This window comes from Sorex fumeus, unplaced genomic scaffold (assembly GCF_029834395.1).
Source record: "Sorex fumeus unplaced genomic scaffold, SorFum_2.1 ptg000156l, whole genome shotgun sequence".
NCBI classification, from domain to species: domain Eukaryota; kingdom Metazoa; phylum Chordata; class Mammalia; order Eulipotyphla; family Soricidae; genus Sorex; species Sorex fumeus.
Window position 1 is genome coordinate 1 of NW_026606213.1, and position 55,024 is coordinate 55,024.

The 55,024-nt window shown below is 59.7% G+C and overlaps 2 protein-coding genes across 2 annotated transcripts; both read left to right on the plus strand.

The window, feature by feature from the left end:
- Nucleotides 1–5,052: 5,052 nt before the first annotated feature.
- ACER1 (alkaline ceramidase 1) lies at nucleotides 5,053–9,172 on the plus strand (the record flags this gene model as incomplete). Its single annotated transcript, XM_056107250.1, has 5 exons — nucleotides 5,053–5,167; nucleotides 5,909–6,050; nucleotides 7,124–7,261; nucleotides 8,694–8,831; nucleotides 9,004–9,172. Coding segments are annotated over 5 exons (702 nt in total), but the record flags the coding sequence as incomplete, so codon positions are not given.
- A 9,042-nt stretch (nucleotides 9,173–18,214) lies between these two features.
- On the plus strand, nucleotides 18,215–45,865 carry MLLT1 (MLLT1 super elongation complex subunit). Its single transcript, XM_056107251.1, is given in 13 exon segments — nucleotides 18,215–18,345; nucleotides 24,533–24,713; nucleotides 28,462–28,544; nucleotides 37,736–37,879; nucleotides 40,206–40,331; nucleotides 42,146–42,733; nucleotides 43,513–43,600; nucleotides 44,285–44,390; nucleotides 45,147–45,225; nucleotides 45,227–45,247; nucleotides 45,334–45,405; nucleotides 45,503–45,574; nucleotides 45,681–45,865. Coding segments are annotated over 13 exon segments (1,701 nt in total). The 5' UTR covers nucleotides 18,215–18,333; the 3' UTR covers nucleotides 45,810–45,865.
- Nucleotides 45,866–55,024: the final 9,159 nt, after the last annotated feature.

Consider the following 55,024-nt stretch of genomic DNA (forward strand, 5'->3'; position numbering starts at 1 on the left):
CCTCCCTCCCTCCCTCCTCCTCCCTCCTTCCTTCCTTCCTTCCTTCCCTTCCATCCTTCCTCCTTCCTTCCTTCCTTCCTTCCTTCCTTCCTTTTCTTTCTTTCCTTCTTTTCTTTTCTTTCTTCCTTCCTTCCTTCCTTCCTTCTTTCTCTCACTTTCCTTTTCTCTTTCCCTTTTCTCCCTCTCTCTGTTCCTTCCTTCCTTTTTTTCGAGGGGCCGGAGCGATAGTACAGTGAGTCCAGAGGGTGGGGCATTTGCCTTGCACAAGGCCAACCCAGGTTCAATCCCCAGCATTCCACGTGGTCCCCCAAGCACCTCCAGGAATAATTCCTGAGTGCAGAGCCAGGAGTAACCCCTGAGCATCACTGGGTATGACTCCCCCCCCCCAAATTTTTTTGAGCAATACCTGCGTTGCTCAGGGCTGACTCCTGGCTCTGCACTCAGAGATCACTCTTGGTGGTGCTCAGGGGATCCTATGGGATGCTGGAGATCGAACCCAGGTTGGCCATGTGCAAAGCAAGTGCTCTGCCTCTGTGCTATCACTCCAGCCCTGTCCTCGATACTGATTTTCTTGGTTTTCAGCAATTCGGTGAAGGAGCTCTTCTAAGGCATGCAAGCATATGTGCATGAATAAATATGTGTACAGACATACAAATTTGTATCTATTTATTTGTGGGCTTTAGGCCAGATCCAGCAGTGCTCAGGGCTTAGTCTGGCTCTGCACTTGGGGATCACTTCTGATGGGGCTTGGGGGAGCCCTATATGGTGCTTGGGATCGAACCCAGATAGGGGATATAGCTCAACGGTTGGGTCCTTACCTTGCACATGTGAAGTCCCTAGCTCAATTTCTGGCACCAGAAAAAACTGTCTTCTAAAAGCTGGTTGGGATCCTCAGGGATGGTTAAGAATACAAGAGAAGCAGGATAGAGCCACAAGACTGTGTGTGGGGAGGACACTTGCCTTGCACACGGCTGATCTGGGTTCGATCCCATCATCCCATAGGGTCCTCTGGTTCCCCCAGAAGTGACCCCTATGCACAGAGCTAGGAGTAAACCCTGAGCACTGCCGAATGTGGCCCCAAAACAAAAAAAAATTTTTTTTGCTTAAAAACAATAAAAGAGGGGCTGGAGCGATAGCACAGCGGGGGAGGGCATTTGCCTTGCACGTGGGAGACCCAGGTTCAATTCCCCAGCATCCCATATGGTCCCCCGAGCACCCGCCAGGAGTAATTCCTGAGTGCATGAACCAGGAATAACCCCTGTGCATCACCGGGTGTGACCCAAATTGTAGAGAGAGAGAGAGTTTTGAATTTTTCATTTTTTATAATTTTATTTATTGAATCACCGTGAGAGCAGTTACAAAGCTTTTGGGTCTAAGTCTCGGTCATACAATGAAACACCCATCCCTTCACCAGTGCCCATTCTCCATCCAAAACCCCCCAGTATACCCCCATCCCACACCCTCCCCCTACCTGTGGGCAGATGATTTCCACATTTACTCTCTCTCTACTTTGATCACATTCAATATTTTTACACCAGATCCACCATTATTATTTGAGATTTTTACCCCAACACTCAGATCTGCTGAAAAGGCAACAGTAGACAATTTGTTTTCTATTGCTGGTTATGAATAATATATGATGTCACGTTGGCTGCAGTAGTGGCATGAGATTTTGAAATTCCAAAATTTTAACTTTTCTATTGCTGGTTATGAATAATATATGATGTCACGTGGCTGCAGTAGTGGCCACGAGATTTTGAAATTCCAAAATTTTAACACTTAAATCTGGAGGGATTTCTGCCAAAACGTGCGGGGTTCTGAGATTTATTTCTGAGTCTCTGGGATCATGGCCGTTAAGCAGCTTGATCAGGAGCCAGAAAGGCCATTTGTGGGCAATGACTTGGGGTCTCGTTGGGGTGGGGAGGACAGGACCGGCTCCACCCCCATCCTGTGAGGTCCAACATGTCTCGTCACTGGGGGCCCAAGCCTGACTGTCCAGTGGCTTCTGGAGGATGATGACCACCAGGCCACCAGGCCACCAGGGGGAACAGGCCAAGGCACGAAACCTATTCCCACCTGGGTTGGCCCAGTGCTGGTAACCTACTGCAGGGACCAGACGCTTTTCTGCCAAAAGCTGTTGGGTTTCAAGATTTGTTTCTGAGTCTCTGGGATCATGGCCATTAAGCAGTATAATCAGGAACCAAAGAGGCCATGCCTCCAATTATATAGCTGAGCCGGAGGTGGTTTGTGGGTGTGTTTCCCACATACCTAACTTTTGGCCGTTTACTTTCTTGGTAAACTTTGCCCCAAGTCTTTGGGGTCTGGCCAAAGGCACAGCAGCAATTTTGGGGTATCTGGAAGTCTGAAGGCGCCATCAGGCTGTTGATGCATTCACCTCACAGATACAGATTGACCTGCTGGCGTCACCATACCCCCGAGAGAGAGAGAGAGAGTTTTGAACCCAAGGACAGTAGAAACAAGGGCCAGGAGTACTGATCCATGTTTGGAAGCCTGCCTCAAAGGCTGGAGGAGAGGCAGTTGGGATAGAGAAGGGACCATTATGACAATGACGGTTGGAAGGGGTTGCTCTGGATGGGAGACGTGTGCTGAAAGTGGGTGAAAGACCAAGTATGATGTCCTCTCGGTATTGCAAACCATAATGCCCCAAAGGAAAGAGAGAGAGAGAGAGAGAGACAGACAGACAGACAGACAGACAGACAAAGACAGAGACACAGAGACACAGAGAGAAGAAAAGTGCCTGCCATAGAGGCAGGCTGGGTGTGTGTGTGTGTGTGTGTGTGTGTGTGTGTGTGTGTGTGTGTGTGTGTTGGTGGCAGGAGAAAAATTGGGGACATTTCTGGTGAGAAATATGCACTGGTGGAGGGATGGGTGTTGGAGCACTGTATGACTGAAACAAAATCAAGAGAGTGTGTAATTGTGTATCTCACGGTGATTCAATGAGAGAGAGAGAGAGAGTTTGGGATGGGCTGGAGCAATAGTACAGTGAGTAAGGTGCTTGCTTTCCTGGGACCAAGCTGGATTCGATCTCCAGCACTCCAGATGGTCCCCCAAGCCCAGCAGAGTGACCCCTGAGTGCCGGGCCAAGAGTAAGTCTGGGAACTGCCAGGTATAGCTCAAGACGCTGCTTCTTGCAAGAGCTGTCTCCTCACGGGTCCCAAACGGCTGCATCTTCTTCATCACGGCCGAGCCTAGACATCTCGCCTGGCTAGGTCTCCGGAGGGGGACTTTCTCTGAAGCCTCTCCTTAGACCTCCTGTGGTGTTTCACTGGCCAGAATTATAACACAGTTCATTTCTTCATCGTTAATGAACGGCAGGAATGATTCACACGCTGGGGTTCAAGCCCGCCCAGCTGGAGATCAGGTCCTAATGGTGCTTGAATAGCATTCAGGTTTATTTAGTAATAAAGAAAGAGGGCAGGGCTGGAGCAATAGGACAGCGGGGAGGGCGTTTGCCTTGCCCTCAGCTGACCCGGGTTCAATCCCCAGCATCCCATGGGCTCCGCCAAGCACTGCCAGGAGTAACTCCTGAGTGCAGAGCCAGGAGTAACCCCTGAGCATCGCCAGGTGTGACAAAGAAAGAAAGAAAGAAGGAAGGAAGAAAGAAAGAGGGCAGGGATGAGAATGAGTCCAGTGGCGAGGGAACTGACCTGGCATGTGGCTCACCCGGGCTTGATGCCCTGGCATCCCGTAGGACCCCCTGTGCCCACTCTGAGTGCAGAGTCTGAAGCCAGCCCTGAGCATCAACAGGTGTGTCAGAGAGAGAGAGAGAGAGAGAGAGAGAGAGAGAGAGAGAGAACACATATAATTTAAGTTGAACTGCTGTAGCAATGACCTAAACTAACAATTATGGTTTAATGGAGAGAGAAGTGTATTTCTCTCTTACATAACATCCATCATAAGCTTCCCAGTGCTGGGGTGAGAATTTTATGGTGACAGATATATAGGGCTTTTTAATGTGTGTGTGTGTGTGTTTGGGCCACACCTGGCGATGGTCGGGCCTGACTCCTGGCTCTTCATTCACTCCGGGTTCACTCCTGGAGGGAATCGAGGGATCATTTTGATCCCCAGTCAGCCCCATGCAAGGCAAGTACACTTCCTGGGGTAGTATTACTCTGGCCCTTAGATACAGAGTGTTTATTTATTTCTAAGTTTTGGGGCCACACCCAGTGGCACTTCTGGCTCTGCACTCAGGAAGATACTCCTGGCAGTGCTCAGGGGACCTTATGGGATGCCGGGAATCAAACCCAGGTCAGCTGCATGCAAGGCAAGGACCTTACCCACTGAACTATCACTCCACCCTCGGCTGAGAAAATTCTAGCCCTTTCCAGGGCCTGGGGTTCAGGAGATAAGCAATGAGACGGTGACAGCCTTAGCCCGCAGCGTCGCTGGAAGATCACAGGGTCTGAGCCAGGTGCAGCCACTCCTGTTAACCTCCAGACTGTCCCCTCGGTGCCATCTGAGCCCCATCAACCCCTCAGTCCCAAGCACTGTCTGGAGTGGCCCGAGAACCACAAAATAAAAGACAAGCAGAGGGGCCGGAGCGATGGGACAGTGGGGAGGGCTTTTGCCTTGCATGCGGCCAACCCAGACTCAATTCCCGGCACCCCACAGGGTACCCCAAGCACCGCCAGGAATGATCCCTGAGTGCAGAGCCAGGAGTCAGCCCTGAGCATGGCCGGGTGTGACCTAGAAAGAAGCTGGACTAACCCTGGGTTGAGTCATTGCCTGAAAGGGACACGGAGGGTCGGTTCGAGCTTTAGTTTTGATTTGGGGGGGGGGGAACGACACATCCTGCTGATATAGAGTATTTATTTATTTCTGAATTTTTGGGCCACACCCAGCAGCACTCCGGGCTCTGCACTCAGGAAGATACTCCTGGCAGTGCTCAGGGGACCTTATGGGATGCCGGGAATCAGGGGCTCCTCTCCACAGAGCCTGGCCTCCACGCTGCTGGTTGTTTCTCTGGCCGGGGTTTCCAGGGCTTGGCACAGAGGCACAGAGCCTGACGCCCCCCTTCCTCCCCTCCTGCAGTTCAGCAATGTCACCTTCTTCATCTTTGGGCCTATCATGATGGTCCTCATGCACCCCTATGCCCAGAAGCGCTCCCGTTTCGTCTACGTGGTCGGGGTTCTCTTCATGGCCATTGGTAAGTGTGTGCAGGTGCTTGTGTGCGTGTGTGTGTGTCTATGTGTGCATACACTAGTGCACGTGTATCGTGTGTGTGTGCATGTTTCCATGTGCATGTGTTTGTGTGTACGTTCGTGTGTGCCTGTGCGTTTGCATGTGCGTGGTTGTATGTCTGTGTGTGTGTCTGTGTGCACACGTGTGTTCATGTGTAGGTGAATGCGTCTGTGTGTGTGTGTACATGTGCGTGTACGCTTGTGTGTTTGTGGAAGTCGATGTGTGTGCTTGTGTGTCTTCACACACGTGGTTTGTACGAATACGTCGGTGTGTGGGCTTCTATATGCATGGGATTGTGTGAATTCGTGGGTGTGTGTTTCTCTAGGTTTGTGGCTGTGTCAATCTATGTATGTATGCCCGTGTGTTTGCACGCGTGTGTGCTTGTGTGAGTGCATGAATGCATGCATCTATGTGCATGTCTGTGTGTGTGCCTGTGTAGTTGTGTTTTCACACGTGTATTGTCTGCGCATGTGTATGCCTGTGTGTGTGTGTGTTTGCACGCGTGTGTGTTTATCTGTGTAAATGCATGTATTTGTGCCCGTGTGTCTGTGTGTTGCGTGTGTGTGTGTGCATGTGTCCGTCTGCATGCGTGTGTTTGTGTGTGCACGTCTGTGTCTGTGTGCACGCATGCACGCGTGTACGAGTGTCTGGGGTGGAGGGCAGAGTGGGAAGGGCCCCCCAACCCTGGCCCCTGTCTCCTGCCCAGGCCTCTTCTCCATGTACTTCCACATGACGCTCAGTTTCCTGGGCCAGCTGCTGGACGAGATCGCCATCCTCTGGCTGCTGGCCAGCGGCTACAGCATCTGGATGCCCCGATGCTACTTCCCCTCCTTCCTCGGGGAGAACAGGTGGGCGGGGCCCCTCCCTCCGCCTCTGCCCTGGGGATCCGCCTCTGCCGGGTCCCGGACATTTCCTGCCCTGGGCTGGCCCAGCCAGCCTCCCTCTGAGCGGGCGGACCTGCTTCTGCTCACCCTGTCGCAATCACCCTGACCACCTTCAGACCCCGGGGGCGGTGACCGGACCCACCTCGTACTCACCTGCCTCAGGGACCTCTCCCAAGTCTGTCACCTCAGCTGGTCTGATCGTCCCTCGTCCCTCGAGCCCTGAGCCCTCCTGAGTCACTGCCACACCCAGTCTCATCCCCCAGCCTTCCAGGACCTTCCCCGGGCTTTTCTTCCCTCCCTCCCTCCCTCCCTCCCTTCCTTCCTTCCTTCTTCCCTTTCTTCCTTCCTTCCTGGCTTCCTTCCTTCCCTCCTTCATTCCTTCCTTCTTTCCCTTCCTCCCTCCCACCTTTCTTCCCTCCCTCCCTCCCTCCCTCCCTTCTTACTTTCTTTCCTTCCTTTCTCCCTCCCTTCCTTCCTCCTTCCCTCCCTCCCTCCCTCCCTCCTTTCTTACTTTCTTCCCTCCCTCCCTCCCTCCCTCCCTCCCTCCCTTCCTTCCTTCTTCCCTTTCTTCCTTCCTTCCTGGCTTCCTTCCTTCCCTCCTTCATTCCTTCCTTCTTTCCCTTCCTCCCTCCCACCTTTCCTCCCTCCCTCCCTCCCTTCTTACTTTCTTTCCTTCCTTTCTCCCTCCCTTCCTTCCTCCTTCCCTCCCTCCCTCCCTTCCTTCCTCTCTTCCTTCCTTCCTTCCTTCTTCCCTTTCTTCCTTCCTTCCTTCGTTCCTTCCTTGCTTCCTGGCTTCCTTCCTTCCCTCCTTCGTTCCTTCCTTCTTTCCCTCCCTCCCTCCCTCCCTCCCACCTTTCCTCCCTCCCTCCCTTCTTACCCTCTTTCCTTCCTTTCTCCTTCCCTCCTCCCTTTCTCTCACCCTCCCCTCCTACCCCCCTCCCCCAGCTGAACCCCCCTCTCCTCCATTCCCCTCCCCCAGCAGAGCCCTCCCCCACCCCTCTCCCTCCCCTCCCCCAAGCTAACCTCTCTCCCGGCAGGCTGCATTTCTCCCGCCTGGTGCTCCTCGCCACAGTGATCAGCACCTTCCTGTCCTTCCTGAGACCCACCATCAACGCCTACGCCCTCAACAGCATCGCCTTCCACATCCTCTACATCATGTTCCACGAGTACAAGAAGTGGGTGTCTGCGGGGGCGCCCTCCACCCCCCACGGCCCCTTCCCTGCTCGGGAGGGCGGGGCTTTCTCCAAGATCAGCCGCCCCAGAGGGCCCCAGGCTGGACCCTTGCCCAAGGCTGAGGGTCTGCCAGCTTCTCGTGTGCATGTGTGTGTGTGCGCTGGGCCACACTCCACGCTGTTTGGGGGTCACTTCCGGTGGTGTGTGTGTGTGTAGAGGTACTCTGAGATTTTTTCTTTTTTTGGCTTTTTTGGTCACACCCGGCGATGCTCAGGGATTACTCCTGGCTCTGCACTCAGGAATTACTCCTGGCAGTGCTTGGGGGACCATATGGGATGCTGAGAATCGAACCCGGGTCAGCCGCGTGCAAGGCAAATGCCCTCCCCGCTGTGCGATCGCTCCAGCCCACTCTGAGTTTTTTTTGGCGATGAGAATGATGATTTTCGGTCCCGGGGCTAAACCCTGTGGCGCTCAGGGGCAAGTCCTAATTTTTGTGCTCAGTAGTGACCCCTGGTGGTGCCTGGGGACCATTGGCGGGTCTGGGGGTGGCATTGAAGTTGGCTGCCTTCAAGGCCAGCGTCCTGCCTGCTGGATTATCTCTCCACTTCAACCTTGGCCTTGAAACTGAACTTCTTTCTTTGTATTTTTTTCTTTTCTTTTCTTTTCTTTTTTTTCCTGACTCCGTCTTTTGGGTTGTGCAAATGGTCCCATTTTATTTGATTATCTGGGGGCCAGAGCACAGGCACTTCTCAGCCAATCAGATTGTTGGTTCAGGGCGAGAGGCAGAGTTTTTTTTTTGCTTTTTGGGTCACACCCGGAGATGCACAGGGGTTACTCCTGGCTCATGCACTCAGGAATTATTCCTGGCGGTGCTCGGAGGACCATATGGGATGCTGGGAATCGAACCCGGGTCGGCTGCGTGCAAGGCAAACGCCCTACCCGCTGTGCTATCGATCGCTCCAGCCCCAGAGGCAGAGAATTTGATGCTAATGTGATTCTGTAGCGTTAGGGATCTCCAGGTCGCTCCAGGGGCTGCACTTTGGTGATGCCTGGGGGACCATACGATGTGCGATGTGCTCGGGGGAGAAACTTGGATTGGGGTCACCCTAGCCTCTGTACTATCTCCTGGCTCCATAAGGTCTCATTTGCCCCCCCTTACCTCTTTCTTTTTGGGGGGCATACTCAGTGATGTGTGATGTTCAGGGGTCACTCCTGGCTTTGCACTCAGGAATTTCTCCTGGCGGTGCTCAGGGGACCCTGTGGGATGCCGGGGATCAAACTCCGCTCAGCTCTGTGCAAGGCAAACGCCTTCCCTGCTGTCCTATCACTCCAGTCCCATGGGCTCTGGATGGAAGAATTTCCCATCAGCCCCTGCTTAAGCCTTTGCCCCTCACCTGGCTGGGGCTCACCCCTCCTCCCTCCCCCTGCCCCCAGGGCTAGCAACAAGGAGCTTCGACACGTCATCGAGGTCTCTGTCGTCTTATGGGCTTTCGCGCTGACCAGCTGGATCAGTGACCGCTTGCTCTGCAGCTTTTGGCAGCGGATTCATTTCTTCTACCTACACAGCATCTGGTAAGTCCCTGCCAGCTCAGCGGGCGCCCGGGCGGGCAGCGATGGGGGAGGATGAGGCCGGTGAGGGGGCCGCCTGGGGGTCAGATTTGGATGATCAGGAAGAAGAGGCGGTGGGGTGGGGTGGGGGGAGAGGCCAGGGATCCCCATGCCCTCTCGACCCTCTTGCCCCCAGGCACGTCCTCATCAGCATCACCTTTCCCTACGGCATGGTCACGATGGCCCTAGTGGACGCCAGGTACGAGATGCCGGGGGAGACGCTGAAAGTGCGCTACTGGCCGCGAGACTCGTGGCCCGTGGGGCTGCCTTATGTGGAAGTCAGCGACGAGGACAAGAGCTGCTGAAGCTGGACCCGGAGCGCCGCTGCCAGTGACTTGGCGCTCCCGTGTGGACAGGACAAAGATGGGTGGGGAGCTGAGAGGCCCCCCTGGCTTCTTCTCCCCGCATTCTGCATCACCCCCCTCCACCCCACCACCATGCCCCAAGACCGGGGACAGACACCGCCCCCCCAGCACTCAAGAGCTTCTGATGACACCCACCACCCCTGTGGGGTGACCCCTAACCCAGCTCCCCTCCAGACCCCACTTCCGGTTCCTGGCTTACCGGTCGGGCGCTGCCCAGAAGGGGGCGCTGGATCCCCAGGTGTGGGCATCCCGTGTCTTCAGGATAAGGTGGCAGGCCAGGCCGGGTGCTTAGAAGCAGACACTGGCCCTGGCCCTGGCCCTGGCCATGCTAGGGTTCTGGCACTCGGAGGGCCTTCCAGAGCTTGGAGATCTTGTTTTTTTTTCTTTTTTCTTTTTTTTTTTTTGCTTTTTGGGTCACACCCCGCGATGCACAGGGGTTACTCCTGGCTCTGCACTCAGGAGTTACTCCTGGCGGTGCTCAGGGGACCCTATGGGATGCTGGGAATCGAACCTGGGTTGGCCATGTGCAAGGCAAACGCCCTCCCCGCTGTGCCATCTCTCCAGCCCCGAGCTTGGAGATCTCGGCTGCTAACCCCAGTTCACCTGTGACGATCCTTCTGCAGACTCGTCCCGCGGCTCGCATGAACTTGATCTACTGGGGGGTGCGGGCGCAGACGAGGCTGGTCTCGAGCCCGGACTGGACATGGGCATGAAGGGGGGGTTCTGAGGTGACTGACCCAAGGCTCTCACAGCGGTGGAGGAAGGGAAGTTGGGGGCGGCGCAGAGCACAGGTCCTGGAGGTAGGTTGATGGAGACTTGAAACCACTCCACTAAGTTCCTGTCCTGCCCGACATATTGCAGTAGAGATTTCCCCCCACACTCACACCCTGACTTCTGAAGCTCAAACATCTGCCTTATAAAAAATATATATATTTCTTCTGTCGTGGGTTTTCTGTCTACATTGAACAAGATTAAATGGGTAGTTCCAGGGAAAAACCTTTGTTTGAGATGTGACGGCGGGTCCTGGTTTGATTCCTTGTACCGCACACGGTCGCCCCAACATCACCGACTGTGTCTCAAACTGCTCCCCCCCGGCCACCAAAAAAGGAAGACAAAGTATGTGAATCGTTTGGCACGAAGTCTGGCAAATCTGTAACTGTTTTCTCATCCTTTCATCTTTTTTTTTTTTTTGTGGAGGGGGGTCACTACTGATGGTGCTCAGGGGTTACTCCTGGCTCATACATTCAGGAATCACTCCTGTAGACTCCTGTAGGCTTGAGGGACCATATGGGATTCTGGGAATGGAACCCAGGTCATCCGCGTGGAAGGCAAGTGCCCTAACCACTGTGCTATCTTTCTGGCCCCATCCTTTCATCTTTGAATATGTCCATCCATCTACCCACTCACCACCTCCATCCAGCGTTCATTTATCCTCGCACATCTATCCATCCATCTATCCCTCGGCCCTTTGAACTCCATTGAATAATCATTGATTCGTTTATTCGATCACTCATTTTCCCTTCCATCTCGCCCGCACGGCAAAGCCTGGCAAGCTCCCCCATGCCGTACTCAAAATGCCAAACACAAGTAACAAGAAGTCTCACAATTTGTTGTGAGATGTTACTGGCGCCCGCTCGAGCAAATCGATGAACAACGGGAGGACAGTGCTACAGTGCTATTATTTATATATATTTTAGGGATGCTTAGAGCAGCGATGCAGGGCTGGGCCTCTAACCCAGGGCCTAACACATAGAAGGTCCTAGACTCCCTCCCCACACACACACCAGAGCCGTTTCCTGGCCCTATGATCTCTTTCCCACCTTTTCATCCACTGATGAATCCACCCATCCACCGAACCATTCATTTTGCTTTTTGGAAAACCCAGGGGTTACTCCTGGCTCTGCACTCGGGAATTACTCCTGGCGGTGCTAGGGGGACCCGATACGGAATGCAGTGCTCGAGGGACCCGCTGGGATTCTGGGGATCACACCCAGGTTGGCTGCATGCAAGCCCTCCCCTCTGTATTCTCACTCCAGCCCCTTCCCTGAAGTTCTTTGCCCTGGTCAGTTACCAGTAAAATGAAACTGACTAATTACAGAGCGGGAGCTGGGAGAAGGGGGGTGGGGGACCTCCCTTGAGCTCCCTCAAGCCTCCCTCAAGTTGTGGCATGAGCTGATGTCTTCCCAGAATAACAGCTGTGAAAGGGGCAGAGTAATTGTACAGCGGGGAGGGCACTTGCCTGACATGGAGCTGACCAGGGTTTGATCCCTGGCACCCCATAGGGTCCCCCTAGCACTAGTAGGCTGAGATCTCCAAGCCTACTCAGATTGGGGCCAAGTATCCTCCACCCAGATCGTCCAAATTCCAGTAGGCGGGGGTCACACCCACCACCTGGCCCCCTGGCACCGTGTAATCCCATCAAGGGCCAAGACTCAGAGACTATAAAAACCAGCTCCCGCCCGGAACCACGCGGCCGCATTCGTGGCCGCGCGACATCTTATTATGACATCTTATTATCTCATTCCTACTTTGGACAAACTGGCAGGCTACCGAATGTAGCCTGCCCACACGGCAGAGTCTGGCAAACTCCCTGTGGCGTACCCAATATGCCAAATACCAGTAACAATGATGGGTCTCATTCTCCTAAAGAGCCTTGAATATAATCTCAGGGCTAGGATGAAGGAGACGTTACTGGGGCCTGCTCGAGGCAATCGACGAATAACAGGATGGTCGTGATTCGTGAGCACTACTAGGAGTAATTTTTTTTTTATTTTCTCTTTGGGTCACAACAAGCGATTCACAGGGGTTACTCCTGGTTCTGCACTCAGGAATCACTCCTGATGGTGCTCCGTGGACCATATGGGATGCTGGGAATTGAACCGGGGTTGGCTGCATGCAAGGCAAACACCCTACCCGCTGTGCTATCGCTCCAGCCCCCAGGAGTAATTCTGGTGTGCAGAGTCATAGTAAGCCCTGAGCACTGCTGGGTGTGGTCCCAAGCAAAGAAACGAAAAGAATAGATGTGGAAAAAAACTCAGAGAAACTTGCCTTATTGTCTGAAGTGACTGTGGCAGAAGTTCTCAGGTAAGACACTGATACTAGGAAAAAAATGAAAAATAAATACACATATATATGTATTATGTATTATATATTATCACTGTCACTGTCCTCCCATTGTTCATCAATTTGCTGGAGTGGTCCCAGTAACATCTCCATTGTGACAATTGTTACTGTGTTTGGCATATCGAATACGTCACGGGGAGCTTGCCAGGCTTTGCCGTGTGAGTGAGATACTCTCAGTAGCTTGTCGGGCTCTCTGAGAGGGACCGACGAATAGAACTCGGATCGGCCATGTTGGCCACTTGCAAGGCAAACGCTCTACCCGCTGTGCTATCACTCCAGCCCATTATATCTTATATATATGAAAATATATATTTGTTGGGGGGGTCACACCTGACTGTGCTCAGGGTTTACTCCTGGATCTATGCTCAGGGATCACTCTTGGTGGGGTTTCAGGGTGCTGAGGATAGAACCCAGGTCAGCTGCATGCAAGGCAAGCATCCAACTCCCTTACTATCACCCCAGCCCCTAATATCAAAAACGTTTTTTAAAAAAAAGCAGGAAAGTGATGTCAGAGAGAAAATGACTAATGTCCCCAAGACTGGTCTTTTTTTTTTTTCTGGAGAAACGCCACATGGCACTTAGTTTTGGGAGTGATCTCAAACCATTCATGGTCCCTGGATAGTCAAGAGCTACTGTGAGTTGAAGTGAATCTGGAGTTGGTCTCTTCTTTCACCAGCAGTCTTTTTTTTTTTTGGGTGGGGGTCACACTCGGTGATGCACGGGGGTTACTCCTGGCTCATGCACTCAGGAATTACTCCTGGCTGTGCTTGGAGGGACCATATGGGATGCTGGGAATCGAACGCAGGTCGGCCGCGTACAAGGCAAATGCCCTACCCTCTGTGCTATCGCTCCAGTCCCTCATCAGAAGTCTTATCTGGCTTGACTGGATTCAATATTGCCATGAACGTGCATGTTCGTGCCTGGTAGGAAACCGCATCCAGTGCTTTTATGGCTAGTGTGAAGGGGAGAAGTTTGGGAGTTACTTGGGGACATAACTGGAGGCTGGGGGCTGGAGCAATAGCACAGCGGGTAGGGCCTTTTGCCTTGCATGCGGTCAATCTGGGTTTGATTCCCAGCTTTCCATATGATCCCCCGAGCACCGCCAGGAATAATTTCTGAGTGCAGAGCCAAGAGTAACATCTGTGTATCGCTGTGTGTAACCCCCCCCAAAAAAAGCAAAACAAACAAACCAAAAGCCGGAGGCTATAAAAGGATTCTCCTGCGCATGCCCTAAAACTATCTTGAATGACTGTAAAGCCATAAATACCAAGTCCTTGGAAAGAATCCTGTCCAAAATCATCCTTAAAGCATAAAAACCAAGTTCTACCCTGGGGTACAAATAGACCAAACCACCAGAGGGCGGTAGAGACCAACTCAGCGGCAGAGCGGAAGTCGGGTCCTTTTCAAAATGTTACTTAGTAGCGATCAAGCGAGAGCCCTGCTCTGTGGCTGTTTAATTTTTGGTAACATCCAGATAGCTTGTATCCATCCCGCCTTGTGCCGGGGCTCAAATTACTATCTGTTTTTCTTGAAGTCTACTCCCCGGGAGGAGAGCAATTTAAATAGGAAACATTGTGTCGTTCGAAGGAGTCGTTTGTTACAGATCAAAAAAGCAAAGAAGTAATCAGAAAACTAGATACAGTAACAACACCAGCTCAGCGATCGTGAACCCGGTCTGTCTATGAGAATTTCTAAGTGAAGTTGCAAAGGTGGGGTTAGAACTGTCGCTGTTTTATTTTTTTGGAATGTTACTCTAGATAAATAAAACCCTGATGGAGGGACCCAGATATATATATATATTTTTAAACTGTCTTCAGGGGGCTGGAGTGATAGCACAGCGGGTAGAGCGTTTGCCTGGCACGCGGTCGACCCGGGTTCGATTCCCAGCATTCCGTATGGTCCCCCGAGCATCGCCAGGAGTAATTTCTGAGTGCATGAGCCAGGAGTAACCCCTGCGCATTGCCGGGTATGACTCAAAAGGAAAAAAAAAACCTGTCTTCAGTTCTTCAATATACAGATAAAGCTGTTAAGAGCCACTGCAGATGGTCAACCCTTCGCTGGCTTTGAATACCATGCCATATATATATTGTATATATATCGTATATATATCTACACACATATACATATATATAGATATTTGTATCTTCATGTAAGATGGCAAAGAGTGAAAGCTAGCCTGTTCTCCTGAGAACCAAACCAAGACTTCCTTCTCCAAGGAATTTGAAAGAAAGATGAGAAGAAGCAAAACTTCTCAATGAAGTACATCAGCAACATTTCACATTATGACCCAATGACGCCACTGTAACTGCCGTATGACCCAGACAGTTACTGCAAATCTTCTACTCTCAACACACACACACACACACACACACACACACACACACACACACTCCCCTGTCCTTTCTAGTCTGGGAATAAGACAACAGACTTGGAAGTCAATATCTATGTATCAGAAGGCAGTAAAATCTTGCAAGATGAGACTTTGAATGTTCGGGAGAGGGTAGGGATGGAGTTCAATGAGACGGTTACAGTTGGTCTGACTGAGAAGAATAAAATTGGAGCCAACTTAGAGACAGTGCAATGTGGACCAACTAGATAGTTAAGGTCCTCATCTCTGATGAGACAGAGCAAAGATGGATTGATGGGACTTTACCCGGTTTGTTACAAAAACAAAAACAGGGGGTGGAGAGATAGTACAGCAGGGAGGTGTTTGCCTTGCATGGGGCCATCCTGAGTTTGATTCCCAGCATCCCATAGGCTCCCTTGAGCCCTGCCAGGAGTGATACTTGAGCACAGAACCAGGAGTCAGCCCTGAACACCATTGGGTGTGACCCCACACACACCAAAGCAAAACAAAAAACCCACCCTCTGTAATTGCCAAGGGAGTGGGTCGTCAACTTTGTCAAGGAGGAAGGAGAGATGGCATATTTTCTAGACTGGTCTCTCCTTCCGCCCGCATTCCTGACTGCACTTTTTTTTTCTTCTGGACCACACCCAACAGTGCTCAGGGCTTACTCCTGGGTCTGCACTTAGGGATCACTCCTGGTGGGCCTGGGGGACCAGATGGAACGCCAGGGATCAAACCCACGTCATCTTCATGCAAGACAAGCACCCTCCCCACTGTAACATTGGTCTGGCCCCTGTACCACTTCCTTATTTAAAATGAATTTCGTACTGATGACCGTGAGATAAACAATTACAAAGTGATCTATGACTGGGTTTCAGTAGCACAGAATTCCAACACCTGTGCCTTCACCAGTGTACATTTCCCAGCACCAATCTCTCCAAGGTCCCTACTTCCACCATCATCTTGCCCCAGTCTGCCTCTATAGCAGACACTTTCCTTCTTCTTCTTCTTCTTCTTCTTCTTCTTCTTCTTCTTCTTCTTCTTCTTCTTCTTCTTCTTCTTCTTCTTCTTCTTCTTCTTCTTCTCCTCCTCCTCCTCCTCTTCCTCCTCTTCTTCTTCTTCTTCTTCTTCTTCTTCTTCTTCTTCTTCTTCTTCTTCTCCTCCTCCTCCTCCTCCTCTCCTCCTCCTCCTCCTCTTCTTCTTCTTCTTCTTCTCCTTCTCCTTCTCCTTCTCCTTCTCCTTCTCCTTCTCCTTCTCCTTCTCCTTCTTCTTCTTCTTCTTCTTCTTCTTCTTCTTCTTCTTCTTCTTCTCCTCCTCCTCCTCCTTCTTCTTCTTTTTCTTCTTCTTCTCCTTCTCCTTCTCCTTCTCCTTCTTCTTCTTCTTCTTCTTCTTCTTCTTCTTCTTCTTCTTCTTCTCCTTCTCCTTCTCCTTCTTCCTCCTTCTCTCTTTTCCCCTCTCCCTTTCCTTTTGATCATTATGGCTTGCAGTATAGGTACTATAAAGTTATCATGCATATCCCTTTACCTAATTTTAGCATTCAAATCTGTCCAGAGTGGTCATTTCTCAACTGTCATTGTCATACTGGTCCCTTCTCTGTCCTAACTGCCCTTTCCCTCACGTTCCCACTTGCGACAAGCTTCCAATCATAGGCCAGTCCTCCTGGCCCTCGTTTCTATCATCCAAGGCTCTGTACCACTTCTAAGCTTCTTTCTGTATGTCCATGTTCTTCCCCTCAAAGGAGAAAAGGTTTCTGGGCTGGAAAATAATCTCCTGTGTCTTCAGAGGCTAGGAAATCTGCCTCCTGATTTTTTCCGGACACACACTCAGAGCCCAGCCACCTCACAGAGAGAGGAAACTCAAGTACGCTCCTGGTGGATAAGCCCACATGGGGAAAAACATTTCCCACCTTGGACAGTGCTCATCCCGGGGAGCTGTCCCTACCCTTCCAATGTGCAGATCCATGAGCAAAATATTTGTTTGAAGTTATTCCTCTGAGGATGCAATGTGCTGGGCAGTGAGGGATATTATCCGACACAAGCCCATCTTCCAAGCTATCGTCAAGGTTTGCTTCCACACCCCCCACTGCAACAAATCACCATCCCCTTTCAACACCATTCAAGGCCCAGTATCCATTTCCCCACCACCAGGAAGCCCTCTTTCATATCCCTGACTCAGGAATCACGCCGTCAGGGTGCTCTCAGCTCCCAGTGGGCGGCAGTGGACAGGCATAGAACCAGCGAGGCAGAGATGGTCTTCCCTTTTTAGTTTCGGTTAGTTTTGGGGTCACACTCAGTAATGCTCAGGGCTTTCTCGTGGCTCTGCACTCAGGAATCACTCCTGGCAGGGCTCGGGGGCCCCTATGGGATGCTGGGGATTGAATCTGGGTTGTCCACGTGCAGGACAAGTGCCCTCCCTGCTGTCTTATGTCTGCAGCCCCAAAACAGATCAAATTAAGAGATTAAGGTGAGAAGACATGAATGTATAACCATGCACCATGAAATTTCAGAGTCTTGGACAACTCCGTGCTCATTTCGCAAGGAGAGCTTCATCTTTTATTCATCATTTTTTCAAATAGGGGCCACACTAGGCAGTGCAGGACTTGGGCCTGGGGTGGGGCGTGGTGGCAGAGTGAGAGAGTGAGTGTGTGTGTGTGTGTGTTTGAGAGAGCGAGCTCTAGGGGCATGCACACTGCACCCTGAGATCCCTCGGGAACCCCCAAGTTGCCTTTCCAACGTCTTTGGCCACAAAAACACCCCCGACTCACGCCAGCAAGCACCGATTTCAAGAGCTGCTGTCTTCTGTCCTGCGGTTGCAGCCAGGTAGGGACTGTTCCTTTTGCACTCTCTCCGGAGAGGTGCACGGTGGCGGGGAGGGGGCTTGGCGTGGGGAGAAGATTGGGGGAGGGAGTGGAGGGAGCCCCGGCAGGCTCGGGACGGGAAAGCTGAAGCTGCCGAGCCATCGAGGCACCGTCCAAAGCGCCTAGAAGCGGCGCGTGACCAGGAAAACCAAAGGAGGGCGCAGTGAGCGGAGCGCCCTGCCCGGGCCTCGAACCCACGACCTCCCTCGGCGCCGCCCCGCCCCGCCCCGCCCCGCCCCGCGGAGGGCGTCGCCGCGCGCAGGCGCAGCGCGCCCGGCCCCCTCCACGTGCGCCGCACACACGCCTCGCGCTGCGCTCGGCCGGCCGCGGGCGGGGCTCGCCTGGCGCCTCCTCCCTCCCTCCCCCCTCCCCCCTCCCTCCTCCCCCCTCCTCCCTCCTCCTCCCTCCCTGCCCCCGCCCGCCCCGCGGCTCGCGGCCGCCCATTGGCCGCCGCCCGCTCCTCGGCGCCCCGCCCGCCGCGGCCCCGCCGGGCCGGAAGTCCCGCCCCGCGGGCCCCGTCCCGCGCCGCCATTGGCCCGCGCGCCCGTCCGTCGGGGCGGCGGGCCCGGAGGAGCCGGAGGAGGCGGCGGCGGCGGGGGCCGCGGTCGGTGCGCGACCCGGGCTGGCGGCGGCTTCCGGTTCCGCGGGGCGGGCGGGCGGGCGGGCGGCCGGGGCGGCGGCGGCGGCGGCGGCCGGACAATGCGCGCGGCGGGACGGCGCTGAGCAGGCGGCGGCGAGCGACGCGGGGCCCGGGGGCGGGGCGGGGCGCCAGCCATGGACAATCAGGTGAGCCGCCCCCCGCCGCCCCCCCGCGCGCGCCCCCCGCCCCGCTTTGTGCCTTTCTCCGGGGCCGGGGCGCTCCTCCCCCACGCGCGCGCGCGCCCGCCCGCCCGGGCCCCGCGCGACCCCCACCCACCCACCCCCGGTGCGCGCCCCCCAGCCCGGCCCCGCGCAGCCCGCGCTGCCCCGCTCCGATCCCGTCCCGCCGGGGATGCTGCGCCGCGGGGACCCTCCCCCCACCCCGCCCCCCGAGGGGCCCAGCGGCCCCCGGGACTTTCCTGCTGGGCGCCCCGACCGGGCCGGCCCGGGACGCCCCTGGGGGAGGAGTCCGGGCCGGCCCCGGCGCGCCCCCTCCGCCCCCCCGCCGCCGCCGGGAGCTACCTGGCTGGCACCCCTGCCCGGTCGGTCCAGCGCCCCGCGTGCACCCCGGGAACCCCTGGGGTTCCCAGGGCCCGCACACCCCCTGGCCCCGCGTTGCATCTCGCGGGGGTGAGCGCCGGCTCCTCCCCGAGTCCCCTTGCAACTTTCCGACTCCCCCCACCGCACCCCACCCCACCCGCCGCTCGCTGCGTTGGTCCCACCGAAGCCCCCCTCTGCCTGGCCCCGCTCCGCCCGCCCAGACCCTGCTCGGACACCCCTGGGGCTCCGCCGCCTCCCCGAGTCTCCAGGCAGCCCCTGTGGGAGCGTGATCCGCAGACACCCCCCCCCACACACACACACACATACACACACACGCCTCCCGCCGCCCTCACCACCTTTCCCATCTGCCTCTCCGGGCCTGCCTCGGTTTCCCCACACACCCTGGCCCGAAACCCTTAGTCTTTGGCCCCCAAGGGGCCCAAACGCAATTCTGCCCTGGCCCTGGCCTGCCTCCCCACCTGGGATTGCAAGGCCTGGACGCCGGGCCTGGCTCTGCGCTCGCTTAGATGGGGTAGGAGGGGTGCATCCAAGTCCCGGGGGTCCCCCTGCCCCTCTCGGACCCCTGAGCATTCGGTGTTGTCAGCTTCCTCCCGGCGCCCATGGCCCGACCCTGCCACTTTTCCCCTCTCGCCTTCTGTCCCCCGTCTCAGAGCCTCGGGGGTGGGGGGGAGGGGACGGTTCTGCACCCTAGGGTGCCCCCCACCCCATAATGTCTTCTCTCAGCCTTCCCAGAGCCCCCTGCTGCGGGTAGGTCATCGCTGCGCCCCCCGCCCCGCGCCAGGAGAGGTGCGGCGTGGGGCTGCCCGCTCAAGTCTCCGCCGTTAGCCTGGGCAGGTCCGGGCCTCCCTGGCTGCTGGCGCCGCTGTGGCTGCGCCGTGCGCCCAGGCGCTGGGGTGCCGGCGAGCTTGTCGGGGTGGAGGGGGTGGGAAACTCGGTGCTGCCCATCTGGGGGGTGGAGGCCTCGCTGCCCCCTTTTCCCTCCCCAGCCTCGGGGGCATCACAGCCTGGACCCCGGGAACGTTGCGCCCTGGATTGTCTGTCTGCCCCCCCTGTGCGCGCGTGTGTGCGCGCGCACGCATGCGCGCGGGGTGGGGAGCAGCCAGCGCCCCGTCCCGTGTCAGGACCCCACCGCGCCCCCTTCTTGTCGGGCACCCCAGGTTGGGACAGCAGGTGTTCACCCCCGTGAGCCCCAGGCCAGGCCTCCCCGTTGGTTCTGGAAGGAGGAAGGAGGGGCTGGGATTGCCTGGCCCTCCCTCGGGTCCACCGCCCCCCACCCTGGGGGTCTTCGGCTCAAGGGAACTAGACTTGACGAGACAGGACGCAGAGGGCCCGGGAGCCCCATCTGGATGGCCGGGGCCTCTCTGGCGCCTCGGGAAATGTCTGCAAGGGAAACTGGTCCCAGGGGGGGAGCTGTGTCAGTCCCGGCGTGTGTGTGTGTGGGGGGGGGGGGGCTCTGTCCCCAGTTGTGTTTTCATCCAGTCCAGCTCTGTCCTTCCTCCCAAGGGCCCTGGGGAGGGCGAGAGAATGGGCCCTTTCACCCCGGAGTGTGGGGGCCTGAGCGACCCCGGGAGGGGGCTGCATCCTGGGCCTCAGGGTGCCTGAGCCCCGCCGGGACCCCAGCCCACCCCGCCGGCTGGCCGTGTCCACCGAGTCCCTGTCCCCTCCAGGCTTGGCTCAGAACTCTTGGCCAGGGCAAGACCTCCTGCGTCCCTCTGCCCTGGTCGTGACTTCTCAGTGTCATGGCCCCTCCCCCCCACAGCCCTGTGGTCTAGGGGCCTGGGCGCATCTGTGAGCTTAGAGAGGAAGGGAGGGTCGGAGGGTCTCGGCTCCCTGCAGGGGGGCAGGGGCGGGTTGTGATTTCTCCCTTGGGGTAGGAGAGGCTGGGCGGACCTGGAGGCAGCGCAGGAAGAAGGGGAAAGAGGCTTGGGGCCATCAGGGTCCCTGGGTGTCTGGGTGTGGAGGTCCTGAATGTGGAGGTCCCATCACACGGCACCCTCAAGTCTTCAAGGCGTGGACGCGGGTCCCAGGCTGTGTTCTCACTCGTGATGCTTCCTGGGCCACAGACGATGGGCCCTGGAGGAATTCGGGCAGCCCACAAGGATGCCTGCCATGGCACAGAGCCATACCACACACACACACACACACACACACACACACACACAAGCCACACATACACACTCACCGCAAATACTCTCACGCTCACACACACCACACATACACACTCGAACACACATTCACACTCACAAACGCATGCAATACACACGCTCATACACCACTCATACACACACTGCACACATACACACCACACATACACACACAGCTGCACATACACTCACACTGCACGCACACACACCGGCAAACACACACACCACATATGCACACTCACACTACACATACATACGCACAAATACACTCGCACACACATTCACACTCACACACACAATACACGCACACTCACATACATTCCCCTTACACATTACCCCTCCAGAAGTCAGCTTCCCTCACCTTTATGTTTTGGTTTTGGGGGCCACACCCAGCAGTGCTCGGGTTTGACTCCAGGCTCCGCGCTGAAGGCTTGCTTATGGCGGGGCTCAGTGGACCCTCTGGAATGCTGGGAATCGAACCCGGGTCGGCCAAGTGCAAGGACAGCGCTGTCCCCACTGTCCTCTCACTCCAACCCTGCCTCCACCTGCTTGTAGGCTAAAGCCTGCATCTTGTAAAGGTCTGAGACCGGGGCGGGGACGTGTGGTGAGGGGCAGGGCTGGGTCCCCTTTCTGCGCCCCCAGCCCCACCTTCTGGGCTATCAGAAGCAGCCGGCATCTGTCCCCCTGTGCTCTGGCCAGCCTGGTCACTCCCAGCGTGTCCCCGACTGTCCCAGAGCCTTGGGGAGCTGATGCCTCTCCCCGCGGGGGCTACTGTAGGGACCCTGGTCCCACCAGCTGCGGCTCTGGGGAGTCGGGGAGCAGCCCCTTGAGCCCCTGGGCTGAGCCAGAAGTGGGGTGCAGGTGCTGCTCCCTTCCGGCCCTGGCGGCCAGGGTTTCCTGCAGGCGTCCTGGGGGAGCCCCTTACTCTTCGCAACGGGGTGCAGGCAGCAGGCTCGGCTGCGGTTTCCTCCCTGTACTTGTCATGGCCGGAGTCCAAGGAGGCTCCCAGGGAAAGCCCGAGGGCAGGAGATCGGGGCCCGCTGTGCCCGACTTCAGGGGTAATTGTGCCCCTTGGGCCAGTGTGGGTTCCCAGCGGGCAGGGCCGCTGCCTGCCGGGGCATCCCCAACCACAGATGTGAAACCCTGGAGACCGGCTTAAAGAGCCGTCTCTGGGGACCCTGGGCGCGCGGGGAGGCAAGGAGCAGAGGGCGGGGTGAGGGCTCTGCTGGCTAGGGCCATACCCCTGGGGGGTGCGCAGCCCTCCGCTGAGTGCCTCTGCCCTCAGGCCCAGCCCCCAGGTCTAGGGGAGCAGACCCCATAGGGAACCTGCCTCCCAGCGCCCCTGGCAGCCTGGCCTGGGTGAGAGGAGCCGCGAGCAGTGGGGTGCTGGGTGGACCTTGGGACAAGGGAGTTGGCATCCACGGGGCAGTCCCAGGCACGGCCTCTGGGCAGCGGGTGCGCTCCCTGGCCGCCCGGCTCCAATGAGCTAGTGAACTGGGCCCTGGGCCAGGTGGATTAGGGGAAGGAGGGGGTGCCCGCACCCTGGGTGCAGCCTGCTGGACAGTGGGGGGCCCAGGAACGAGCAGGCACCTCGAGTGCCTTGTAGACCCAGGGATGTAGCCCCCAACCCCTTCTCTAACCCCACGTCCCGCCCCGAGGCTGCCCAGATACCGCGGGGCTCAGCTTCCCCAGCTTACAAGGTGCCTCCCACTCCGGCCCCTGGAGGGGGTGGCCAGCTGCCAGTGGGTGCCGCGCGGGACCCCTTCATGAATGCCTGGCCTCCCAGTAGCCGCTCATCATCCTCAGGATGGCCGGTGCTGGGCCCCTCTCGGTGGAGGGGGAAGGAGGAGTCGGGGGCTCCAGGGGTGTGACCCGCCCCTTGCGTGTGTTCTAACAGAGAGGGGCTACGTGCAGCCCCTCCACACGGTGCTAGTCGCAGTGTTGTCTGCCTCTGAGCTCAGGGGCTGGGGGCTGCTGCCATCTCCCATGAAGTGCCCCCCCCTCAAAAAACCCTCGCTGTCCCCCTGGGCATTATGCTCCCAGCTGTCCCAACCTGCCGCCCTCTGGCTTCCTCCTAGCCTGAGTGAGTGTGTGTGTGTGTGTGTCCCTGTCTGTCCGGGGTGCTGCTGTCCAGGGGTCTCTGCCTTCTGTTCAGCCCCACCCTGTGATTTCTCTCCTGTGGCTTCCAGTGGTGCCCCCCCCAATCCCTCCCTTCCTGGCCAGCATCTGGCGGGGGGGCTGCACACTGCTCTGGTTCAGCCCGCAAGGTGATGGGTGCAGTGTGCATGTCCTGGGCTCCCCAGAGAGGGCTGTTGGGGGGCCAGGGAGGGTCCAGGAGCCAGCCAGCGGTGCCACTGCTGGGGTTACCCGCACGTGACAAAGGGCTCTGGAGGGGAGCTGGCGGGGTTTGCTCCAGAAAAGGCACACCCAGGGGCATCTGGGGCGCATCCAGTGAGTGGCCTCCTGCCTCCGCTGTAATTGGGGAAGGCGGGCCCCCTACTGAGCAGGAATGTGGGTGCACGGCCTTCCCTCTCTCTGCTTCCGTCCTCTTAGCTCACAGGCGCTGCGTGTACTAGTGTGTGTGTGTGGGGGGTGGGGGTCTGCATCTGTGGGACCACACTGCCCCCTATGCTCAGCTCAGCATCTATCTGGAGGTGTGGAGAGGAAAGCCCGGCTCACCTCAGCCCCAGGGGGCTGGGAAGGTCGGGGCTGCTGTGTTCTCTGGTGGTGGTGCGCGCGTGCACGTACGTACGTGTGTGTGTGTGTGTGTGTGTGTGTGTGTGTGTGGTCTGAATTGGCCAGAGCCGGGGTGGAGCTGGGGGCCGAGGGCCCGCCAGGCTGCTCTGGAGTGCCGAGGAAGGCCTGAGTTGAATGCGGGGGTGTGTCTCGGGAAGCCCGGGCTTCCCCGCTTCCCCGGTGACAAGTGTGCTCTGGTAACATTGCCGTTGTCACGGGGTGAGCCGCGGGCTCCCTCCCCGCCTGCCTGGTGCCGCTCTTTGAAGTCTGTGGCTTTGTGTTTTGAGGGGTGGAAGCCCCCACGGTCCCCTTCGATTGGAGGAAGCGGCTGCCGTGGGCAGTGTGCGGGCAGCATCACGGGTCAAGCTGCCGCCCCCCCCCCACCCAGTGCTTCCTGCTGGTCGCTCTCCGTGTCCCTGAATCACAGTTTCTCCCCCGGAACCTGCGCCGGGGATTCGGCATTGACTGTGACCGGCCAGGGGCCCTGCTGGGAGCAGGGGTGGCAGTGACAAAACCCTCCAGCAAGGGGCCTGCAGCCTGAGCCCTCCCGGGAGACCCCAGTGGGCGAGCAGGTCATGGGGGCCACAGCCCCCGCTAGGGCGCCTGCTCACCCGGTTGCCATGCGTGCGTGCACCCAGCCATCCGTCCCAGCATGCGTGTGTCTATCCGTGCTTGTGTCCATCCATCTCTCCGTGTGTGTGTGCGTGCGTGCATCCGTCCATGCAAGCATCCTTGTGTGTGTGCGTGCGTGCGTGCGTGTTTCCTGCACAGGACGCGGCGCTGGTTGTCTGGGAGACTTGGGTGAGCCGAGCCTGGGTTTTGCGCGTGTGCGCACAAGAGCCCCGGGTCTCGGCGCCCCTGCTGACCCCTTCGCCCCGCCTGTCTCCCCGCAGTGCACTGTCCAGGTGAAGTTAGAGCTGGGGCACCGCGCCCAGCTGCGCAAGAAGCCCACCACGGAGGGCTTCACGCACGACTGGATGGTGTTCGTCCGCGGCCCCGAGCAGTGCGAGATCCAGCACTTCGTGGAGAAGGTGGTCTTCCGCCTGCACGACAGCTTCCCCAAGCCCAAGCGCGGTGAGTGGCCCCCCTCCCGTGCCCCCAGCACGGCCCGCCTTCCTGTTCTCACTGCTCTGCAAGCAAAGCCCCGGGAAGCCCGGGCAGAGGTGGTGGAAGTCACGGAGCAGCGCCCGGGTGGGTGGGTGGGTGGGTGGTGCCGCTGACGCCCCCTGGTGAGGAATCCGGAAACTGCGGGCTGGCCCGGAGCCACCCTCCAGGTTTGCCCGCCCCTCCCACAGCCATGGGGGTCCCTGAGGCCCCACCCTCCGGCCTGGGTGTGACCTGGGTATGACATGCGGGTATGTCATCATCCCAGATGACATTGCCCAATGTGTCAGTGCTCAGCTCCCGCCCCGCCCGGCCCTGCCTGCAGCGCCACCTGCCGGCCAGACTCTGCCTGTGTCCCTGCATCTGTGGCCCCTGGGGGCCAGTTTGCTGGTGCTCAGAGCCCGGGACTAGGCCAGGCTCTAGGGAGGCAGGGCCGGCAAGGAAGCCGGTGACCAGCGCCAGCTCTGGGGGCCCCAGGGCGAGTCTGTTTCCTAACCAAGTGAGTCCCCCTTCCCTGTGTACAGCCCAGGGCTATGTTGGGAGAGTCCTTGAGGGGTGCTGGTGTGTGTTTGTGTGTGTGTGCACTGCTGGGCTGCGTGTCTCCCCAACATCCCCTCTGCCTGCTGGGGGCTGGCAGGTCCAGTTTCGGGTGCAGCCGAGAGCCTTGAGTGCCTCTGCGTGGCCACCATGGCCAGCCCCAGACTGTGCCTCTTCCCAGATATGGTGCTCCCTGCTGCCTTATCCCACCTCAAGGGGGCCAGGAGTGAGCCCATGCTTTGCGGACGGACACCCCGAGGCCCTCATGTCAGGCCCGTTTCCCTGGGTGTTGTGTGTCCCCACTGCCTGTCACCTCTGTATGTCACCTTCATCCTCTGGACGCCATCATGGGTGCCTGCCTGGGGTCCCCACTGCCCTGTTTCTGTAAGGTTGGCAGGGGGCTCCAGCTGATCTCCAAGTCCCCGAGAAAGGGCTCCTGGGCTGAGGCTCCCCCTTGAGCGTTGGGCACATCTGGGGTCTAGCAAAGTACCCGCCTGCACTCCCTGGAATAAAATGTGGCGGAGAGTGAGAGTCTTAAACACGCCCCCCTATCTCAGCCTGAGGCAGAATTAATGTAGCAAAGAGATCAGGAGTGGTCAGAGAGTTAAATGTATCCATGAGTTAAATGTATCCAGTGAGTTAACTGTATCCAGTTAAATGTGTCCATTGGTTAAGTGTATCCAGTTAAATGTATCCATGGGTTAAATGTATCTAGTGAACTAAATGTATCCAGTTAAATGTATCCATGAGTTAAATGTATCTCATGAGTTAGCTTTATCTAGCAAGTTAAATGTATCCAATGAGTTACATGTGTCTGGCCAGTCAACTGTCCAGGAGGAAGTTCTGTCCCTAAGTTGGGGGGGGGGGCCCTTCTCTGCTCCGCTGCTTATCAGATGCAGAGTCCTGCCCGCCCAGCCTCTCAACCACTTCAGATAGTGAATGTTCCCTGGGCACATTTTGCCACTTGTCCGCAGACAGTGCACCCTGCCAGCTTCTAAAATGTCTCTGGGGGTGTTAAAACGTCTCCTTGAAAGCCGGGCTTCGGGCCTGTTGATTTGCTTACTGGGCATTTGCTTTGGTGCCGCAGGATTCAGGTCCCTTATCTTTTGCGGCCGGAGGGATAGCCCAGTGGGGAGGGCATTTGCCTTGCATGCGGCCGACCTGGGTTTAATCCCCAGCGTCCCGTAGGATCCCTCCCTCTCGAGCCCTGCCAGGAGTGATTCCTGAGCACAGAGCCAGGAGTCAGCCCTGTGCATTGCCGGGTGTGGCCCCCAAAGCCAATAAATAAATAAAAAATAAATCTGGGCTTCTCAATGTGCACCCCTCATCCCTACCCCTTGCGGCCCCCAGGATGTTCCAAGGAGAATATGGGTGAAAACTGTCAGTGGGGGCGGGGCTGCAGCATGAGATTAGGGGGCAGGAGGGGAACAGGTCAGAAAAAGGCCCCCAGTTTGGCCAAAAGTGGAGGCGCACACCTTGAGTGCACCTTCTGGCATGTTCCACTGGTGCCCTTCCTTGGTACCCTGCTATGTGGGCCCCACCCAGGCTCCTGCCACTTAGGCTTCCCCCTAAGCAGTCCGCCCCTCGTGCCCCCCACTTCCTCTCCCTCTTCAATGCTTTTTTTTTCTCCTTTTGGGTCACACCCAGCGGTGCTCAGGGGTTACTCCTGGCTCTGCACTCAGGAATTACTCCTGGTGGTGCTTGGGGGACCCTATGGGATGCTGGGGATTGAACCCAGGTTGACCGTGTGCAAGGCAAACGTTCTTACTCGCCGTGCTATCACTCCAGTGCAAGAGCTTCCGTCTTGTAGTGGATTTTGGATTAAGGAACCCCCCACACACACACAAACACAGGCTCCCTGTCTATCAGCGCCCCCCTCAGACCCCCTGCGTGATCCTCAGGGGCTCCCTATTATGGGCCAGGGTATCTCCCATCTCTGATGGGGTGAGTGGGATTTTCACCTCTTTCTGTCTCCTGAGTCTCATCTTAGGAAGAAAGAAATGCTTCCCCCCGCCCCGCCCATGCCCAGAACTGTCCAAGGCCTCCCAAGTGATCAGCCGATCAGAGATGGGAAGTTGGACAGCCCTGTCACCCAGGCTGTGGCTTCCTCCCGGGGGTCCATGGATGGGGACGCATTTGCAGTGACCCTCTCTTCCACCCGGCCCCTGATGTGTTCTCATGCCAGCCTGGTGGCATGAATGAGTGAATGTGTGGGAGTGAATGAATGAGAGCCAATGAATAAGTGAACGAGTGAGAATGATGAACGAGTCAGAGTGAGCGAGGAGTGAAGGAGTGATTTGGAGAATGAAGAAGTGAAGGAATAGATCCGGCCACATTGGTTTGGGCCGCCGTGTTGGTGGGTGTCGGCATTCGGGGGGGGGTCACCAGAGCAGCCTGGGGCGCCCTCGCCCCTGGTGGGTGCTTGTGTGCCTGGTGAAGCCCCCTCGGCAGAGTGGGGGCTGCTGGGCCGCCCTTGGTGTGGCTGCTGTGGAGGGCAGAGAGAAAGCAATGGCCGGGTGGGCGGTGGGCTGGGGCTTCTCACCCTGTGCCCGCTGTCCCCGCCTTCTGTGGGCCCTCCAGGGGCTCCCGGAACTGCAGCCACATCCCCACTCCTGCCGCTGCCTCCAGGGGCAGTCCCAGCCCCCCACTTCTGCAGGCGGCCTGAGGGAGAATGGGGGGGTGCCGCACCCAGCAGTGCTCCTGGCTGACTCCCTATGGGGTACTGGGCGTCAGTGCCAGGCAAGCACCCTCCTGCTGTCCTATCCCCAGCCCCTGGTGGTGATTTTTATTGTGCGTGTGGGGGGGGGGAGGAGGTTCCTTGGGGTTCCCACACTCAGCACCCATCCTGGGCTTCGGCCCCCTCCCCACCCTGCACCTGTGGGGACCCTCCCCCCAGGGCTCCCCTGTGCCCTCTGAGAGCCCTTCCTTTGTCCTTGTGACCCCTGGGGTTTGTGAGTCCCCCTTTGAGTCCAGAAGGCAGCATGGGGCCGCCTGAGACTGACCATGTCCCTCCCCGGCTTCCCGCTCCCGGCCCCTCCGTGCTCTGAGCTGGGGCGCCCCCTTGCTCCGCTCCTCCCCAGGGACCCCGTGGGCGAGGCCTGACCTGGACTTGGGTTCGAGGGTGGGGACTGGGTGGGGAGCTCCCAGTGGGCAGGGGACTGACTCCGTTTCCCCTCCTCAGTGTGTAAGGAGCCCCCCTACAAGGTGGAGGAGTCAGGGTACGCTGGCTTCATCATGCCCATTGAGGTGTACTTCAAGAACAAGGTAGGACCCGGGTTCGCCGGGGATGGGGGGCTGGAGTGACCAGTGTGGGTGGCGTGTGCATGGCCAGACGGGGTTGGGGGGGGCAGGTGGACGCAGCACTCCCCAGTGGTCTGGACTGGCTCTGATTTGGGCAAAGGTCTGTAAATCGCCTAAAAGCCCTCCCCCCAGCTTTCTCTGACCCCATGGACTCAGGGTGCAAAGCAGAATTGTGGGGCGTCTTCTGGGTTGGGGCCACAGCTGGAGGTGCTCAAGGATCCCTCCTGGTGGGGGTCAGGGGACCCCATGGGGTGCCGGGGGTTGGAGTCTGGGCCTCCCCTGCTCTCTGGCCCATCGACTGAATCTTAGTTGTGGGGCCAGGTGGGGGCTGGGGGGCAGGGCAGAGGGAGGGGAGAGGCCCTGGGAAGGCAGCACGGGGTGTCCTGTGGCTGAGAGGAGCCCGACCTCCTGGTGCAGAGTGGGGGCGCCCCGCCGTCCTGCCCCTCCCTGCATCGTTACCCCGTCCCGTCTCTGCAGGGAACCCACACACTTTGTTTCTGTGTTGTTAGTGTGTGTGTGCAGCACCGCTGGAATGCCAGGGAGGGACGCGCACACACACACACACACACACACACATACAAATTCCAGGGAAGGAAACACACACCACACACACCACGCCAGGGAGGGACATACACACACACACACACACATACAAACACTAGGGAAGAAAACACACACACATATTCCAGGGAAGGATGCACACACATACCAGTGAGACACACACACACACACACACACACACACTTAGGTGGGTTTGGCCGATTCATACACACACACACACACACACACACTGAGACACACACACACTCTCGTGGGTTTGGCCAAACCATACACACACACACACACTCTCACACTCACATTCACACTCTGGCTGGTTTGACCAAACCAGGAATGAAAGCAAAAGCTCCCGGCGCCCTGTGGGCCTAGAGAGGCCTCGGGCGCCCTCTCCTGGTGTCAGGTGGTGTGGCCACTGGCCCAGGAGACTGGCTGCCGCCCTGGCCGGTTCCCAAGCCCTGTGGGGGCCTCGGGCGCCCTCTCCTGGCGTGAGGTGATGTGGCCGCCCCGGGAACACTGATGGCCACCCAAGTCGGATCCCCTGAGCCCTGCTGAGGCCCTCCTAGGGGCCCGCTGCTCTGGGTCACCCCCCACTGAGGCCTCTGGACCCATGCCCAAGGGTGCCCCCGAGTGATCCCTGTCTCAACGCCCCACCGCACACCCCACAGAAAGTGCTGGGGGGGAGCACCTTTTGCTTTTCAGTCTGAGCTTAAGGCAGACTTCTTGGGGGGACCCTGAAGGGCTGGTGCCAACATCTGTGATGGGTCCCAGGGGCAGCTGGGGAACGGCCTCTCACCCTGAGGGCTGGGGGGGGGATGGGAGCTTCCCAAACAGTGCTCAGGGGCAGGGGCTGCTCCCAGACGGTGGTTCTGTACGCTGGCCTGTTGCTTCAGCTCGGGGTGCCCAGGCCCCCCGGTGCAGGGGGTGGGCAGAGGGGAGGACGTGAGATGAGCTTCTGGGAATCACTTCTGGTTTGGGGAGGGGGCTGGGTCGCACAGCCCAGCAGTGCTCAGGGTGGACTCCTGGCTCTGTGCTCAGGGATCACTCCTGGTAGGGCTCAGGGGACCCTTGGGGGTGCCAGGGATCGAACCCGGGTCAGCCGTGTATAAGGTAAGCACCCTCCCTGCCGAATGATTGTTCCAACCCCCAAGTTTGCTTTTAAAAAAAAAATCGTCTGCCTGAACAAGTCAGCTCTCCCACCACTCCGGGGCAGGTTATTGTTTTTTTGTTTTGTTTTGTTTTTTGATTTGCTCGAGCGGGCCCAGTAACGTCTCCATTGGAGACTTTGTTGTTACTGTGTCTGGCATATCGAATACTCTCGGTAGCTTGCCGGGCTGTTTTTTGAAGGAGGAGGTTTGGGGGCCACATCTGGGCTGCCCAGGATGTATACCCCCTCGGTAGTCTGGGGGCGTTTGAGCCTAAATTGCCATGTGTGGGGCAAGCGCCTTCCCCCGCTCGAGGTTCCTGAGACCTGACCCATCAACCTTTTTTTTTTTTGCTTTTGCTTTTTGGGTCACACCCGGCGATGAACAGGGGTTCCTCCTGGCTCATGCACTCAGGAATGACTCCTGGCGGTGCTCGGAGGACCCTATGGGATGCTGGGAATCGAACCCGGGTTGGCCACGTGCAAGGCAAACGCCCTCCCCGCTGTGCTATTGCTCCAGCCCCCCATCAACCTTTCTCAGCTCTCTCCCCCTTGTCTCCTGCCATGGCCCCCTATTATATGGTTTGCACCTTTAGCCCCCTGGGAATGCCCGAGGGGAGTGCCAACCCCAGCTGGGAAATTCTGCTTTATTTTTGTGTGTGTGTGGGGGGGAGAGCCATACTCAGCTGGGCTCAGGTGTGTAAACACACAGCAGCGGTCTAGCTCTCCCACCGCCCACGTTCGATAGTCTCACGCCACTTTCCCCCACCCTGGGGAGGTCCATGGCCATGGGCAGGCGAAGGAAGGAAACGAGGGCCAGGCTGGTTGGTCTTAGTTGCAGTTTCTTCCAGTCCTCTCTCCATCCACTCCTGTCTCTCTCCTCTGCCTCTCCCTCCCCCGTGCTACTTCATTCTCCTCCTCGATCCCCCTTCAACCTCCTCCTGGCTCTGGAATCTGGATCTGGATCCCCTTTCTCCTTCTCCTTCTCGAGTCTGGACCGCCCAGCCCACTCTTACAGTCTAGTTATATTCCCAAACCATAAGGAGTTGGGGCTTACACCTAGGTGTGGTCACAATCAATGGGGTAGAGTTCTTTCCCTCGGGGAAAGCCGCTTCTAGGACAGATTCTCATTTAGCAGGTCGACCCACCCTAGAAGGGAATCCCATGGGTGTGTTCCTCCTCTCCTGGTCCAACAAACATACAAGCATTCATAACATGAATCATTTTGTATGGACACCGTAAGAAATACGTTAAGCTTATAGAATTGCTCTCCTAGGGCCATCTCGATCTCAGACTACAGTGCTCAGGCCAGATAATCTTTCCTATCCCTAGCAGGGTCCTAGTCTCGTCGTTATTTTTGGATCGTGACAGCACTTGTCTATGATCAAGCTCTTATAGTTAAGAATCGTGGCACTGGGGGCTGGAGCAATAGCACAGCGGATAGAGCATTTGCCTTGCACGCGGCCGACCCGGGTTCGATTCCCAGCATCCCATAGGGTCCCCTGACACCGCCAGGAGTGATTCCTGGGTGCAGAGCCAGGAGTAACTCCTGTGCATCGCCAGGTGTGATCCAAAAAGCAAAAAAAAAAAAAAAAAAGAATCGTGGCACTTTGGCCCATTTCGATGACAGAGTAGCTCACAGCTTTCTCTGGGTCCATTCAGTCCCTCGTCGGGACCCTGCTTTGGGGTGTTAGGAACTAAGGGCAACTGAGGCTTAAGTCGAGAAAGCAGATGCCCGGGAGTGAATGATATTCAAAGCCAATTAAATCCTAAGTTACAAAAGCATAATATTGTCTTCCTGTGTCTATGTAAAAAGGATATTGCATTATAGTAAACTATAGACATATAATCTATATTTATATATATAGATATAAATGTATAGATATATATGTAATCCATACAAAAAGGACATTGCATTAAGGGAAACTATTCAAAAGACACAAGGAGAGGAGAAAGGCAATATTAACTTACAAGTTCAGTGTCCTAGAAGGATCTGGCCTTACAAATGAACAGATTCTGATTAGGGGAAAAGCTGATGAACTGGTTGGGGAGGAGAGCACAGGGAAGAGTTGACAGATAAGCACAATGGAATGGAAGTGCCTCAGGAGCACTGAGATAAACCTGAGTTCCTCCTGGAAAGGGAGGAAGGACAAAGCAGTGTTATCCTACACTTCAGGGGTGCCCAGGGCACCATAAGGGGTGCTAGGGATCAAACCAGGTCAGCAGTGTGCAAGGCAAACACCCTCCCATCTGTCCTCTCGCCGAGGCCCCCAAAATGCTGCCTGAGACTGTTCCTTCCCCGGTGCCTTCTCACCCCTTGGGAAGCAGAGCGCACCCCAGGGGATCTGCCTTCTGGGGCTCCGTCTGCTGCCGGGCCGCTGCTGTGCCATTTGGAGCAGGGCCACTTGGGGTCGCGGGAGCCTGAAATCAGGAAGTGTGAGTCCCATTTGGTGGTTTTTTTTTTTTTTTTTTTTTGGTCCATCCATGCACAAATGGCCGTGGGCTGCTGAGAGCAGTGACCAGCCTGCAGCTCCATTTTCCACCCGAAGGCAGCAAGCAGGGCCGCGGGTTTCCATTTTCTAAAGGCTCTCACCTTCCCCTCCTCCCCTGAATTGCTACAGAGGCATTTGCTCTTTTTGCAGGTCATTGTAAATGGAATCGCTTTTTTTCTTTTGGTTCCCAGGGGTCACTCCTGGCGAGGCTCAGGGGCTCTGGCAGCCCGTGGGATGCTGGGGACTGAACCCAGGTCGGCTGTGTGCCAGGCAAGTGCCTTCTCTGCCGTTCCCACCGGTTCAGCCCCCAAGGACCTGCTTTCCTGACCTGCCTCTTCGATGCGTTCAATGCTGGCAGTGAGAATAGGCTGGACCCGGGCCCGTGTGGCCTTTGGGTTCTGCCTCTTCCCTGAAGAAAGTTGTGGGTTTTGTTGTCGTTGTTTTGTTTTTTGGGTCACATCCAGTGATGCTCAGGGGTTCCTCCTGGCTCTGCCCAGGAATCATTCCTGGCGGTGCTCAGGGGACCCTATGGGATGCTGGGAATCGAACCCGGGTGGGTTGCGTGCAAGGCAAACGCCCTCCCCGCTGTGCTATCGCTCCAGCCCTTGTTGCTGTTGTTTTGTTTTGTCTTGGGGCACATCCAGCAGGCTCAGGGCTTCCTCCTGACCCTGCGCTCAAAGCTCACTCCTGGCAGTGCTCGGGGGGACCCTATGGGATGCCGGGGATCAAACCCGGGTCAGCCACGCGCCTCTGTCCTATCGCTCCAGCCCCACAACATTCTTTTTTGTTTGATTTTGTTTTTGTTTTTTGGGTCACACCCGGCGATGCTCAGGGGTTCCTCCTGACTCTGCACTCAGGAATTACCCCTGGCGGTGCTCGGGGGACCCTATGGGATGCTGGGAATCGAACCCGGGTCGGCTGCGTGCAAGGCAAATGCCCTCCCCGCTGTGCTATTGCTCCAGCCCCCCACAACATTCTTTGACTTGAGTCATCGTTCCCGTCCCTGCGGCAACGACTCCAGATACGATGGTATCGACAGCGAGTGGAGTCACGTTAGCTTCTGTCCGGCTCAGCCTTCCTTGCCCTCCACTTCCTAGCTCTGGCTTGGGCTCCAAACGTGGGCATCCCTGGTGGCCGGCTGAGCAGGGGGGCGGGTGCCGGGGATCGACCCAATCTGGGAGTCCTGCGCCTGCCCCTGTTCCTGGCTCCTGAATGCAGTGATTCCTGAGTGCAGTTTTCTGTCCTCATGGACCCGATGGCGGCGCTGGGCTTGCCCTCTGCACCCGCCCGTGACCTTCCTGAAGGAACATCTGCTCTGAGCTCACAGCGTGGTTGTTTGGGGATATTTGTGTGTGTATGTGTTGTGGGGGTGTTCAGGGAACCATGTCATGTTGGTGGGGGACACCCAGGGGCTAGGCACAGACCCTGAAGGGTTTCCCATCAGAGGAAGCATTCCTTCCTTCCTTCCTTTCCTTTCTTGAGAGAGAGAGAGAGGAGTTTCTTCTTAGTGTTCTTGGGGTTTTTTTTTTTTTTTTGGCTTTTTGGGTCACACCCAGTGATGCACAGGGGGTTACTCCTGGCTCTGCACTCAGGAATTACTCCTGGCTGTGCTCGGGGGACCCTGTGAGATGCTGGGAATCAAACCTGGGTCAGCCGCGTGCAAGGCAAACGCCCTCCCCGCTGTGCTCCAGTCCCATTAACTGCTTTTCTTGTGCTGATCAGGTTTCTGTTTGGTTTTCTCTGGGTTTGGGAGGAAGCACACCCAGCATGCTCAGGTGCTACTCCTGGTTCTGTGCTCAGGGGTCACTGTCGGCAGAGCTCAGGGATCTTGGGAGTCAAACTCGATTGATCATGTGCCAGACAAGGGCCCTACCTGCTGTCCCGTCGCGCTGGCCCTGCTCATTGGTTTTTTTTTTTTCTTTTTTGGTTTTGGGGCCACACCCGGTGGTGCTCAGGGCTGACTTCTGGCTCTGTGCTCAGGGATCCCTCCTGGTGGGCTTGGGACACACTATGGTGCACCGGGGGAGCAAACCCAGGTGGTCTGCCTGCAAGAAAACTGCCCTCCCCTCTGTTCTGTCCCTCTGACCGGAACATGATTCTTCTTGTAAGGAGTTCTCCTTGTCAGCATCTGAGGCCTCTGCCGGTGGTGGGCGCTGCATCTGACTGGAAGGGGCTTACCAGGGCTACTGGGCGGCTCCCGCCTTTTGCTGTTGGGGTGGGGGGGAGGCTCAGGGGACCCTGGGGCCACTCCCCGCGGCCCTGATGGCTCCATGCCTGGCCTGTGCCGCTGGGCTCTGCCCATCACGCCGGGCCAACCCGGGGTGCCGGGGAGCCGCCTGGGTCCTTGTTCCTGAGGGGCCCTGGCATCTCCCTGCCCTGTGCAGCTTGTCACCACTGGCACAGTTTCTGTGCACAGGTTTGAGAGGCTCAAAAGAGGCCCCACACATCAGCCTGACCCATAACTATCGGGTTGTCGATAGTCACCCCTGGCCTGATGGGGTCTCCTGGCCCCTCCCCTGGGTGCCAGGCCCAGGCGGGTGCAGCCAAGCCTCCATCGGCAGGGAGTTCACGGGCCCTGGGACACCCCTCCTGGCTCTTCCTTCTGCTCCCGCCAGGAGGCAGGAAGTGGCGTCCTGCAGACCCTCAGGCCCATCCAGCCCTGTGCCCTGACTCCCAGCAGAGCCCGGGCGCGTGCGGCTGCCACCTGTCCGGCCAGTTCCTCCACCTCCGGGACGTGAGGCCCGAGGAAGACGCTGGCCTGGGGCCAGGGCCTGGCGTGGGGGCAGGCAGGGGGTGGCTCCCGGGTGACCTGGCGGCAGCGGTGGCAGCGGGGGAGGGGGAGGGGCACGGGGCGGGGGGGGGGGGGGCGTGTGGCGGCCGTGAGTTGGGACTCGCCTTGTGCGGTTGATGTCACAGTGACGCACGGGAACCCCAGTTCCTGGAGCGGAGTGCTAGTGCTGGGAGCCTGCGCTGGCCGAGGCTGGCCAGTCCCAAGGCTGCACCTCCCCCCACCACGTCCCCGGGCCTGAGGCCTCTTGCTGCGGGCAGCACTACCCAGGTCAGCCACAGGGCTCGCGCCGGGCTGTGTGGGTGTGGGAACACAGGCCTGTCGCCTGGGGGGAGTGAGGGGGGCCCAGGCTCTCTTGGAGGGGTAAGCAGGTGTCCATGCGCCCTGATCCCGGAAGCAGGCTCAGCCCACATACTGGGCATCCCTGGGCTGTGTCCCCCCCCCCACCCCCGGTGGCTCTCGGGCTGAGCACAGGGCCCAGGGGCCCTGCAGACCCCCCACCAACCAGCACCTTGAGCCCCAAGGATGCCCGGAGGTGCCCCTGCCTACGGGGGTGGGGAGAGGGGGCCCAGGCACCCTCCCGGGACCCTGCGTGTAGGGGGATGAAGGGCCTTGTGGAGGGCAGCGGAAGGGGGCGGGCAGTGACCAGAGACCCTCAGTGGCCCCTCCCGGGGCGCGGGGCACTGTGAGCTTGGCTGGGCTTGTAGATATGTAGCGCCCACTGGAAGGTTCCTGGGAGTGGGAGAGCAGTGTGGAATCCTCGAGAGCCCCCCACCTCCCACTAGGGTCTGGGGTCCCCACCACCCTCCTTCCCTGACACGCTCCCGACCGAGCCCTCCCAGCCAGCACTGCACCGCCTGGTTCATGCAGAAGGGCCACCCACTGGGGTGGACTTTGGGCTGGCTGGGCCCTGTGTCCAGCCCCGGCCTGGCCCGCCTCCTGCCCGTCTGCCAGCTGTGCCCTTCTGTGTAGTCGGTTTCCTGTGGAAAGGGGACGCCTGTGCTGGCGACCCCCGCCCCACGGACACCCCCCCCCCCGGCAATGCTGGGTGGCATAGCACATGGGCTCAGATGGAACTCGGGGTTCCGGCCCGCACAGCCGTTGCTTCCAGTCAGCCGTGCTCAGGGCAGACTCCTGGCTCTGTGCTCAGAGATCACTCCTGGTGGGGCTCAGGGGGGCCCTGGTGGGGTGCCAGGTATTGAACCCGGGTCAGCCCCATGCAAGGCAAGTGGCCCCCCCGTGCCCTGTTTCGAAGGCCCCATTCTAGACTTCTCTTCCCCGGCCTGGTGGCCTGATCATGTGCTCCCAGAGGGAGCCGGGACCCAGCCCCCTCCCACCCAGTTTACAGGTGAGAACAAATGTCTGGGGGGCGGACCCCGGCCTCCTGCAGATCCCAGATGGGGCCAGGGACTCAGGGCCCAGAACTGAACTGGAGAGACCCAGACGAGACCCTGGCCACGCCATCTGGATCCCCCGGGGGCTTCCTCTGCCTGCTGCCAGGGTCCCCCTGTGTCCTCGGTCTGCGGAGAGGGCGGGTGGACAGTGGGGGTCTGGGCCGCCTGCAGGGCGGATGGGGAGGCGGGACTTAAGCCAGGAGGTCTCGTCATGGGGAGCCCTGCAGGGGCCCGGCAGCTGTTGGGGAGTCTCTGTCCACTGCCCAGGGCCGTGTCAGTGCCCAGCAGGCACAGCCTCGGGGTTGAGCCCAGGGAGCCCCGGGCACTTCCTACCCCCCCAGAGCCGGCTCACTTGGGGATCCCTCATGGCAGGGCGGCCTGCCTGGCCCCGGATATCCATCGTGGCCGCAAGTGGGGGGGTCCCCAGGGGTTGGGGCTCAGCCTCACGCCCAGCCTGCCCCCGGGCCTGCACCCAGGAATCGCCTTGCTTTTTTTTCTGTTTGTTTTTGGCTTTGTGGGTCACACCTAGCGGTGCTCAGAGCTGACTCCGGGCTCTGCACTCAGGAACTACTCCTGGCGGTGCTCGGGGGCACTATGGGATGCCAGGGACCAGCTTGGGCCGGCCGCATGCCAGGCCGGCGCCCTCCTGGCCTCGCCGTCCCACGGCTCCGGCCCCAGAGTCACGTGTTTCTCGTCCTGCTTCCTGCCTGGGGTGGGTGGCCGCGGGAGGGGCGGTGGTGCGCCGGGCACCCCTGACGCCCCCTGGGCGCCCTGTGCCGCAGGAGGAACCGCGCAAGGTCTGCTTCACCTACGACCTCTTCCTGAACCTGGAGGGGAACCCGCCCGTGAACCACCTGCGCTGCGAGAAGCTGACGTTCAACAACCCCACCGTCGAGTTCCGCTACAAGCTGCTCATGGCCGGTGGGGTGAGTGCGGCCCCAGGGGGCCCCTGCCCTCCCCGACCCCCGGGGACCTGCAGGGGGCTGAGCGGAGGGGGTGCGGCCCGCGACGGCCGCAGTGGCTGGCCCATGACGCACAGGCCCTCGTCCGTCCCCCCTGGCGCACAGGCCCTCGTCCGTCCCCCCTGGCGTCCTGCCCGGCAGTGACGGAGGCTGGCCCACCCGGCGTGCCCACGTGGGCACGGGGTGTCAGGGTCCCCGCCCGGGCTCCAAGCCGCGTGTGTCGACGTGCGCGCATGCGCCCGGGGGCACGGGCAGGCCCGCGTCCAGACAAGCCAGTGGCTTCCCTGACCGGCTCGGGCCCCTCGTAAACGCGGGCGGGCGGGAGCGCGTGCGGCCGTGGCTTCCTCACTGCGGAAGGTCGAGTCTGCGACCCTGATGGGCGCCCCTGGAGGCCCCCACCCGGGCCGGGCGGGCAGGACTCCCCCAGGTTCCCAGGGCACAGCCCCCGGCCGCTCTGCCAGCGCCTGACCCTGGACCCGGGAGGCGGCCTGTGTCCCGCCGGGCCCGGGTGCGTGTGTGCAGAGATAAAGGCCCCCGGGCATCACCTAAGCACATAAAACCCGGGGGCGGGCCGCGCTGGCGCTGTGTGGGCAGGGCCGGCCCGAGGCAGGGGTGCCACAGGCAGGCGGGCTCAGTGGTGCTCCCACCCCCAGCCCGGAGCAGCCCAGGCTTGCTGCTTGGTGGGTCGGAACGTTCTTGCCCTCGAGGGCGCCGGCCTGGGGCGCTCTGGGCGCTCCCAGGACCAGGGTCGGGCCTTGCCTGCCATACTGCCCCGGAGCTCTGGGCGGCTCCCCGGGGCTGGCGTCGGCCTGGCACTCTGCTGCCGGAACCAGAGGAGCCCCGGTTGGTTCGTAAGTCCCACTGGGGTGCCGCGGGGTTGCCGCCTCGCCCTGGCCCATCCCGGGATCTCGGCATCCGTCAGCCTGTCTGGGCGGGGAGCCGGAAGTTGGCCGGGGTGGGGGGTGCGGAGGTGAGAGGCGGGAGGGCACCCCCAGCCTGGGCCCAGCTGACAGGGAGGAAGGAGGAACCAGAGAGAGCCCAGGTGGCAGCGCCCACCCTGAACACGCTGGCTGCCCTCCCTCCACTGGCCTGTGGGGTCTGCATGCCTGTGTGTGTGTGTGTGTGTGTGTGTCTGCCTGTGTGTGTGCGTCTGCATGCCTGTGTGTGTGTCTGTGTGTCTGCCTGTGTGTGTGTCTGCCTGTGTGTGTGCGTCTGCATGCCTGTGTGTCTGTGTGTGTGTGTGCGTCTGCCTGTGTGTGTGTATCTGCCTATGTGTGTGTGTGCATGTCTGCGTGTTTGTGTGTGCCTGTGTGTGTGTGTGTGACTGCCTGCATGTGTCTGTGCACCTGTGCCTGCATGCATGTGTTTGCGTGTCCATGTGTCCATCTGAGTGCATGCGTGTGTATGCGTGTGTGTGGGTCTGCGTGTGCATGTGTGCGTGTGTTTGCACATGCTTGTGCCGTGCGTCTGTGCCTGTGTGCGCATGTGTCTTTCTGCACGTGCATGCGTGTGCTTGTGTGTGTGCATGTGTGAGTGTGTGCGCGTGTGCACCGGCCTGCAGGCATGGATCTCCGGGGCGGCCCAGCGGCTCAGCTTCAGTGCCCCCCGCCGGCTCCTCTGCCCTCGCTCTCTCTGACCCCCTGTCCCTGTGACCCGGCTGCCACCCTGCCGCCCAGGGTGGAGGGCTGTTCCCCGCCCGCTCTCATGTCGTGCGCGCGAGCGGGCAGAACCGGGCCTCTGGACGCCTCTCTCCATCCTTCTGTCCTTCCTTCTCTCCGTCTTTCCGTCTGGGCCGCCGGAAGGCCCCGTCTCCCTCCGCACCTGCCGCCTGCTCTCGGATTCCGGCAGAGCTCGGCCCTGCTCAGCAGGTGGCCAGGAGCCCGGCTGGGTGCCGCTGTTTCCCGGAGCCGCTGGGCGTCGAGGGGGCCGTCCTGGCCACCCCGGGCGCTAGTCGGTGCCGCTCCCCGCTCACCCCCTCTTGCAGTCAGCTGTGCCCGACGCTGGGGACCGACGTGTGAGCAGGACGGGCCGGCGTCGGGGCGTCCTCGCGGGCTGCCCTTCTGGCCTTCGCCAGCTGCTTCCGGCCGGTCCTGGTCGCTTGCTTCCCGCCCGCTGTGCTGTGCGCCCCGCTCTTCTTCTTGGCTCGGCTCTTGGGGGGCCCAGCCATCCTGGCGCGCCCCCACTTCTCTTGGCCTATCGCCCGGCCGCCCGTGCCCTCACACTGTTGGCGCTTCCGGCCGCAGCGGGAGCCCCGCCCCGGGGCTAACGCCTGTCTCTTCTCTGTCACTAGGTGATGGTAATGCCCGAAGGAGCAGAACCGCTGTCCAGGCCCAGCCCCGACTACCCCATGTTGCCCACAATTCCACTCTCTGCCTTCTCTGACCCCAAGAAGACCAAACCACCCCACAGCTCCAAGGTCAGTGAGGCGGAAGGGCCCAGGGCGCCCCCTCGGCACCGCCAGACCTTCTGCCCCTCTTCGTCCGGGAGCCCGTGGGCCCCGCCTGGCTGCCCCCGGCCATCGGTGACCCTCCCGGATGGCCCGGGGCAGCCAGCAGGACGCGGGCTCCCGGCCTCTGTCCATCACGGGCTGCCTTGCCCGCCCCCCTGCTCCTCCCGGGCACCCCCGGCTCACGGACCGTCTGTTCGGGGCTCGGTTGGGGTGCGGGAGGGGCCGGCGGGCAGGAGGGGGCGGACTCCTCTCTCTCCCCTGCGCCCGCCGAGTGTCTGCCTCAGGCCCTGCACCCGCACCCCACATCTCTCCTGCCGGGTGTGGGCGCCCTCGGCCCCCCTCCAGCCCGACACCTTCTTCCCGCCGCCCTCTCCAGCCTTGCCCCGCCGGATCTTTCTGGCTCTTTCTGGAGCTTTCTGGGCGAGCCCTTGTCTGAGAACTCAGACCCGTGGGGGTCAAGGGGGGAAGCAGGGCCGCTTGGGGTCACCCACCAGTGCCCTGGCCCCAGGCCTGTCTTTCCCAGAGCCTGGGGTGGGGGTATCATTGTGGGCATCTCTCCCTCCCGCTCTCTCTCTCTCTCTCTCTCTCCCCCCCGTTCCGGGGCTTCACCTCTGGCCTCTGCACCCCTCAGCTCCTCTGCTCCCCATTTCCCTTCTTCTCTCGGTACCTCTTCTGAGGCCCCTTGGAAATGCCTCCATGGGGGGACCCCTGCGCTGCGCCCCCGGGATTCCATGCCGAGCTGTGGCTGTGGGGCCCGTCCGCGGCTGTGTCTTCAGGGCTCTGTCCCACTCTTGTCCTGCTGTCACCACCCTGCCCGTGGTGGCCCGGTCACCTCTTGCCCCCTCTCACCTATCCCCTTGGGGGCCGGGGGGACAGGCCTGTCCGCCTGAGCGGGGAAGGTTGGGGTCTCCGCGTCTCAACCACCCCGCCAGCCACTGCGGCTTCTGTGGCCGTGCTTCCTAGCCATCGAGGCTCGGGGGTCTGTGCGCGGTCAGAGGTCAGTGTGAGAGGTCGGTGTGGGACGCCGGTGGCGCCAGCGCCGTGGGGGTCCCCGGGCAGGAGCCTTCTGGGCAGAGCGGATGTGGCCCCGTGGGCGCTGGCCCGGGCAGTGAGCTGGGTGGCCCGTGCCTGCAGTCTGGGTGACACATTCTCGGGGCCACGCTGCCGGGCCGCCCCGCAGGGAGGCACTTGCCTGTGGACACGTGGTCGCATGGGCGCCACTGCTGCCCCCGTGAGGTAGGTGGACGCCACCTGAGAAGCCCAGGGCCTGTTGCGGAGCCCTCGGGGAGCATCTTGACACCCACCCGCAGCCTCTCCACTCCCCCGAGTCTCAGAGAAGCGGCCCAGGAAGGCATCTGTCCCCAGGAGACTGGCGGGCGTCCAGGTCCCCTCCCTCCCCGCCCCCCCCCCCCCCCCCCCCCCCCGTGCCCCAGACTGAGCTGATGGCAAGGACAGGCCCCGGGGGCGCGGCCGGCTGGCGCCCCCAGTGCACCCGCAGGTGGCAGCAAGCGTGGCGCAGGCGCGCGGCTGCCGTGTGTGACTCGCGCTCTCCTCCCGGGGTGCCCCTGAGCCCCCCTGACTTTCCCGCTCAGTAGGAGAGTCCGTCCAGGCAGGTCCCCCCTGCAGGGGGCTCGCACTCTGGAGGGGTCGGGGGCGGGGCCGCACCACCTGGCGCGTGCGTGTGCGTGTGTGTGCGCGCGCGCGCGCTTGTGTGCATGGGCGTGCGCGTGCCTGCCTGTCTGTCTGTCTGTCTGCTCCACCACCCCGCCCCGGCCTTCCAGGACGCCAGCCGGGAGAGCGGCAAAGCCTGCAAGGCCCACAAGGCGGCCAAGGAGCACCGGGAGCGGCCCCGCAAGGACTCGGAGAGCAAAAGCTCCTCCAAGGAGCCCGAGCGCGAGCGGGAGCGGGAGCGCGAGCGGGAGCCCGCCCGCAGCACCAAGGACGCGGCGCGCAAGCTGGCCGAGGGCCGGCCGGCCAAGGAGGAGAAGCCGGCGCCGCCCAAGGCCGCCTTCAAGGAGCCCAAGATGACCATGAAGGAGACCAAGCTGGAGGGGCTGTCCCCCAAGGGCGGCGCCGCGTCCAAGTCTTCCTCCAGCAAGCGCCCGGCGCCCGCCGACTCGCCCAAGCCCGGCACCAAGAAGCCCAAGAAAAGCAGCTGTAAGAGCTCCCGGGGCGGCCCCGGCACCTCGCCCCGCACCTCCTCCTCCTCCTCCTCCTTCTCCGACAAGAAGCCGCCCCGGGACAAGGGCGGCGGCAGCGGCGGCGGCAAGGGCGAGAAGGTCAAGACCGAGAGCGAGCCCCGGGAGGCCAAGAAGGCCCCCGAGGTGGAGGAGTCCAACTCAGAGGACGAGGCGTCCTTCAAGACGGAGGTGAGGCCGCCGGGGCGACAGGCAGGACCGCAGGGGGAGCGCTGGCCTCGCTTGGGATGGATCCCCGGCACCCCAGAGGGTTCCCCAAGCCCTGCCAGCCCTGAGCACCACTGGGTGGGACCCCCCCCCAAAATATCAACAACAAGATAAAAAACGGAGGTGAGGGGCCGTGGAGCTCCAGCTGGGGCACAGCCTTCGCCCCTGCCCACCGCCCCCCTGGGCAGGTCTGTGCCCACCTGGAGGATGTGCAGGGGACCTTGAGAGCCGACACCCCTTCCCTGCATGGGCGGTTCCCGTGTCCAGCCAGTGCCAGGGCTGAAGATGCCCCGAATCCCTCCCTGCCTGCCAGGCTCGCCCACGCCTGAGGGAGGAATAGGGGTGCACCCAGCGGCAGGGTGGGCCCAGAGTCCCTTCCCCGGAGGGCCCCTCAGGGGAGCGCTCCTGGCACCCGTGCTTGCTGCCCCCTGCTGGCCGATCCTGGGAGCGCAGCGCCAAGGGCGAGCAGCTCCCCCCCATACACACACACACACACACACACACACACACACAGAGCCGAGGGACGGGCAGCCGGGTCTCTGCCCTCAGCTGCAGCTCAAGATCCCCCCCTCCCGCTCACACCCCAGCGCCCCCCTTTCTCCCCTGCCCCTTCTGCAGAGGCACCTGCTGGGAGAGGGAAGCCTCCGGGGTGGGGGAAGGAGTTCAAGCAGGTCCGGGGCGGGGGGCTCCTCGGGGGCCCGCCTCCCCCCACACAAAGCTCTGGTCTCTCCCCGCGGCTGAAGTCTGTCCAGTCCAGCCCGTCCACGTCCAGCTCCGGATCCGACTCCAGCTCCGACTCGGACTTCGAGCCCTCCCAGAACCACAGTCAAGGTGCGTTGGGGTGGAGGGGTGGGTGGGGGGAGGGGGCCGCTGCGGAGTGGGCTCAGGGAGCCCGGGTGTGAGACCGGGTGGTAACGGGGTGGCTGGGAGGGTCCCCCGGCTCACTCGGACGACCCAGCGCACCCCCAAAGCAGGGCCTGGCCGGACACCCCCCATGCACTTAGACGCAGCCCAGGCGTCTCATCCCGGGGGTCCGAGGCAGAGGCCCCCCATCCTTCCTGCGGGGTGGGGGGTGGGGGAGGGGAGCGCTCTGGGGGGGTCTGGCCTGGAGTGGAGGCGCCGCGCAGCCGCCAGGGGCTGCGGCGGGGGAGAGGCGTCACGTGGCCGAGGTAATTGAGGCTTTGTGTCCCTCTGTCGCCTTGGAAACGGGAATATAAACCAAGATGCCGTCTGTGGGGGGGCCGGGAGCCGCGGCCTCTGGAGAAAGGGGCGGACGGTGGGCCGGGAGCCGCCGAGGGGGCTGCGAGGCGTTGGGGGTCCGGCGCGGCTGGGCTGGGCGTCCCCCCAGCCCCCGGGTGGGCCATGGACGCGCCGGGTGGACCCGCCGTGGGCCGGGCCCCGGAGGACTGCGAGGCGGCCCAGGAAGGTAGGGGGCGGCCGGGTGGGGGGACTCCGGGGCCGTGGGCGTGTGGGGGGCCGGGGCCGGGCCTGAGTCGGCCTCGCTGTGCCCCCCAGGCCCGCTGCGCTCCATGGTGGAGGACCTGCAGTCTGGGGAGTCGGACGAGGACTCCTCGTCGGGAGAAGAGGCGTCGGGCAAGGCGGCCGCGGGCCGGGACTCCAGGTATGGGGGGACAGGGGGGTCCTCATCGGCATCCTCATTGGGGTCCTCGGAGGGAACGCCTGGCTCCAGCGCTGAGACCCCCCAGCCCCGCCCCGCCCGCATGAAAGGGGGGAGCCCGCCTTTCATGGGGGTGTGTGTGTGCTTCTTGAATGTTCCCCGCATGGAGGGCAAGTGGCCACCATGGCCGCGGCTCAGATCGGACCCAAGGCAGGCTGGGGTCCTGGGGGGTCACCCTGACCCATGGGGTGGGACTAGAAAAGGTTCAGCCCCCCCCCCCCAGTCTCCCCTTGTAGGGCACGGATCCTGAGACGCCCAGACAGGCTGAGACTCGGGGCATCCCGAGGGGACACCCCCCAGCCCCCTCCATGGGCTCACGAGGGTCTGAGGGAGGAGGTCTCTGCCTCGAAGGCATGGGAGAAAGCGGGCGTAAGGCGGGGTCAGGGCACCCAGGGGTGCCAGCGCGCGCCCCCCTCGCCCCACAGCAGTGGCCGCGCCCCCTGGGCCTGTGCTGGAGCCGCCTCTTTCTATCATTCATATATTTAATTTTCCTTTGGGGGGTCACATCGGCGGGGCCCTAGGGCTGCCTCCCGGGCCCAGTGCTCAGGGCTTGTGCTCAGCCTCCCGGAGCACTGGAGCCTGGGGAGTCCAGATTTGCACGTGAAGGGGGGGTGGGGGGGGTCACGGGCAGCGGGGGGCTCTGGCCTCAGCGCCCTCTGCCAGGGCGGCCGCGGGCGCTGACGGGAGCATCCCCGCCAGGCTGAGCTTCAGCGACAGCGAGAGTGACAACAGCGGGGACTCCTGCCCGCCCAAACGCGAGCCCCCGCCCCCGCAGAAGCCCCCCCCCTCCCAACAGCAAGGTGAGTGGGGAGCTTCCCGCTGGGGGGTGGCGAGGGGGGCGAGGGGCGGGGGCGCGGCTGACACAGACCGCGCGGTCCCTCTGCAGGCCTCAGGCCGGAGGAGCCCCGACACCTGCGGCAAGTCCGACAAGATGCTCAGGAAAGGCACCTACGACAAGGTGGGGCGCGGGGTGGGGGGGGACGGGGGAGCAGCCCCGGGCGGCCCCGAGGCGCGCACGCGCTGCTGACGACCCCCCCACGCCCCGCCTCCCGCAGGCCTACACGGATGAGCTGGTGGAACTGCACCGGCGGCTGATGGCGCTGCGGGAACGCAACGTGCTGCAGCAGGTACCGCGGGGCGGGGGTCCCGGGCTCCTCCTCCTCCTCCTCCTCCAGCCCCGTGGCCTGGCCTCCCCCCACCCCCCACCCCACACGCACACCCGGCTCCCCGCAGATCGTGAACCTGATCGAGGAGACGGGCCACTTCAACGTCACCAACACCACCTTCGACTTCGACCTCTTCTCCCTGGACGAGACCACGGTGCGCAAGCTTCAGAGCTACCTGGAGGCCGTGGCCACCTGACCCGGCCGCGCCCCCAGCACTGCCTTACCCCTCCCCGCGGCGGCCCCGCACCACCAGCTGCTCTTTGCCGGGGCCCCGGGCCCAGGGGGACCCCCCCACACACACACCTGCTCGCCGCTCAGGGCCGGAGGGTCCCGCCGCTCCTGCGACCCGCCCCGCTCCCCGGCCGGGCACCCACGGGCGCAGGCTGGCTGGCCGGCCCGGGTCCGGGCGCCCCAGGGCGGGCGTGGCCGCGAGGGGCGGGCCCCGCGGCCGGAACTGTCAGGGGTCCCCCAGCTGGGCCCCGGGGCACCCCCCCCTCCCCGTGCCGGGCCGGGCCGGCGAACACTACTGGGGGTCGCGGTGCGCGCGGAGCCCCCCACCTCCTCCCGAGGGATCCTCTCTGCCCCGGGGGCCGCCCAGGCTTCGGACTCTGAGCACAGTGAGAGCTTTTGCCAAATAAGACGGGATCGTTCGCGGAGCTGGTCCAAGGGCCCGGGGGCCACACTGCCAGCGACCTCTGCCCCCGCGCCCGGCTGTGCGGCCACTCTGGCCCCCGGACTGGCCTCCAGGCCCCAGAGAGGCGGACAGCAGAACCGGCCCCGGCGTGACCCCTGACCCCGTCTGTGTGGCAGGACCTGCCCTCCCCCCGGACCCACAGCCCAGGGCTGCCCCCTCCGCGTCCCGAGGAGCCCAAGGGAAGGCCCCGCCGGGCGCCACGTCCGTCCTCGTCCGTCCGACTGTTCGTCCGTCCTCCTGCCGACTCTTCCCCCCAACCCACTGCCACAAGGTGCAAGCGAGTGGACAGGCCTGCGGGGCGGACTCGGCGCGGTCACCAGGCGGTCACCGCGCAGGCCAGCAATACTCCAAAGGGTGTTCCTCTCCCCCCGGGAACTCAGACTGCCGGGCTGCAGGCTCCAGCTCGCCGCCGTCAAGGGGGGCTCCTTCCCACGGCCGCCCTCGGCCCCAGAGCACTGGTCGCCCCCTCCCCTCCTCCCTCCCCCTCCTCCGGGGGCCCCTGGGAAAAGCCCCCCGTCCCTGGGGCACGGCCCCGCCTGCTGTGTCTCTCTGGGGCTTGGGGGAGCCCCAACCCTCCACCCCGTTTCTCAGTTACCTCCTCCGAACACAAGGCCCCAAGCACTGTCCCACGGAGCAGCTCTGGCTCAGGGCCGCCCGTGAACCCCCCCAGGGACACGCCAGGCCAGCTGGGGGACCCTCACCCCTGCCCACGGCTCCACCCCCCGCCCCCACTTCAGCAGCCTGGCATGGTGGGGGTGGCCGTGGGGTGCTTCCATAGGAAGGCGGCCCCCTTGGGCTGCCGTGCAGTGTTAGCCCCCGCACCCCGTGTCGTCTCCCGAACAAAAGGGCACCAGGCGAGGGCGGGCTCACAGGTATCCGATACCCCTGCCCTCGCGCCCCTAAGGGTTTTTACAAAGAATGTGTCTCACTTAGGAATTAGGGCACCGCTCCGGGCCCAGACCAACTCCTGCATCAAAGGAATGAGGAGAATTGTGTTTGTATACTACGTTTCAGGAGCATTTCCGTCCTGGATTTTAAACCTTTTGTTAAATTGTGAAATTATGGAGGAGTTTTATAGAAAAACAAAAAGTGAAATAAAGTCAGATGAGGAAGTGGCCGCTTGTTCCCTCGCGCTGTGGGGCCGCGGTCGGGGTGGGGCGGGGCGGGGGGAGCAAGGTTGGCATCCAGGGGTCAACCGAGCCAGCGCCCCAGGAATCCCGGGGTGGGGGCAGATGACGAAGGGGGCATTCAGATTTAGAGTCCTGTTGCTCTGCGGCCTCTGACAGCCTTTTTTTTTTTCTTTTTTTGCTTTTTGCTTTTGGGGTCACACCTGGCGATGCACAGGGGTTGCTCCTGGCGGTGCTCGGGAGACCCTCTGGGATGCTGGGGATCGAACCCGGGTCGGCCGCGTGCAAGCAAGGCAAACGCCCTCCCCGCTGTGCTATCGCTGCACGTGATGGAAAGTGTCCCGGGGCTGGAGCCCAGGACCTCGAGGAGGGCGGTGTCCTTGCATGTGTCCTACGGGGTTCCGTCCCCGGCTCCCCATAGGGCCCCCGAGCCCACCAGGGGTGATCCCTGAGCATAGAGCCAGGAGCAAAACCTGAGCATCGCCAGGTGTGGCCCCCAAACAAGAGTCTTAGCGCCCCTGGCCCTCCCTTTCCCTCCAGATTTACCTCAACCCCGACAGCGACTTTTCCAGCGGTAGCCGCCAGAGGGCGCGCGGGAGCCCAGAGTTAGGAACCTCGCACCCCAGTTCCTAACTCTCCGTCCTCTCTTCCTCCCTCTGTCCTTGCTGTTCCTTTCTGCTGCCTCAGGGCCTTGGCGCTGAGTGTGACCTCTGCCGAGAACATCTTCCCAGTTCACAGGGCTTCTGGGTTTGAACCCTCCCTGCTCCCACACCCTCCAAGCTTCTGTTTCCATCAGCTAATTTTTTTTTTTTTTTTTTTTTTTTTTTGCTTTTTGGGTCACACCCGGCGATGCTCAGGGGTTACTACTCCTGGCTTTGCACTCAGGAATCACTCCTGGCGGTGCTCAGGGGACCCTATGGAATGCTGGGAATCGAACCCGGGTCAGCCGCGTGCACGGCAAACGCCCTACCGGGCTGTGCTATTGCTCCAGCCCCCATCGGCTAATTTCTTAATGAGAAACCAGCCTTCATCCATCCGCCCTCCGGGCACGATGCTGTTCTAGATCTTGGGGGCTGAACAAGGCACTGGGTCTCTCCACCCTCCCCTCCCCCCCCCAGAACCAGCCAAAATGATACCCTCATGGTCCCAGCTGGTCATGAGAGCCGGTCTCATGAGAGCATGGTCCCAGCTGGTCATGAGAGCCACTCATTTTGGGGGTGGTTTGGGGCCTCACCCTGCAGGCCTTACTCCTGCCTCTCCTGGCGAGGGGGTCAGACTGGGGTTGGCCGTGTGCAAGACAGGCGGCACCTTAGCCCCAGGACTGTCTCCAGCCCTGCTTGGCCGCAGGGGTGAGATCCCATCTCCAACCTGGCCAGAGCAGGGAAGAGCTAATAGGAGCTGCCTGACTGCAAAGACAGACCTGGGGGCCGAGTGACAGCGCCCGGGGCTCCAGCACAGACTTGACATGCCAGGGGGCCGGGTGCTGAGCCCACGGCCGTGATCCTCCGAGAGTACAGCGACCCACGGGGAATCCGGCACCCGAGCCACCGAGCGAAGAATCTTCCTCTCCGGTGTCAGGGAGCTTGGACCAGATCCGTGAACGCCAAGTGTGTGCGCATCTCCTGAAAACCTGGGCATGGAGAGCTCTGTCCTTGGAGACAGACCTCGACAGTCCCAGGCAGAGGGGCTGGCCGTGAGGACCCAGGGAACAGGCCCCGGCCTCGACCTGGCGGCGGGGACACAACAGGCTGAAGTCACACCGAATTACTGCGCCAGTGTGCAAAGAGGCAAAAGGGCTCAGTGCCAGCAAGGGCTCCAGTGCGCACCAGGGGGCGCAAGAGAGCGCAAAAAAACGCCACGAAAAGCGGGACTGCGCGCATGCTGTCGACCCGGGTTCGATCCCCGACATCCCGGATGGGTTCCTGAGTTACCGAGTTCAGCTCTGAGCACGGCTGGGTGGGGACCCAAGAAAGCAAACGCGCAAAAGCGCGCAAGGGCACCTCTGCCCAGAGGGAACTCGGTCACTCCTGCTCCCCACACTCGTCCACATCAGCCCCCCACACACACACCCGGACGCCCCCCCACACACACAATCTGGGCCTCTCTGACCTCCGAGCAATCAAGTGGCAGTCAGTGGTCAAAGTTGTGGATTTTGCTCTTGGTGCTGCCACGTGATGACAATTCTGTTGGGCCCGGGGGTAGCGGAGGTGAGTTCTGCAGAGCGCTGAGGGGGTCCTGTGCACTCCCGACTGATGTCTGAGGAGTTCCTTCTGTAATGGGGAGCACAGTTTGGACGATGCAAGGACGCAGGGTTCTTGAAAAGCCAAGCGTGGGGCTGGAGCAATAGCAATAGCGGGTAGGGCATTTGCCTTGCGCGCGACCGACCCGGGTTCGATTCCCAGCATCCCATAGGGTCCCCCGAGCACCACCAGGAGTGGTTCCTGAGTGCAGAGCCAGGAGGAACCCCTGAGCATCGCTGGGTGTAACCCAAAAAGTCAAAACAAGTAAATTAACGAAAGATTTCTGTATTTTTGTTTTTTTTTCCTGTAAATTAATTAATATCAATTAATTAAATACAAGTAAATTTGCTCAAGCGGGCCCAGTAACGTCTCCATCATGAGACTTATTGTTACCGTGTTTGGCATATTGAATACGTCACGGGTAGCTTGCCAGGCTCTGACAAGTAAATCAAATAAATATTTCTGTATTTTTTGTTATTATTTTTAAAAATAAATAAATAAAATTGAAAAAAATAAATCCCCACAGTGCCCCCTAGTGGAGGGTTCTAGATCCCACAGTGGCTTTGAGACTGAAGCCGTCGTAAACTGGGAGGGGGTTTCCCTTGCGCACCGCCAAGCCAGGTTCCATCCTCATCCTCGGGTCCCCTTCTGTCCCCTGAGCACCACCAGGAGGAGCTCCTGAGTGCGGAGCCAGGAGTAACCCCTGAGCATCTCCGGGTGTGGACCTCCCCCAGTTTTCTTTTCCTTCCTCCATTCCTCTCCTCTTCAGTTTTGTTTACTCTGGGGACCACACCTGGAGATGCTCAGGTCTGACTCCTTGGGGGACCCTCCGCGGTGGTGGGGATCAAGCCCGAGTCATCTCTGTGCAGGCACCCCCCACCCCCCAGACTGCTGGACTCTGCCTCCGGCTGCCTATTCCTGTCCTCTTTGATTTCTCTCCAGTTCTCCTTTTTCTCTTTTTTTCCTTCTTTCCTTTCAATCACAGTCGACAGAGAACAAGCCCAGCCATTCCCCAAGCCTGCCGCCCGGTTGCCTAGAAATGGTTAAGACATTTGGCTGCACGGAAGAACTGGGAGGGGGACGTTTTTGTTTTTGTTTTCATGCATTTGACGAGTTTTCAGCCAGCTCCGTCCAACGGTGCCCTGAGGTCAGGATGGTTTGCTATGGAAATGACTTGGCATCACGGAGCTATGTAGCGGGGTCCGGTGACAAAAGCTGCAGGTTCTCGGGGGGCACACAGGTGTTTGCTGCACAGAATTTATTATGGAAATGGCCCTTTTCTGCTCCCCTTTAAAAAAATCGGAAGCACTGTTCCTCAGAACGGCCCCCAGCAAGTGGGTCCTAAAATCACCCACTAGCACATAAAGGGCCTTTCAGTTCTAATAGCACTGGGTAAAGAGTATTTATTAGTTCACTAAAAACCATCCGAGGGGTCCAGAGGGATAGCACAGTGGGGAGGGCTTGCACGCGGCCGACCCAGGCTCGATCCCCGGCATCCCCGGAGGACTGCCCAAGCACTACCAGGATGATTCCTGAGTGTAGGATCAGGAGTAAGCCCTGAGCACCCCTGGGTGTGACCCCCCCCACACCAAAACTAACTAAATAAAAATAAATAAAAAATAAAAACACTCTGGGGCTGGAGCAATAGCACAGTGGGTAGGGCATTTGCCTTGCACGCGGCCGACCCAGGTTCGATTCCCAGCATCCCATATGGTCCTCCGAGCACCGCCAGGAGTGATTCCTGAGTGCACGAACCAGGAGTAACTGCTGTGCATGGCCAGGTGTGACCCAAAAAAGCAAAAATAAATAAATAAATAAATAAATAAATTAAAAGACTCAATGACAAGGGCCCACTGGGAGAGAAGGAAAGAGGGCCGCCCGTCTCTGAGGGTCAGTGCCCTAGAGGAAATTCAAAACTCCCCAAGAAGGAACGTCTGTACCGTCGAAAGACATTTTTTTTCCCAGTGGTTCTGGGATTGTGTTGGCTTGTTCGGCTCTTGGGAAAATGTGGTTTTGATTTAGGGGAGTGTGTTTCATTTGAAATTCAATATCTGTAAACAGAAGTTAGTGCTCCTGGGCTGGAGTGATAGTCCAGCAGGGAGGGCATTGGCCTTGCGTCCAGCTGACCCCAGTTCCCTCCCCGGCGTCTCACAAGGTCCCTTGAGCCCGCCAGGATTGGTTCCTGAGTGCAGAGCCAGGAGAAACCCCTGAGCACACACACAAAAAAAATCATCATTTTGACTATGCAGGTATTGGAGAGACACACCCATTGGTGCTCAGGGACCACAGGGTGCCAGGAAGAGACCCTGGCTTTCTGCCCTCTGTCTCTCTCTCCAGCCCTGTGTGGTTGTTTGTTTGTTTTTGTCTTGTCTTTTTGGGTCACACCTGGCAATGCTCAGAAGTTACTCCTGGGGGCTGGAGCGATAGCACAGCGGGTAAGGCATTTGATTTGATTTGATTTGATTTGATTCCCAGCATCCCATATGGTCCCCCGAGCACCACCAGGAGTAATTCCTGAGTGCAGAGCCAGGAGGAACCCCTGAGCATCACTGGGTGTGACCCCAAAAAAATTAAAAAAAAATTCCTCCAAGGGGGAACTGGAGAGATAGTGAGAGTACAGCAGGGAGGGGACTTGCCTTGCACACAGCGGACCTGGGTTCGATCCCTGGCATCCCAGAGGATGAGCACTCCAGAAGTAATTCCTGAATGCAGAGCCAGGAGTCGCCTCCTGAGAATCATCAGCTATGACCCCATAAGCCCCCAAATTAAAAAATCATAAACGTTCCTCCAAGTGGGAGCTGGACAGAGAGAGGCACGTCACGGGGGGGAGGTCGTTTGCCTTGCACACAGCCGACCTGGGATTGATCCCCGTCATCCCATAGGCTCCCCCAAAGTCGGCAGGAGTGATCCCTGAGCACAGATCCAGGAGTAACCCCTGAGCATTGCCAGATGTGGCCCCCAAACAATAAATATATAAAAAAATAAATGTTTTTCTTTTTTTTTTTTTCTTCCAGGGACGAGTCGTTGTATGGTGGGTGGGGCATTTGCCTTGCATGCAGCTGACCTGGGTTCAATCCCGGGACCACATATGGTCCCCTGAGCCCTTCTAGGAGTAATCTCTGAGTTTAGGAAGAAGACCTGAGCACTGCTGTTGTGAAACCCCTCAAGACAAACAAATAAAAAAACTTTTTCAGGGGCTGGAGAGATAGCACAGCGGGTAGGGCGTCTGCCTTGCACGCGGCCGACCCGGGTTCGATTCCCAGCATCCCATATGGTCCCCTGAGCACCGCCAGGAGTGACTCCTGAGTGCAGAGCCAGAAGTAACCCGTGTGCATCGCCAGGTGTGACCCAAAAAGAAAAAAAAAGTTTTTTCAAAAAAAAAAAAAAACGAAAATTCATTCCTCCAGCACATCGCTCTTCTGGAACGGGCATCTAGCTTGCTTGTCTCTTGGCTTTATTTACTCTGGAGAATTCATGTTCCCTCAGACCTGTATAGGCGTGAGTAAGGCGAGCCCCCTACCCGCTGGAGCCTCTCCTGGGCCCCCTCTCACGTCTTTCTAAGCAAGTTTTTATCTTTTTTGGCAGGTGGGTATACCCGGTAATGCTCAGGGGATACTCTTGGCTCTGCACTCAGGAATGACTCCTGGCAGGCTCAGGGGACACTCTGGGATGCTGGGGATCGAACCCGGGTCGGCCGCGTGCAAGGCAAAAACACCCTCCCCTCTGGACTATGTCTTAAGCCCCCTTCAAGCAACTTTTATTCATTAAAAAAAAAAAAAAAACACCTTGCTTCGGGGCTGGAGCAATAGCACAGCTGTTAGGGCGTTTGCCTTGCACGCAGCCGACCCGGGTTCGATTCCCAGCATCCCACATGGTCCCCCGAGCACCGCCAGGAGTAATTCCTGAGTGCAGAGCCAGGAGGAACCCCTGAGCATCGCCGGGTGTGACCCGAAAAGCAAACAAACAAGCAAACAAAAAACTACCTTGCTTCACTAAACTAAATAAGTAAAACGAACTGAATTGTTCCCAAGACTGGCGAGGGCAAGGCCTTTGCTTCCGGCTCAGTTGACCTTGGCCAAGGACCCCCTCCCGTCCCCGCCTCCCCCGCGTGCGTATGCTTCCTTAATCACCACCAGGCGGCACTCCTGAGCCCAGAGTCAGGAATAGCCCCTGAGCACTGCTGGGTGTGCGTCTGGAGAAAGAAAAAAAACTTGTTCAGTGAGTTATACACTTTAACGAAAAGAGAAAAAGAAAAAAAAAATAGATTCCAGGGCTGGAAAGATCGCTGAGCAGGCTGGAGAACTGGCTTTGCGCGCTGGAAGCCTGGGTTTGCGGCTCCCTCTCCCCTGCCCCAAGGTCCCTGAAGCAGGAGCTGGGAGACAGCCTGGGGTCCAGTTGTTTTTATTTAAGTGGCCAGAGAGATAGCACAGTGGACATTTACTTAGCACTCGGCAAACCTGGGTTCACTCCCCAGAACCCTACGGTGTCTCCCAAGCCCTCCAGGAGTGATCCCTGAGCACTGCCAGGGAGGAACCAAAAACAAACATTTTTTTTTTTGCTTTTTGGGTCACACCCGGTGATGCAGAGGGGCTCCTCCTGGCTCTCCACTCAGAAATCACTCCTGGCGGTGCTCAGGGGACCATATGGGATGCTGGGAATTGAACCTGGGTCGGCTGCGTGCAAGGCAAATGCCCTCCCCGCTGTGCTACCGCTCCAGCCCCAAAACAAACATTTTTTGGGGGGCCATAGCTGTCAATTCTCAGGGGTTTCTCCTGGCTCTGCACTCAGGAATTACTCCTGACAGTGCTCCGGTGACCCTATGGGATGCCAGGGATCAAACCCAAGGCAAATGCCCTCCCACCCTTTACTAATGATCTAGCCCACGACTCTTTTTCTGTTGCTTTTGGGTCAACGCCAGTGTTGTTCAGTGCTTCCTCCTGGCACTGTGCTCGGGAATCACTCCTGGCAGGGCTCAGAAGACCTTATGGGGTGCCATTTTTGTACCCAGATTGGCCGCATGGCACTGAATGTTGACAGATATTTCACATACTGTGGAACTTTCCTGTGGAAGTGAATCATTTGGTGGTTTGGGGGTCTCTGTGTGGACTTTGACAACTTTCTGCAGGGTCTCTTAGGACATTTTTAATTTTTTTTAAAATTTTTTGCTTTTTGAGCCACACCCAACGATGTACAGGGGTTACCCTGGCTCTGTACTCAGGAATTACTCTTGGCGATGCTCAGGGGACCCTATGGGATGCTGGGAATCGAACCTGGGTCGGCCGTGTGCAAGGCAACCGCCCTGCCCACTGTGCTATCGCTCCAGCCCCGAGGACATTTTTATTATGCCCCT